We start from the raw sequence: 69,059 nt of genomic DNA on the forward strand, positions 1-69,059 counted from the left end.
ATATTTTTTTAAAAAAAATAGAAGAGGAGAGCTCATTTCCCAACACATTCTTTGAGTCAGTATTACCCTTATACCAAAAGCAGACAAACATATTACAACAAACAGAAACAGATAAATATCCTTCATGAACATTGTATTAATTATTTCTGCAAAACAAATTACCCCAAAACCTGATGACTTAAACCCACAATTTCTGTGAATCAGGAATCCAAGTGTGATTTAGCTAAGTGCTCCTGGTTCAATTTCACCCATGAGTCTTAATCAAGCTATTGTCTGAGGCTGTGGTCTCATCTGAAGACTTGATTGGAGCTACGGGACCCACTTTGAAGCTCACTCAGGTGGTTGTTGGCAGATTTCAGTTTCACACAGACTAAGGAACTAAGGGCCTCAGTTCATCGCACATCATTAGAGTCACTCCATAGAGTTGTGTACAGTATGCCAGCTTGCTTCTCCCAATGCAAAAGAAAAGCACTTTAAGAGAAAAAAAGAAAGAAAGAGATATGGTCAGTGTGGTTCAGTTGGTTGAGAGTCATCCCATGCACTGAAGAGTTGCCAGTTAGATCAGGGCACATGCCCAGGTTGTGGGCTCGATCCCGGATGGGGAGCGTGCAGTAGGTAGTCAATTGATGTTTCACTCTCACATTGATGTTTCTCTCTCTCTCTCTCTCCCTTCCTCCCCCTCTAGAAACCAATAAAAATATTTTTCAAAAAGGAGGGAGGGAGGAAAAGAAAGATGTCCAAATAGAAGTCATATTGTTTTAGCAAGATAATCATGAGCCCATCCAGCCTGGTTCAGTGGTTGAGCATCGACCTATGAACCAGGAGGTCACAGGTCAATTCCTGGTCAGAGCACATGCCCAGGTTGTGGGCTTGATCTCATGTGGGGCATGCAGGAGGTGGCCAATCAATGATTCTTTCTCATTATTGATGTTTCTACCTCTCTATCCCCCTCCCTTCCTCTCTGAAATCAATAAAAATATATATTTTTTAAAATATAACCAACATTCATTCATGATTTTTTTTTAATTCAGCAAACAAGGAATAGAAGGGAACTTCTTCAACCTGATAAACAGCATCTACAAATACCTAGGTCTAACTTCTTACATAATGGTAAAAGATTGAATGCTTTTCCCTTAAATGAAGGAACAATGTCATTCTCACCACTCACTCAGCACTGCACTGCAGGACCTAGCAAGAGCAATAAGACAAAAAGAAGAAATGAACAGTATATAATTTTAAACGAAAACTGTCTTTTTGTTGTTGTTGTTTTGTTTAGTTAATCCTCACTAGAAGATACTTTCTTCATTAATTTTAGAGAGAGTGAAAAGGAGGGGGAAGAGGAGAAAGGAGAGAGAGAGAGAAATATTGATGTGAGAGAACCATATTAATTATTTGCTTCCAGCACATTCTCCAAACAGGGCGGGGAACCTCCAACCCAGCTAGATGCTGTTGACCAGGTACATGCCCTTGACTGGAATTGAACCCGAGACCCACTGGTTCAAAGGCTAACACTCTAATCACTTAGTAACACCAGCCAGGGGGAAAACTGTCTTTATTTGCAGGTGACATGCTCATCTATAGAAAGTCTTAAGGAATCTACAGAAAAACTACTAAAAGTAATGTGAGTTTAGCAGGTTTACACATTAGATGAACATATAAAATTCTATTGTATTTTATATACAAATAAAGATGTGTCCATTTATATAATATTCTTTTTTAATTTTTTTATCCTCATCCAAGGATAGTTTTTATTGATTTTAGAGATAGAGAAAGGGAGAGGAAGAGAGAGAGAAACCTCAATGTGAGAGAGAAGTAGATTGGTTGCCTTCCATAGAATGTGCCCCAACCAGGGATCAAACCCACAACCCCAGTATGTTCCCTGACCAGGAATCAAACCGGCAACCTTTCAATGCACGGGACAATGCTCCACCAACTGAGCAACTCCAGCTGGGCTAGATAACATTCTTGAAATAACAACATTATAGACAAGAGATTAATGGTTGCAAGGAGCTAGGGAAGGGGTGAGGGACCACAGTGGGGAAGAGGTGAGTGTGGTTATAAAATGTGATCCTTGTAATAATAGAACTGTTCTATAACTTGACTATTGTGGTGGGTAGATGAACCCACACGTGATAAAATTACATAGAACTAAATATTACATGTGCACGCACACACGCACTCTCGCATATACATTATGAGGTGGATCCAGGCCAAAAACTGTAAATAACCCCATAACCCCCTCCTCTGACTGGTGGTGCACAGAGGACTTGTGGGTCTTCAGAAATTAATATCAACCAGAGCCAGTGCACAGTAACTGAACAAAAAGACATGGTTATTTCTCAGATCTTTTTTTCTCTAATTCAGTCACTCTGGGAGATGGCCACGGGTAGCTTTGGGAAGTCATGAAGGATATGTACTTGACACCTAGTTCCGATATTCATTGGTTGTGAAATCTTCTCAAGTGACTCATATTCTCTGAGCCTCCACTCTTTTTTAAAAAAATATATTTTATTGATATTTTACAGAGAGGAAGGGAGAGGGATAGAGAGCCAGAAACATCGATGAGAGAGAAACATCGATTAGCTGCCTCCTGCACACCCACTACTGGGGATGTGCCCGCAACCAAGGTACATGCCCTTGACTAGAATCGAACCTGGGACCCTTCAGTCCGCAGGCCAATGCTCTATCCACTGAGCCAAACCGGTCAGGGCTGAGCCTCCATTCTTATCAGTAAAATGGAAACAACAGTACTTCTCAGAGTCGATGTGAGAGTGAGATAAAGCACATACCTGTATTATGCTGTAGTTTGTAATATTTCATTGATTATAAGGTGCAAAATATTTCACATTTTAACCGCTTTACAAGAATGAATCCTGTAATCAATGGCATGTTCCTATCTAATTGAGAACACTTTTTTCCTTTCTTGGTGCACCACTATACTAATAAAAGAGTAATATGCTAATTAGGCCGGGTCAACCAGACATCTTCAGGATGTCCAACTTCCTTCTGGACAAAGCCACAGTGGCGGGAGCCAAGGCAGAGGCAGCTAGGGGCAATCAGGTCTGCAGGAGAGCAAGCAGTTAGGGGCAATCAGGCCGGCAGGGAAGCCAGCAGTTAGGGAAAATCTGGCCGGTGGGGGAGAGCAAGCAGTTAGGGGCAAGAGCAGGCCGGCGCGAGGGAGCAAGCAGTTAGACAGCGATCAGTCCGGCAGGGGAGGGAAGTTAGGGGTGATCAGGCAGGCAGGCAAAGGGTTAGGGGTGATCAGGCAGGCAGGCAGGCAGAGGAGTAAGGGGCAATACAGGCAGGCAGGCAGGTGAGCAGGTAGGAGCCAGAAGTCCCGGATTGTGAGAGGGATGTCTGACTGCTGGTTTAGGCCCAATCCCCCAAGGGGTCCCGAATTGGAGAGGGTGCAAGCTGGGCTGAGGGAGCCCACCCTCCCATGCATGAATTTCATGCACCGGGCATCTAGTACAATAATAAGAGCTCACAGTGTACCCAGTGGTCAGAGTGGGACCATCCAGATTACAACTCCTCAGATCCATAAGGGACACACTCAGGGGGCAGACTCAGTGAGCACCAAAGCCCCACTGAAGCAAGACTTGCCCCAGAAGGGTGTCTCCAGCACAAAAGTTCTCCCACTGTAGACACAGCTGATTCTCACAGCCAATTGGCCTGGAGGTCAATTCCTCCCAGTGATACCTACAACAATCAAGGCTTAACTACAACAAGACTGTGCACAAAGCCCACAAAGGGGTGCACCAAGAGTGTCTACCTCAGGTAATTGGGGAGGCTGAGCCACTGGGCCCTATAGGACACCTAGCACAGAAAGCCACTCTATCAACACAGGGAAGCATAAAAAATGCAGAGACAAAGAAACAGGACAGAAATGACAGGAATGGAGGAAAGCAAACTACTGGATATAGAGTTCAAAACCACACTTTTAAGGTTTTTCAAGAATTTTCTAGAAACCGCCAATAAATTTAGTGAGACCCTCAAGAAATCTAGTGAGACCCTCAAGGATATGAAAAAGGACCAACTGGAATTAAGCATACACTGACTGAAATAAAGAATATTATACAGACTCCCAACAGCAGACTAGAGGATCACAAGAATCAAGTCAAAGATTTGAAATACAAAGAAGCAAAAAACACCCAACCGGAAAAACAAAAAGAAAAAAGAATCCAAAAATATGATGATAGTGTAAGGAGCCTCTGGGACAGCTTCAAGTATACCAACATCCGAATTATGGGGGTGTCAGAAGAAGAGAGTGAGCAAGATATTGAAAACCTATTTGAAGAAATAATGACAGAAAACTTCCCCTACCTGGTCAAAGAAATAGACTTACAAGTCCAGGAAGCCCAGAGAACCCCAAACAAAAGGAATCCAAAGAGACCACACCAAGACACATCATAATTAAAATGCCAAGAGCAAAAGACAAATAGAGATTCTTAAAAGCAGCAAGAGAAAAAAAGTCAGTTACCTACAAGGGAGTACCCATACGACTGTCAGCTGTACCTTAGTTGCAGGCACATCCCCAATAGGGGGTGTGCAGGAGGCAGCAGATCGATGTTTCTAACTCTCTATCCTTCTCCCTTCCTCTCTGTAAAAAAATCAATAAAATATATTTTTAAAAAAAGAAGAGGAAGAAGAAGAAAAAGGTAAAGATACAAATTATGAACAACAAATACACATCTATCAACAAGTGAATCTAAAAATCAAGTGAATAAATAATCTGATGAACAGAATAAACTGGTGAATATAATAGAATCAGGGGCATAGAAAGGGAGTGGACTGACTATTCTGGGGGGGGGGGTGTGTGGATGGTGTGGGAAGAGACTGGACAAAAATTGTACACCTATGGATGAGAACAGTGAGTGGCAGGGGTGAGGGCAGAGGGTGGGTGGGAACCGGGTAGAGGGGAGCTATGGGGAGAAAAAAGAGAAACAACTATAATAATCTGAACAATGAAGATTTAATTTTTTAAAAAAAAATAAAATAATAAGAGCTCAGAGTAACATCTCAAGTAATGACAAGTGCAGCCCTAGCCAGTTTGGCTCAGTGGTTAGAGTATCAGCCTGAGGGCTGAAGAGTCCTGAATTCAATTCAATTCTGGTCAAGGGTACATACTTCAGTTGCAGGCTCAATCCCCGGCACCAGTCAGGCCACGTGTGGGAGGCAACCAATCGATTCTCTCTGTCGCTCCCTGTCCCTTCCATTCTCTCTAAAAATCAATGGAAAAAATATCCTCAGGTGAGGATTAACAAAAAGAAAATAATAATGACAAGTGCAGATATCATTTCATTATCAAAGGAAACGTGACTCTCAGTGCACCAGTGGGAAACCTCACCACCCCCTAGAGAACACAAGTGTTCTCCTTTACACATTCCATTCCTTTCTCCATTCATTGTACTAACCTTTCATTCCACAGCCCTTATTATTCAGTTTAGTGGAATGAAAAAGTATGAGTTTTAGAATCTAACATATTACATTTTCAATCTTAACTGCTATGTGACATTCTGAGCATCAGTTGAGTGCTCCATAATTGTTTATAATAATACTTACCCAAAAGGATATTTAAAAGATTAAATGAGATGGTACATGTAAAGCTCTATCAGTGCCAAACATATTGTGGATGTTCAATATCTAATCTTCTGCTGATTATTTGCCTTGAAGGAAGGGCTGATCTTCTAGATGGAGAAGTAGGGCAAATTCTGGCCCTCAGGCCAAATCCACCCACTTCCTGTTTTTGTAAATAAATTTTTCTTGGAATACAGTCACACCCACTGGTTTACATCTTTTTTTTTTAAAAGGCCCAGTCAATGCCATTTATTATACATGTTGAACAGCCTCTGAGACCCAAAGGCTTCCATATGAGGGGTTTTTATCCTGGTTTTTGGTTTTTTTTTTGGTTTTTTTTTTGAGGGGGGGGGAGCGGGTGGGGGTGTTAGCATTAAACAGTTTCTTCCAAGAGCCTGTTCACAAGAAAGACAAAAACAGAATAATCCTCAATAAAATAAAACAAACAGGAATAGCTGAAGAGTCTACATATGAAAAACAAAGGTTAAAAAACTCAAGACAAAAACCACCCCAAACACTCATCCCATTTAATTTCCTGTTACATGCACTGAGGAAACCAAGAACATCAAGCCCCAAGGCAGTAATGCTCTGAGGTTCTAGTTTAGGCTCCTTCTATGTGACAGATTCATGCACACACATCGCACATACTACTGACCCAGGCAGAAGTACACATGCATGCACAGGTGGCCAAAGAACCACGATGGGGAATGAGGAAAATGGGGAGTGGTGGCTGGTCGAGGATATAACATCAACTGGAAACTAGGGACCCGGAGAACCTTTCCGCTGCAGCAAGAGGCAAAATTAAAACAAAGGCAGAACACATGCCCTAGTCAGTTTGGTTCAGCAGACAGAATGTCGGCCTGCAGACTGAAGGGTCCCGGGTTCGATTCCAGTCAAGGGCACATGCCCCAGGGTTGTGGGGGCGTGCAGGAGGCAGCCGATCAATGATTCTTATCATTGATATTTCTATCTCTCTCTCCCTCTCCCTTCCTCTCTGAAATCAATAAACATCATTTTTTTTTTTTAAGGCAGAATACAGGATAAATGTAGGATGCTCAGAGAAGACTGGATACACGAAGAGGGAAAGATGCAGGGGAAGTATTGGGAAAGCAGCCTCAGAAGAGGTTTTTCTTTATTGGGAACGCAGATGGGCAGAGGTCCTGTTACTTGAGTGATACACTGAGGCTAAAGGAATATGCTGCAGCATTACTGCCGCCTCCTGTGCTCTCTCTCAAGGTGGAGGGAAACTGCAAACACTCTATTGCCACTCAAGGACTTTCCCAAGTACTCCCCCCAAAAAATGACCCCGCCCACATTCAAAGTTAAGCCCAGCAAAGGGCCAAAGTAACTCTTCTTGGTGGAACCAAAGCCAGAGAAGCCCATCACAGCTATCATCTCATCATCCTCCTCAAATGTCAAGTCCTCCTCAGCCCTCCTTTTCTGCTCTGTACATTTCTCTTTCTTGTAGGCTTTGGCCTTTTCCTCTTCTTCTCTAAGCTCCTTCCTCCTTTCCTCAAAATCATAATCCTTTTGTTTCTTTTCCATCTTCTTCTTGTTGACTACAAAACATTTCTTCACCTAATCCAAAGTGGAAAGTTCCACACCCCTAGACATGCCCAGGTTTCACTGATGTTTCTTTCAATTAATGTGATCCAGGAAGTTGATGGAGTCCTTCACAACACAGTCACAGACATTGCAATAATATCGTCCCATCTCAGATTGGGGGTGGTCTTGGTGATGACAATTGTCTTCCCAAGATCGGATTCCAGGTCCACCTTGTAGTCCCTATGCTGGAGAAGCTCCTGCTTGACTGGCTGCACTGGTTTTCCATCCTTCTTTTCTCTCTTCTGTGAGCCTCTTCTCAGCAAGCTTCTCATATTCATCTTAGCCCCACTTGTGGCAGAAGTCCAAGTTTTTGGCCCACTGCTTGACACCATCTTCACACTTGTTTACATCTTGTGTATGTTTGCTTTTGTGCTGTGATGGCAGAGCTGAATAGCTGAGACAGAGACAGTATGACTCACAAAGCTGAAAATATTTATCATCTTGCTATTTACAGGAAAAGTTTGCTGATCCCTGTTCTAGATTCCTACAACATCTAAAACATGTATCCCCTCCAATTTGTGATACTATTATGCCTCAGAGAGCTGCATTAGATGAGAGAGGTGCGTTCCTCACCCTAGAAGCCAGGACACTGGGGCTCTGACCACAGCTTCCACACCAGCCGAGTAGAGAGGAAAGCTATGAGAATCTCTGATTAGGAAAATAAGCCAGGCCAGAGTGAATGACAAAAATGTGGTTTCCAGCACCCCCGCCTACACACACACACACACACACACACACACACACACACACACACACACACACACCCTTCTATTACTGGGGTTATAAAAGCAGGGACAAGAGTGGGGAGTGACAGAAGAACCTTGCCATGGGCAGCATCACTGGGAAAATGCAGGTCCTACTCCTTTGGTTGGTCTTTTTCTTGCCTCCTGAAGCTGGAGCTGGTGAGTCTGGGATATAACGCCCTGTCCTCGGGGTCCCTAACTTCTATTCCAAATTTACTGACCTGAGTCAAAGAAGACCTTAAATGAGAATGCAAGATCCCATTGCAAGTGTTCCAGGGGAAATCTCTACCTGGAAGAGTCATATTCTTTCCCAGCAGTTAGTAACAGTTTCCTGGGGGGGAATCTTGGGTGGAGATAGAATCAGAAAACTGGCTTTAGAAGTACTTCTTAAGCTGCTCTCCTCAAAATATCTATAATTCTGATTCCTGGTCCTTTGCTCCTCTGTCTTTGCTCTCATGTGGAAAAGGTCAGGATCAGGACATGAAGAAATGTTTAAATGACAACTCAGAATCAAGACTAGAAGTGGGATTGACAGGGTGGATTGGGATAAGGAAAGCCAATAAAAAGGATGCATGGAGGGGCTGAGTTACATTACAGGTAAGCGTGAGGCTGGAGTGGGGGGTTGCCTCAGCTTTCAACTCATTTTCCTTACCTAGTGCTCTATCTGAAGGCTTAGTTACCCTGTGTCTGAGGACCTGGAATTTTCTGTTTCAGGGGAGATTATCAGTGGCATTGAGTCCAAGCCACACTCCCGTCCCTACATGGCCTATCTGGAAATCACCACTGACCAGAGCTATGTTGCTAACTGTGGTGGATTTCTCATAAGTGAAGAATTTGTGGTGACAGCTGCTCATTGTAAAGGGAGGTAAGAAGACTTTGATTTGTTCTCTTTTCATGTGAGGAGTTGTAGGAACCAGAATTAACACAACTTTCAAGTGGCCTCAGGAGAGATTTTTGTGCCTCACTAATCTCAAGATGGTCAGTGATGTATATTGGGAGGAACTGGGCCATTGTGATTTATTAGTTATCTCTATACCCAGAGGCCAGGGCTTTACTAATGGGCAACCCAGATCAAGACAGGCCAATTCTGCCCCTCTCATCCTGGTGCCAGAGAGCTCTCACAGTCTTCCAGGGTCTGGTCCTTCCTAAAACAGCTGAGACCCCTGGGAGGAACATCTTTCCTCAGTGAGAACTGAGTTCCTCAGTTGGGCCTACACTGATGAAGAGGGCCTGTTGTCACTCTGCTCAAAATGGGCTCTTCTCAGGAGACCAGCACTTTTCCTGACCCTCTCTCCCCTCTCAACAGAAAAATTACTGTCATTCTCGGAGCTCATGACATAAAACAAGAAGAATCCACATGGCAGAAGCTAAAAGTCAAAGAACAATTCGTTCATCCAAAATACAACTCTTTGACTAACGTCAATGACATCATGTTACTGAAGGTGCCATTCTCTTTTTTGGACTTCTCAATTCCCCCTTCTTAACTCTTCTCCTGACTTGTACCTTTCTCATTCTCTTCCAACCAACTTCCTCATATACCACCCCCATTCCATGTGATCACCACTCCATTCAGGAAAAACTCTAGGCCCTGCCCCGGGAGCCTCTACCACACCACACCATCCACGTTCCCTGTGACTGGCAACCATCTACTCTTCCTCCCTCACAGCTACAAACGAAGGCCAAGCTGAACCATGCAGTGGGGACAGTCCCCCTGCCCACCAAGTCTACCTTTATTCAACCTGGAAAAGTATGCCGAGCAACTGGCTGGGGGAGAAGAGGAGTGAATAAGCCAGGGTCAGATACTCTGAGAGAGGTGAAGTTGAGACTCATGAAGGCCAAGGCCTGCAACCACTTTAAGTTTTATGATCATAACCTGCAAATCTGTGTGGGAAACCCCAGGAAGAAAAGATCGGCATATAAGGTACCACAAACTTAAACTTCCTCCTCATACTCAGTTCCTGGGAGACAGGTTCCTACTGAGAGGGCGTGGGTCAGGAAGTCCGCTGGTTCAGTTACTGGTGTCTGCATTCATGGGTTTCTAGAACTATGGGAACTGGAACCCTCCTTCTGGGTTCCATCCTTCCATACACAAGCCTGCCCCTAATCTTTCCATCTAGTCTGCATACAGGGCTCCAGGAGAGAAAAAATAAGAAGATGTTGGGGAGGGGCAGGATCTATATTCTATGCTAGAGAGAGAAAGAAGACATTTAAATTATAACTCATGACTTATGACTACATCTGGATCAAGATTCCTGGCTTGACTCTGGGGTATCTTCGGGCCAGCCAGGGTGCTGATAGAACCAGGATGAAGTAATAAGAGGGAGAGAAGAATGATCCCTGCTCATGATCTGCTTTTTTTAACCCACAGGGTGACTCTGGGGGTCCCCTTCTGTGTGCTGGGGTGGCCCAGGGGATTGTGTCATATGGACGTACAGATGCAAAGCCTCCTGGTGTCTTCACTCGACTCTCCCCATATGTGCCCTGGATTAATAAAATCTTAAAGCACAAGTAGCCCCAGAAGCCTGGCCACCCACAGGAAAAATCCCAAAGCTAGAGCTCTCCCTGGGTAGCCCCTAGGTTCCTGAGAGAAGCCTGGACACAGCCCAAGACCAGGGAGGCTCCCAGAGGTACCCAAAACCCCTGCTGATTGTATCCCCAGCAAAATTCAATAAAGATGCAGCCACCAGCATATGTGTGTGAGACTGTTTCTTCCCCAGAGCTCCCCGAGAGATGGACTGCTCCACAGGGAGGAGTTCAGGTTCTCCTCCCTAGTTTGAATGAAGAATTTTGCTAGGCCCCTTTCTTGCCAGATTAATAAGCAAGGCTGCCAATTTCCATATACATTGTGTGGTGCTACAGATTATTAAAGAAAATATTTTAATCTGCACAATACATTTAATATCCAGAGTAATATTGGCGCTGAGTGACCTTCTTTCTCCTCTGTCCCTTCTTCCTCTTCCTCTTCCTACTCCCCTTCTCCTCTCACTTCTCTTCTTCCCTCAAACCCATGCCTTGGCCACTGCACTACAGGACACAGACGAGCCATAGCAAATGCTCCATGGCTATTCCTGAAGATGGGCCAAGGCCTGGGCTTATGTCCTTACACCCACCTCTGCCTCATGATCGTCGCCTCAATAGTGTGTCTACAGCCACAGAAGCACCTGCCAAGTGGGGAAAAAGAAAATTTCCCAAGCATGAGAGCTCAGGATAGTGGGGTGAGGGAGAGATGACCCTTGGAAGTCCTCAGGATGTGTCTGTCTACTGCAACAGTCACAATGGGCTGTATAAGGGTCAAGGCCATTCTAGCCCAGGAGAGGGATCCCCAAGAGCATCAGAATGAGCCTCATCCCTGAATTCCATCACAGCCACCCAAATTCAACTGCCATCTTCCTTCAGATATGAGATGGTGTCTCCAGGTCTTCCAGAAAAAGAATACCTGAGTTAGGCAAAGTCCTCCAAAATTTCCTTCCCAAATGGTCTTGAGTGCTCTGAATCCCACACCCACCAGCATCTGAGCTGGATGAGTACACTCACAGCTATACACACCAAATACAAGAGGAACAGGGCATGACCTCCAGCTACCTCTCAGGAGCCTGCAGTTAAAGGACCTCTTACAGGCCCTTGATCCCTAAGAGGCCTAAGAAGGTAGGTCTGGCCCCATGCAAGAAAGAGCTGCTTACTGTTGGTCCCCAGATCAGAAACCCGAGAGCTCCTCCACCTTCCCCACTGCCTGCCAGCCCACAGATCTGAGCTTCCAGCTTTGCCAATGACCAATACGTGTAAAATAAAATTGAATAATATGTACAAGACTGATTATAGACTCTGACTCTATGCAAAAAAACAAGCATATGTACAACAACAACAAAACTTGAAAGATCTCAAAAATAAGAGAACTTTCGCTGAAATGATAATATAAAGATGTTTTTTTTCTTTGTATCCTAACTCATAGTTTACATTTGTATAATTAAATAAGAATTTTTAAATGTGAGATACAAGAGGCAGAGACACTATGTGTAATACTAGTATTTGCTTAGGAGATCAGAGCACATACTGAGTTGCAGCTAAAACCCCGTCCACTCTTAACCCCCAGACCCTAAGGACAGCACATCCACAAGGCAGCCCTTGTTCCCTCGAAGCTGGACAATGGAGATGTGAGGAGAGTAGTCAGCCTGTCCTGCCAGCCCTGAGAAGTAGCAGGGCCAATGCAGGGAGATTGACTGAGCCCACAGGCTATATTAGACTCCAACAGATTAACAGGCACTGACTCCAGTACAGCCACCGCAGAAGAACAAATGAGCATCACATGGTCTCCTGACATGGAAAAAGCAGTTGGTGGCTGTCATCCAGAGAAGATAAGCACATCAACATTGCCACAGTGTTAGTTCTGCCATGCAGAGGATAGGCCCACAGAGTATGTCCGCCTGACCGACATCAAGAGTGATAAAGTCTCAGCATCACAGGGTCAGCAGTAGAAACTGTCCAGATAAGAGGGCTTTGCCCAAACTCATGGGAAGAGGGCCTCAGGACAGCTGAGGGCGGCACACAGGGAAATAAATGCTAAACAGCCAGATCCCATGGTCAGGGTTGTTGGGGCCCAGGTCCAAAAGCCCAACAAGAAAATATTACCTCCTCCCACCCCACCCCAATGCCAGGCCCTCCCCTGGGAACTTAAGGGCTGTTCTCCTGTACCCACAGTTTCCCTGGCAACTATTACCCTCACATAGTCATACAGTGTGCAGTGGCTTGGCACGTGTATATACTGAAGGAGTTGTTATGGATTGTATTGTGTCTCTCAAAAAAACCTATTGAAGTCCTAACTCCCAGTGCCGCAGAATGTGACCTTATTTAGAAATAGGGTCTTTGAAGAATTAATTGAGATGATGAAGAATTAATTAATTGAGGTCAAACTGGAATCGGGTGGGCCCTTAATCCAGTATGGTTGGTGTCCTGATAAGAAGAGAAAAAAGACACACACAGGGAGAAGGCCATGTGATGACAGAGGCAGAGATTGAGTGCTGCATCTACAGACCAAGGACCACCACAGACTTCCAACTGTCACTGGAAGCTAGAGGAGAGGTATGGGACAGATTCCTCCTCACAGCTCACAGGAAAAAAACAACTCTGCTGACGCCTTGATCTCAAACTTCCAGTCTCCAAACTGAGAAAGAATAAATATCTGTTGTTTTAAGCTACCTAGTTTGTGGTACTTATTTTCTCCCTCTATCTTTCTTCCAAATAGTTAGACAAAAGCACTACTGAAAACTCCCCAAATGACACCTGGAGGGTTGGCCCTACCCTGTACTGTTGAAACACTATACTTCCTATCTCATTATTCTCACATAATTGGCCCCTTCATTCTCCCCCAGCAACCTTACCAAAATCATATCTGCAGTTGGGCAGCGTTTTCCATTCAATAAACAAAGGAATCCTCTTGCAACCAAGGATGTAGGATATGGAGAAAAGACTAGACAGATGAGACACCTTTATAAGGTCTCCACATAGTAAGTAATCCCAGTAGAAGATTATTAGGCTATTCTAGAGCTAATAGAAGAAAAGTCACACCCAATCCAAAAACTTTACCCTGACAGGACGCAGAAATGGAGACTGTGAGGAGGAGGGTTGAGCCTACAAGCACTGACTTCACCATTGGCAGAAACCATACATTAAACATGCATCTTGTGAACCCCTGAAATGTAAATAATAGTTGTTGTCTCTCCTGTAGCCCACCCAGCAAAGATCATCATGGATATAATGTTAATTCTGAGGTACACAAGATGATGACCCAAGGACTGGGCCAAACTGACTTATGTTGAGAGCAATAAGGGGAATGGTAGCATCACAGAGTCTACAGGAGAAACTTTACTTAGCCAGACTAATGAGAGGGAGCATTCTAGGACTTTCCCTCCTCAAATACTAGACTATTGTAGGAATGGTAAATGGAAACTAGAAATATCAGGGGGCTCCCGGTCAAGATGGCATAATAGATAAATGCTGTATTCGCCTCCTCCCATGACCACATTAAAATTACATCTAAACTACATAAAAACGATCATTGAGAACTGCCTGTAGGCTAACTGAACAGAACTCTTATGCCTAAGAAGAAGCCATGTAGAGACTGGTGGGAGGGGCGGAGACACTGAATGGGCTGATCTGGTTAAATATCAGGAAGGATATCTGGACTGCAGAGGTCCCCCCATGAAGAGCCAGGAGTCCCAGCTCCACATTGGGCTCCCCACCCAGTGCCACAAATGATGCAATCAAAGGACAGACTTGGCAGGCCCCAGGGCCCTGCTCAAGTGAATTCTGCTATAGGGTTAGCCCCTGCACAACAGCACCTCCACTATAGTCACAGCCAGTTCTTACAACCAATCAACTTGAGGGTCAATCCCTCCCATTGTTGTGTCAACAATGATCAAGGCTAAACTACAACAGAAGGGCACACACAATCCACACAAGGTACATACCTGGAGCACCCAGCTCAGGCGACCAGGGAGACTGCATCACTGGGCCCCAGGGAACACCTACTATATAAGATCACTCTACCAAGACCAGGAGACATAGCAGCCCTACCTAATACACAGAAACAAACACAGGGAGGCAGCCAAAGTGAGGGGAAAAAATAAGAAGAAGAAAAGGGCAAAACTCCAGAAAAAGAACTAAACAAAATAGAGACAAGCAATCTATCAGATACAGCGTTCAAAACACTATTTATAAGGATGCTCAGTGATCTCAGTCAGAATCTCAACAAGGAGATAGGAAACATAAAAATGGAGATAGAAAAACATAAAGTAAGAACCAATTAGAAATGAAGAATACATTAGAGGGGCCCTGGCCAGTATGGCTCAGTGGTAGAGCATCGGCTCACACACCAAAGTGTCATGGGTTCAATTCCAAGTCAATGGCACATACCTGGGTTGCAGGTCAATCCCAGGCCTTGATCAGGGCACATGCAGGAAGCAACTGATCAATGTGCCTCTCTCACTTGGATATTTAACTCTCTCTCTCTCTCTCTCTCTCTCTCTTTCTTTCTCTCTCTCTCTCTCTCTCTCTCTCTCTCTCTCTCTCTCTCTCTCTCTCTCATTCTCCCTCCCTTCCTCCCTTCTATGCTCTCTCTAAAAAAAATCAATGGAAAAAAAATATCCTTGAGCAAGGATTAACAACAACAAAAAAAGAGTATATTAGAGGGAATCAATAGTACAGTAGATAAAGCAGAGGATCAAATCAGTGACTTGAAAGATAAGGTAGCAGAAACACCCAATCAGAGCATCAAAAAGAAAAAAGAATCCAAAAAATGAGGACAGTTTAAGGGGGCCTTGAGACAACATTAAGTGTTACAACATTCACATCATTGGGGTACCAGAAAGGGAAGAGAGAGAGCAAGGAATTGGAAACCTATTTAAAAAAATAATGATGGAAAACTCCCCTAACCTGGTAAAGGAAATAAACATACAAGCCTAGGAAGTACAGAGAGTCCTTTACAAGATGAACCCAAAGCAGCCCACATCAAGAAACATCATAATTAAAATGCCAAGATTAAAGACAACGAGAGAATCTTTTTTTTTTTGTATTTTTTTTTTATTGCTTAAAGTATTACAAAGGGTATTACATATGTGTCCATTTTATCCCCCCGCCCTAGACAGTCCCCTAGCCTCCCCTATCCCCCAATGTCTTATGTCCACTGGTTATGCTTATATGCATGCATACAAGTCCTTTAGTTGATCTCTTACCCCCCTACCTCCTGCCCCGCAACCCTCCCCGGCCTTCCTGCTGCAGTTTGACAATCTGTTTGAGGCAGCTCTGCCTCTGTATCTATTATTGTTCAAAAGTTTATAATGGTCTCTATTATCCATGAATGAGTGAGATCATGTGGTATTTTTCCTTCATTGACTGGCTTATTTCACTTAGCATGATGCTCTCCAGTTCCATCCATGCCGTTGCAAATGGTAAGAGTTCCTTCCTTTTTAGAGCAGCATAGTATTCCATCGTGTAGATGTACCACAGTTTTCTAATCCATTCATCTACTGATGGGCACTTAGGCTGTTTCCAGATCTTAGCTATGGTGAATTGTGCTGCTATGAACATAGGGGTGCATATATCCTTTCTGATTGGTGTTTCTGGTTTCTTGGGATATATTCCTAGAAGTGGGATCACAGGGTCAAATGGGAGTTCCATTTTCAGTTTTTTAAGGAAACTCCATACTGTCTTCCATAGTGGCTGCACCAGTCTGCATTCCCACCAGCAGTGCACAAGTGTTCCTTTTTCTCCACATCCTCTCCAGCACTTGTCGTTTGTTGATTTGTTGATGATAGCCAGTCTGACAGGTGTGAGATGGTACCTCATTGTTGTTTTGATTTGCATCTCTTGGATGATTAGTGACTTTGAGCATGTTTTCATGTCTCTTGGCTTTCTGAATGTCCTCTTTTGAAAGGTGTCTATTTAGGTCCTTTGCCCATTTTTTGATTGGATTGTTTATCTTCCTTTTGTTAAGTTGTATGAGTTCCCTATAAATTTTGGAGATTAGGCCCTTATCAGATATGACATTGGCAAATATGTTTTCCCACACAGTGGGTTTTCTCGTTGTTTTGTTGATGGTTTCTTTTGCTGTGCAGAAGCTTTTTATTTTGATGTAGTCCCATTTGTTCATTTTCTCTTTCGTTTCAAGTGCCCTAGGAGCTGTATCAGTGAAGAAATTGCTTCGGCATATGTCTGAGATTTTGTTGCCTTTGTATTCTTCTAGAATTTTTATGGTTTCCTGTCATACATTTAAGTCCTTTATCCATTTTGAGTTTATTTTTGTGTATGGTGTAAGTTGGTGGTCTAGTTTCATTTTCTTGCATATATCTGTCCAATTTTCCCAGCACCATTTATTGAAGAGACTATCTTGGCTCCATTGTATGTTCTTGCCTCCTTTGTCAAATATTAATTGAGCATATTGGTTCGGGCCGATTTCTGGGCTCTCTATTCTATTCCATTGATCTATATGCCTATTCTTGTGCCAGTACCAGGCAGTTTTGAGAACAGTGGCTTTGTAATACATCTTGATATCTGGTATTGAGATCCCACCTACTTTGGTCTTTTTCAGGATTGCTGCAGCTATTCGGGGTCTTTTTTTATTCCAGATGAATTTTTGGAGAGTTCGTTCTAGATCTCTGAAGTATGCCGTTGGTATTTTAATGGGAAGTGCGTTGAATTTATAGATTGCTTTGGGTAGTATGGACATTTTAATGATGTTGATTCTACCAATCCATGAACACGGTATGTTCTTCCATCTGTTTATGTCTTCCTCTATATCTTTTTTCAACGTCCTGTAGTTTTCTGAGTAGAGGTCTTTTACCTCTTTAGTTAAGTTTAATCCTAGGTAGCTTAATTTTTTTGGTGCGATGGTAAACGGGATTGTTTTTATAATCTCTCTTTCTGAAAGTTCACTATTGGTGTATAGAAATGCCTCGGATTTCTTGGGGTTAATTTTGTATCCTGCTACATTGCCAAATTCATGTATTAAGTCCAGTAGCTTTTTGATGGAGGCTCTAGGGTTTTGTATGTATAATATCATGTCGTCTGCAAATAAGGACAGTTTTACTTCCTCTTTTCCAATTTGGATGCCTTTTATTTCTTCTTCTTGCCGAATTGCAATGGCTAACACTTCCAGTACTATGTTGAACAGGAGTGGTGAGAGGGGGCATCCCTGTCTTGTTCCTGTTCTTAGGGGAAATGGTGTTAGTTTTTGTCCATTGAGTATGATGTTGGCTGTGGGCCTGTCATATATGGCTTTTATTATGTTGAGGTATGATCCTTCTACTCCCACCTTGCTGAGAGCTTTTATCAAAAATGGGTGTTGAATTTTGTCAAATGCTTTTTCTGCATCAATTGATATGACCATGTGGTTTTTTTCTTTCAATTTGTTTATGTGATGTATCACGTTTATTGATTTGCGGATATTGTACCATCCTTGCATCCCTGGGATAAATCCTACTTGGTCATGGTGTATGATCTTTCTGATGTACTGCTGGATCCGATTTGCTAAGATTTTGTTGAGGATTTTGGCATCTATGTTCATGAGGGATATTGGCCTGTAATTCTCTTTCATTGTGTTGTCTTTACCTGGTTTTGGTATTAGGGTGATGCTGGCTTCATAGAATGAGCTTGGAAGTGTTCCTTCCTCTTGAATTTTTTGTAGTAGTCTGAGGAGGATAGGTTTTAGTTCTTCCTTGAATGTTTGGTAAAACTCCCCTGTGAAGCCGTCTGGTCCTGGGCTTTTGTTTGCTGGAAGCTTTTTGATGACTGCTTCAATTTCTTCCATAGTTATTGGCCTGTTGAGATTTTTAGATTCTTCCTGATTGAGTTTTGGAATGTTGTATTTTTCTAGGAATTTGTCCATTTCCTCCAGGTTGTCTAGTTTGTTGGAGTAGAGCTGTCCATAGTATTTTTTAACAATCATTTGTATTTCTGTGGGTCTGTTGTTATTTTGCCTCTATCGTTTCTGATTTTGTTTATTTGGGTCCTCTCTCTTTGCTTCTTGGTGAGTCTGGCTAGAGGTTTGTCAATCTTGTTTATCCTTTCAAAGAACCAGCTCTTGGTTTCATTGATTTTCTGTATTGTTTTTTTGGTCTCTATGTCATTTATTTCTGCTCTAATCTTTATTATCTCCTTCCTTCTGCTCACTCTGGGGTTTTCTTGTTGCTCTCTTTCTAATTCTTTGAGTTGTAGAGTTAGATGATTTACTACCATTTTTTCTTGTTTTTTGAGATAGGCCTGTAGAGCTATAAACTTCCCTCTCAGGACTGCTTTCATTGTGTCCCATAGGTTTTGGATTGTTGTGTTTTCATTGTCATTAGTTTCCAGGATGTTTCGAATTTCTTCTTTGATTTCATTGGTAACCCAATCAATATTTAATAGCATGCTATTCAGCTTCCAGGTGTTTGAGTATTTTGGGTTGTTTTTATTGTAGTTTATTTCTAATATTATGCCATCGTGGTCTGCGAAGACGCTTTTTATGATTTCAATTTTCTTGAATTTGGGGATACTTTGCTTGTGACCCAATATATGGTCTATTTTTGAATATGTCTTATGAGCATTTGAGTAGAATGTATATTCCCTGGCTTTCGGGTGAAGTGTTCTGAAGATGTCTATTAAGTCCATCTGATCTAGTGAGTCATTTAGGATTGCTGTATCTTTGCTGATTGTTTGTCTAAAAGACTTATCCAGTGCTGTCAGTGGTGTATTAAAGTCCCCTACAATGATTGTATTGTTGTCGAACTCTCCTTTGATATCTTCCAGGAGTTTTTTTATGAATTTGGGTGCTCCTGCATTGGGTGCATATATGTTTACCAGGGTTATATCTTCTTGTTGTATTGATCCCTTTAGTATTATGAAGTGGCCTTCCTTATCTCTTGTTATGGCCTTCACTTTGAGGTCTATTTTGTCCGATATAAGTATTGCTACCCCAGCTTTCTTTTCCTTTCCATTTGCCTGAAAGATATTTTTCCATCCTTTCACTTTCAGTCTGTGTGAGTCCCTTCTAATGAGGTGGGTTTCTTGTAGACAGCAGATGTATGGGTCATGTTTTTTTATCCATTCAGCCACTCGATGTCTTTTGTTTGGAGCATTTAGTCCGTTTACGTTTAAAGTTATTATTGAAAGGTATTTGTTTGTAGGCATTTCTGTTTTTGTGTGGCTGTTTTCTTTCTGAGCTTTTTATTTCTTATTTTTATACCAGTCCCTTTAGCATTCCTTGCATTGCTGGCTTGGTGGTGATAAACTCCCTTAGCCTTTTTTTGTCTGTGAAGCTTCTTATTTCCCCTTCAAGTTTGAATGATAGCCTTGCTGGATAGAGTATTCTTGGATTTAGTCCTTTGCTTTGCATCACTTTGTAAATTTCCGTCCATTCTTTTCTGGCCTGATGTGTTTCTGTTGAGAAATCATTTGACAACCTAATGAGAGATCCCTTGTATGTAACTTTCCGTCTCTCTCTTGCAGCCTGTAAGATTCTCTCTTTGTCCTGAACATTTGCCATGGTAATTATGATGTGTCTTGGTGTGGGTCTTTTTGGGTTCACCTTGTTTGGGACTCTCTGGGCTTGTGTGACTTTTTTCTTCCCCACCTCAGGGAAGTTTTCTGATATTATTTCTTCTAATAGGTTTTCTAATCCTTGTTCATCCTTCTGTTGTTCTGGTACCCCTATTATTCGTATGTTGTTTCGTTTCATGTTGTCCCAAAGCTCCCTTAGGCTCTCCTCCTGTCTTTTCATTTTTTTCTCTAATTGCAGTACGTTTTGGGTGTGTTTTGCTTCCTTGTCTTCTAAATCACTAATTCGGTCCTCCGCTTCTCCTAGTCTACTGTTGATACTTTCAATGGAGTTTTTCATTGCAGCTATATCACTCTTCATTTCTTCTTGGGTCTTACTTAAGTTGTTGATTTTTTCATCTGTTTCTTCTAGCTTCTTCCATATGTTATCGATTTTTTCATCTGTTTCTTCTAGCTTCTTGCTGAGGTTGTCGATTTTTTCCTCCATCCGGTTTATGCACTCTAGGACCCTTATTCTGAATTCTTTTTCTGTCATGTTGCATGCCTCTGTATTACTTAGCTGCTTTTCTGGAGAGTCCTCCTTCTCTTTTCTTTGGGGGTTTCTTTGTCTACCCATGTTTGATCTCGCTGACATATCTAGACGTTGAGTCGTTCAGTGGCTGCTCCCTTGGTGGCAGTGACTCCTTGGTCTGTGGTTGCTCTTCGGGCGGTTGCGGTAGCAGCTGCTCTTCAGTTGGCAGCAGCTCCTCTGGTGGGTGCTGTTCACAGCTGTGGTGGCTCTTCTGGCTGGTGGGGCAAGGTTTCACGTACAGCTGCTGTTCCTCAGCAGAGGGTGTGGTGCTCAGGAGGTTGCTGTTGCTTGGATCTGCTGCGTTGATTTAAAGGCACAAAATACAACACAACAAGGCACCACGTACCAGGCACTATACACAAATATATTCACGATATGAATAACCCCAAATAAAGGTGACCACCTGAATTAAGAGAATTAGGGGATAAGGAAGAAGGAAGAGAAAAAGAGAAAAGAGAAAAAAGAAAAGAAAATTAGGGACCAAAAAAAGGAGTGCAAAAATGAAATTGGGAAAAAGGAGGGGGGAAAATAAAAGTGAGAAAAGAAAAGAAAAGAAAAAAAAAGAGCGAAAAGAGAGAATGAAGTGGAAGAGGGGAAGAGACTTTTTTATATGAGGAGAATACTCCTATAGAACAGCCATTAATCCCAACAAATTCCAGCAACAGCTCCCTGGAGATGAGTGCAAACTAGAAACAACCAATAATATAACGATGAAAATAGAATGGAGAACACTAATCCCAAAATAAAATAAAGAGAAAATAAAATGGCACTTTAAAAAAAATGGTAAAATGGTAGCAGTAATAATACTGGTTAAAAATAAGAAGGTAGTAATTAAAAGGGTAAAATCAGGTGATGGAAAAAAGAAGAAAAAAAAAATAAAATAAAAGAAGAAGAAAAGAAAAAAAAAAGAAAAAAAATTGGTTTCTTAGTTAAAAGGTGAAAAAAGAAAAAAAAAAATATTGCAGTAGTGAAGGTCCTTCGGTTCTTCTATTCTTCAGTGTGGCTCGCCTTAGACCTGCCAGGTATTCAGGAGAGTGTTGAGTTTCCCTGCGATACACTGTTCCTCTGTGTTGTAAACCACAGTCCTTATTTTAAAGCAATCCGCATTTGTTTCCCAGACTGCCTTATTTTGTGTTTAGCAGAGTCAGTTTGTGGGTCAGCCTCTGGGTGGCAGTGTTCTGGGGTTGGCCTCTGAGGCTATAGGGCCTCTCTGTCCAGTGGAAGTTCACTGCCCAGAGCTGGCTGCGTAAGAGTTACCAGTGCTGTGTTGTTGCTGGGATTGAAAATCCCTCTATAGGCCAGACCCTGTTAACTCCCAGGGACTGATCAGGTTATTTTAATCCTTGATCTCCTACAGGGTGGAATCTGGGTGTGGCTGTGCTCCTTGCCTGGGGGCTGGGGGGAGGAGTCTCACTCTCCGGAAAGAATGGCTGCCTCAGCCCTGGGCTCAGGGGTGTCTCAGCACTCAATTCGCTGCCACCTCTCCCTGCCCCCCTTCTCTCCTCAGTCTCTCCCCAGATTCCACTCCTTTGCACCCTCTCCCTCTCTTCAGCACAGGTGAGTGTCTGTATCCGAAATGTCCCATGAACAGGATTCAGTGAAAACAAACAAACAAACGCCGGCCGCGGAAACGGGGAAGGCTTGGTTTCTGTAGGCTTCTTCTCTTACCGGGACTGCATGGTCTGGTCAGCTCTTCAGGCTGCCCCCTTTAGGCTCAGTCCTCTGTGATCACAGACCCAGCTCTCAATTCCCCTGGCAGCGCCAGGAATCCCGCGGTTCTCCTTTCCCCCGTCAGGGGCTGTGCCTGTCCCAAGGGACGCGGCTGTCTGCCACACGGTCTCCCTCCGACTCCGAGAATCTTAAATATAGCAAGAGAAAAGCAGTTAGTTACTTACAAGGGAGCTCCCATAAAACTATCAGCTGATTTCTCAACAGAAACTTCGCAGGCCAGAAGAGATTGGTACAAAATATTCAAAGTGATGAAAAGCAAGGACCTAAAACCAAAATTACTCTACCCAGCAAAGCTGTTATTTAGCACCCAAGGACAGATAAAGAGCTTCCCATATGAGAAAAAGCTAAAAGAGTTCATCACCAGCAAACCAGTATTTAAGAAATGTTAAAGGAACTTCTTTAAGAAGAAGGGGAAAAAATAAAAAATATGATTAATAAAATGGCAATAACTACAAACCTATCAATAGTTACTTTAAATGTAAATGGATTCAATGCTCCAAACAGAAGACATAGTGTGGCTGATTGAATAAGAAAACCCTTGCATATGCTGTCTATAAGAAACACTTCAGATGGAAAGACAAACAGAGATTGAAAATAAAAAGATGAAAAAGATATTTTGGATGTCAGAGGAATGGCTACATAAGGGCACATCTATTTTCTCCCCTTAATATCTCAACAAAATAACCACCTATAATTCAACAAAGAAGTCCTTGCTCAACACAGATGCACGCCTGAGAGACCTGAACACTGGAACAACCAAGGTGGGCTCCTTGGAATAAGCCGGGAAACAAGAAGGGAAGGAAGCCAAACACAGCTACAGTGCAGCAGCATGTCTGAAGCACAGCCGGGAACTGGCAGCAGCAGTTAGGGGCACTTCCCTCAGCCGTTCAGGTCTAACAGAGAGCAAACCCAGCAAGTAGCAGGCTGTTGGACTTGCCACTGGAGTAGTGGCATTGTGTGGTCACACACACAAGCAGTAAGAGAGTGTCTGAACTGTGGGGATGCGTTGTGAATGGGGTCTGAGGTGCATGTGTGAGCTGCGAGTCAGCAGACAACCACCCTACAGAGCTGCTCCGCACAGCTGGGCCTGGCTGCAGGCTTTCAGGCAAAGAAAGGAAATCGCAGAGCCCTGCCACTGATTAGACTCCCAAATCTCGCTTCCCATTGCCCTTGGAGTTTGCCCCAGTAGTGTATTATCTTTAGGCCAAGAGCTATTGCAGTAGGAATACAGTTTCCCTCTGTGACTGAGCCTCAGGAGGGGTGCTTGGGCTGGAACTATGGAGGTCAGGGATCACCATTACTGTCAGGGAAAAACAAACCTCACCCCCAAGCAACAGAAGCAGTATAGTCCTGTGAAGCTACAGAGACTCAAAACTGGAAGGCCACAGAGGATAAAAATCTTGCAATTCAGTGCCATTTACTGGAACAGAGTAGAAAGACCTCCTCAGTGATAAATGGGAAAACAAAGAAGAACAGCAAATGCCATGAACAACCACAACAACAATGATGACCAGAAAGAAAATGAAAAACCCCCAGAAAATAGGCTGGAACACATGGAATTATGCGAGTTGAATGAAAGAGATTACAAAATTGCAGTTCTGAAAATATTCAATGAGATGTGAGAAAATACTGACAGGCAATTCAGTGCACTCAGAAAACAAATCAATGAACAAAATGAGCATTTCTCCAAAGAAATTGAAATTTTAAAAAATAATCAAGCCAAAATCCTGGAAATGAAGCACACAAATGAAGAAATTAAAAATGAGCTGATGAGCATAGAAAATAGAACCAACCATTAGAGGAAAGAACTAGTAATATTGGGGAGTGAACCAAGATGTACTTGCTGCCTCCCACAACCACATCAAAATTACAATTAAAATACAGAACAACTATCATTCAGAACTGTGGGAAAGCTGGCTGAGTGGAAGTACTACAACGAGAGAGGTAAAGAAGAAAGCGCATTGAGACTGGTAGGAAGTACGGAGGTACAGAACGGGCTGGTCTGGCACCCAGGTGGGCTGCTTTTTTAATCGGGAGGAACAGCACCTCTTTGGAGGCTGCCTGGAGGAGCAAGGAGTCCCAGACCCACACCAGACCCCCAGCCCAGGGTCCCAGAGCTGGGAAACAAAGTCTCTACGGGCCATAAGAACTACAGACTCTAAAAACCAGTGCAGATTGGGGCTGAGTGACACACAGGCTATGGGATACCCAATTGCTCCTCTTAAAAGCCTGGCACCACAAACTGAATTTACAAGCTCTTGCTTGGTCTGAGCTCGAGTGCTGGGTGAGGCACTGGGGGACCCAGACATATATGAGGAGAAACTGGACTGTCTAGCACTGGGGCAGGAACTCAGGGTTGACTTTCTTCCAGACAGAGGTGCTCACAGAGGTCATTATTCCTGTGCTGGGGCCTCTCTGATGCAGGGCTGACTGTGCTGGGCTGTATATCTGGCGCTTTGGCCAGACGGGTCATGCTGTGTTGTCTGTTCCTAAAACACACAGATAGGAAGGTACTGACATCAGGCCAGGCCTTGAGATATGGTCTCATGGCCCCTTCCCAGTACACAGGCCTTCTTTCTCAGAAGGCCCAGAAGTCTCATTCCAAATTTGGGAGACAAGGACTGGAAAAAGTATAAATAAAGAGAGTTTCCTCCATATAGGGGGCCCAGAATTTGAAAGACACATTTTTCTCTGGGCCTCCACAGAATTTAATAATAAAATGTAACTCTTGCAGTCAGCGCTGCAGTTCAGCCTCTGCTTCGGCAAGGTGCTGTAACTATAGTCGCTGGCCATGGAAGTCGGCACTGCAGTTCAGCCTTTGCTTGGCAGGGTGCTACAGCTGTAGTCAGCTGGCCAGCTTAATAAAGGCTCTTAAATTTAAATTCTGAGACGGTGGTCTATCTTGCTGAGTGAACCCATAACATGACTAGCAACCATTTCTGTTTATTCCATCCTGGTGATTCATTGAGATCCACCCCACCCAATTTACAACCCCACCCAAGCTGTGTGCAGTAGCTTTTGCATATGAATGCCCTGTCCTTTCTCAGCCTAAACAAGCTGTCAAACAAGCTGCAGCTGGGTCAGGGAGTCCCAATGTTATCAATAAAAGAACCAAGGCTGGCACTAGCAGCAGCCTGCCTTGCTTCACAGCTGGGCCTTGCATGGACACTTCCAAACCTAATACAAAGAGGAGAAATCTGCAGATCTCTCTAGCTCCTACTCAGTGGCCCAGGCAATGGCTGACTTTGCACCTCCCTGGAGACCCAAGAGCCTGTGTACCGAGTGGTTAGTGTGAGACCATACAAGATTACAACTCTTTATATCCATAAGTGACACACACTAGGGGCACACTCAGTGAGCACCAAAGCCCCACTGAAGCAAGTCCTGCTCCATAAGGGTATCTCCAGCACAGCTCTCCCACTGTAGTCACATCTGGTCCCCACAGCCAATTGGCCTGGAGGTCAATTCCCCACAGTGACACCAACAGCAATCAAGGCTCAACTACAACAAAACTATGCCCACAGCCCACAAAGGGGTGCACCAAGAGTGTCCACCTCAGGTGACTGGGGAGGCTGAATCACTCTGCCCTATAGGACACCTACTACACAAGGCCACTCTATCAACTCAAGGAGACTTAGCAGCTATCCAATACATAGAAGCAAACAAAGGAAAGCAGCAAAAATGCAGAGAAAAAGAAACAGGTCACAAATGAAAGAAATGGAAGAAAGCAAACTACTGGATATATAGTTCAAAACTACAGTTATAAGGCTACTTAAGAATTTTCTAGAAACCTCCGAGGAACTTAGTAAGACCTTCAAGGATTTTGGTGAGAATGCAAAAAAAAAAAATAATAATGGGAAAGGACCAGTCAGAAATTAAGCATACACTGACTGAAATAAAGAATAATATACAGGGATTCAACAGTAGACTAGAGGACCTGAGATTCAAGTCAATGATTTGAAATACGAGGAAGGAAAAACACTCAACCAGAAGAGCAAAAAGAAAAAAGAATCCAAAAATATGAAGACAGTGTAAGTAGCCTCTGGGACAACTTCAAGCGTACCAACATCTGAATTATGGTGGTGCCAGAACTAGAGAGAGAGAGAGAGCAAGATATTGAAAACCTATTTGAAGAAATAATGACAGAAAACTTCCCCTACCTGGTGAAAGAAGTAGACTTACAAGTCCAGGAAGCACAGAGAAGCCCAAACAAGAAGAATCCAAAGAGGACCGCAATAAGACACCTCATAAGTAAAATGCCAAAGGCAAAAGACAAAGAGAGAATCTAAAAAGAAGCAAGAGAAAAACAGATAGTTACCTACAAGGGAATACCCATACCACTGTCAGCTGGTTTCTCAACAGAAACTATGCAAGCCAGAAGGAAGTAGCAAGAAATATTCAAAGTGATGAATAGCAAGAACATGCAACCAAGATTACGCTACCCAGCAAAGCTATCATTTAGAATTGAAGGTCAGATAAAAAGCTTCACAGACGGGGAAAACCAAGATGGCAGCATAGGTAAACACTGGAGATTGCTGCCTCACACAACCACTTCAAAAATACAACTAAAAGATGGAATGGACATCATCCAGAACCATAGGAAGGCTGGCTGAGTGGAAATTCTACAACTAGAAGGAAAGAGAAAAGCATACCGAGACTCAGAGGAGGTACGGTGCAGAAGTAAAATACAGAGGTACAGGGGTGCATGCAGAGAGGGTTGGCAGCTGAGGACACGGTTGTCTTTTTCAATCGGGAGGGAATCTCAAGCTCTGAGCTCCAGTTCCGGGTGAGTCTCTGGGGACCCAAACTCATATGAGAGAAACTGGACTGCCTGGCATCGGTCGGAACTCGAGGGCAGCTTTCTCTTGGGGGTGCTTGCAGCCATTGTCGGGACACTGAGAAGTAGGGCCTCTGAGGGCAGGACTGAGAGCAGCCATAACTGCTCGCTCCATCCTGTTGATCCCCTGGGACCTTGCTCTGACAAAGCCACAGAGGCTTTTGCATATGAAAGGCCTGGCCCTTTGCAATCTGATAATTACCTAACAAACTGCAGCTGGCCCAAGGCCCCAGGGAAACTTGCACTGCATCACAGCTGGCTCCTGCTGGATAGCCTCAGGCAGAGACTAGATTAGCACCTCCTTAGAGATCCAGGAGCCAGTGTGCCCAGTGGTCAGGGTGGCACCATCCAAATTGCAGCTCCTCGGATTCATAAAGGACACACTCAGGGGGAAGACTCAGTGAGCACCAAAGCCCCATTGAAGCAAGTCTTGCCCTGGAGGGGTGTCTCCAGCACAGAAGTTCTCCCACTGCAGACACAGCTGATTCTCACAGCCAATTGGCCTGGAAGTCAATCCCTCCCAGTGATACCTACAACAATCAAGGCTTAACTACAACAAGACTGTACACACAGCCCACAAGGGGGTGCACCAAGAGTGTCTACCTCAGGTAATTGGGGAAGCTGAGCAACTGGGCCCTATAGGACACCTAGTACAGAAAACCACTCTATCAACACAGCGAAGCATAAAAAAATGCAGAGACAAAGAAACAGGACAGAAATGACAGAAATGGAGGAAAGCAAACTACTGGATATAGAGTTCAAAACCACACTTTTAAGGTTTTTCAAGAATTTTCTAGAAACCACTGATAAACTTAATAGACCCTCAAAAAATCTAATGAGACCCTCAAAATGAAACTAGACCACCAACTTACACCATACACAAAAATAAACTCAAAATGGGTAAAGGACTTAAATGTACGGCAGGAAACCATAAAAATTCTAGAAGAATCCAAAGGCAACAAAATCTCAGACATATGCCGAAGCAATTTCTTCACTGATACAGCTCCTAGGGCACTTGAAACGAAAGAGAAAATGAACAAATGGGACTACATCAAAATAAAAAGCTTCTGCACAGCAAAAGAAACCATCAACCAAACAACAAGAAAGCCCACTGCATGGGAGAACATATTTGCCAATGATATCTCCAATAAGCATTTAATTTCCAACATTTAAAAGTAACTCATGCAACTTAACAAAAGGAAGATAAACAATCCAATCAAAAAATGGGCAAAGGACCTAAATAGACACCTTTCAAAAGAGGACATTCAGAAAGCCAAGAGACACATGAAAACATGCTCAAAGTCACTAATCATCCGAGAGATGCAAATCAAAACAACAATGAGGTACCATCTCACACCTGTCAGACTGGCTATCATCAACAAATCAACAAACGACAAGTGCTGGAGAGGATGTGGAGAAAAAGGAACACTTGTGCACTGCTGGTGGGAATGCAGACTGGTGCAGCCACTATGGAAGACAGTATGGAGTTTCCTTAAAAAACTGAAAATGGAACTCCCATTTGACCCTGTGATCCCACTTCTAGGAATATATCCCAAGAAACCAGAAACACCAATCAGAAAGGATATATGCACCCCTATGTTCATAGCAGCACAATTCACCATAGCTAAGATCTGGAAACAGCCTAAGTGCCCATCAGTAGATGAATGCATTAGAAAACTGTGGTACATCTACACGATGGAATACTATGCTGCTCTAAAAAGGAAGGAACTCTTACCATTTGCAACGGCATGGATGGAACTGGAGAGCATCATGCTAAGTGAAATAAGCCAGTCAATGAAGGAAAAATACCACATGATCTCACTCATTCATGGATAATAGAGACCATTATAAACTTTTGAACAATAATAGATACAGAGGCAGAGCTGCCTCAAACAGATTGTCAAACTGCAGCAAGAAGGCCGGGGAGGGTTGCGGGGCAGGAGGTAGGGGGGTAAGAGATCAACTAAAGGACTGTATGCATGCATAGAAGCATAACCAGTGGACATAAGACATTGGGGGATAGGGGAGGCTAGGGGACTGTCTAGGGCGGGGGGATAAAATGGACACATATGTAATACCCTTTGTAATACTTTAAGCAATAAAAAAAAAAGAAATAATCAGAGATATATACAAAGAGTCATGAATAAAGAATTTAACCTCAGCATTTTTAAAATATATTTTATTGATTTCAGAGAGGAATTCATGCACCAGGTCTCTAGTATGCATATAAGATCTTCAGTTAATCTCTTCCTCACCCCTCCCCTTTCCTCTGAGATTCGTCAGTCTGTTCCATGTTTCCATGCCTCTGGTTCTATTTTGTTCATCACTTTATTTTGTTCATTAGATTCCTTGTTCATTTATTTTGATTTTTAGATTTAATTGTTGATACATATGTATTTATTGCCATTATATTGTTCATATTTCTTCTCTCCTCCTCCTCCTCCTCCTCCTCCTCCTCCTCCTTCTCCTTCTCCTTCTCCTTCTCCTTCTCCTTCTCCTCCTTCTCCTTCTCCTTCTCCTTCTCCTTCTCCTTCTCCTTCTCCTCCTTCTCCTTCTCCTTCTCCTTCTCCTTCTCCTTCTCCTTCTCCTTCTCCTTCTCCTTCTCCTTCTCCTTCTCCTTCTTCTTCTTCTTCCTTTCAACATTTCATGTAATACTGGTTTAGTGGTGAACTCCTTTAGCTTTTTCTTGTCTGTGAAGTTCTTTATCTAAAGAATTCTAAATGAGAGCTTTGCTGGGTAATCTTGGTTGTAGGTCCTTGCTATTCATCACTTTGAATACCTGCAAAGTTTCTATTGAGAAATCAGCTGACAATCATATGGGCACTCCCTTGTAGGTAACACTGCTTTTCTCTTGCTTCTTTTAAAATTCTCTCTTGGTCTTTAACCCTTGGCATTTTAATTATGATGTGTCTTGGTGTGGGCCTCTTTGGGTTCATCTTGTTTAGGACTCTCTGTGCTTCCTGGACTTGTAAGTCTATTTCTGTCACAAGGTAGGGGAAGTTTTCTGCCATTTCTTCAAATAGGTTTTCAATATCTTTCTCTCTCTCTTCACCTTGTGGCACCCCCATAATGCAAATATTGGTAGGCTTGAAGTGATCCTAGAGACTTCTTACACTATCTTCATATTTTTGTATTCTTTTATCTTTTTAAATATATTTATTGATTTGAGAGAGGAACAGAGAGGGAGAGAAAGATAGAAACATCAATGATGGGAGAGAATCATTGATCAACTGCCTCCTGCACGCCCCCTACTGGGGATGGATCTCAAAACCTGGGTATGTACCCTTGACCAGAATCAAACCTGGGACCCTTCATTCCTCAGGCCAACACTCTATCCACTGAGCCAAACTGGCTAGGGCTAGTCTTTTTATCTTTTTGCTCTTCTGATTGGGTGTGTTTACTTCCTCATACTCCAAATCATTGATTTGATTCTTGGAATCCTCTACTATACTGTTGAATCCCTGTAAATTATTCTTTTTTTTATCCTCACCTGAAGATATTTTTTCCATTGATTTTTAGAGAGAGTGAAAGAGAGAGAGAAAGACAGAGAGAAATATCAATGTGAGAGAAACACATCTATTGGTTGCCTCCTGCATGAGCCTCGACAAGGGACCAGGCCAAGGAGGAGCCTGCAACCGAGGTACATGCCCTTGACTGGAATAGAACCTGAGATCCTTCAGTCCTCAGGCCAACATTCTATCCACTGAGCCAAACTGGCTAGGGCTAAGTTATTCTTTATTTCAGTTAGTGTATGCTTAATTTCTGACTAGTCCTTTTTCATGTCTTTGAAAGTCTCTAGAAGATTTTTATAAGCCCAACCAATGGACAGAGACACCAAGGGGGTGAGGGCATGAGTGGAGGATGGGGGGGCAATGGGGTGGTAAGGACACATATGCAATACCTTAATTGATAAAGAGAGAAAAAAATCCAAAAAAAAAAAATAACGAAAGAAAGAAAGTCTTCCTAAGATCCTTGAAAGTCTCACTAAGTCCCTTGAGACTCTTTTTTAGTCCTTTGAAGCTCTCATTAAGATCCATGAGCCCTCACTGGTTTGGCGCAGTGAATAGAGCATCGCCTGTGGACTGAAGGGTCCTGGGTTTGATTCTGGTCAAGGGCACATGCCTGGGTTGCTGATTCGGTCCCTAGTGGGGGGCAGGGTGCAGAAGGCAGCTGATCAATGATTCTCTCTCATCATTGATGTTTCTGTCTCTCTCTCTCCCTCTCCCTTCCTCTCTGAAATCAAAAATATATATATTTTAAAAAATCCTTGAGCAACCTTATAACCATTGTTTTAAACTCTGTATCTAGTAGTTGGCTTGTTTCCATTTCACTTCACTTTTTTTCTGGATATTTCCTCTGTTCTTTCATTTGTGACATGTTTCTTTGTCTCTGCATTCTGGCTGCTTCCTTGTGTTTGTTTCTGTGTATTAGGTAGAGCTGCTATGTCTCCTGGAATTGGTAGAGTGGCCTTGTGTAGTAGGTGTCCTATAAGGCCCAGTGGCTTAGCTTCCCCAATCACCTGAACTGGGCACTCTAGGTGTGCCCCTGTGTGGGCTGTGTGCAGTCGTATTGTATTTGAACTTTGATGCTGTTGGTGTCACTGGAAGGAGTTTCTGTCCAGGCCAATTGGCTATGAGGACCTACAGTGGAACTCCAACTACAGTGGAAGAGCTGCTGTGCAGGAGACACCACACCAAGGAGCATGATTTTCTTTAGTGGGGCTTTGGTGCTCACTGAGTCTGCCCCTTGAGTGTGTCACTTATGGATGTGAAGAGTTGTAATCTGGTATGGTCTGAAGCTGTCCACCAGGTGAACTGGCTCTGAGGCACCCAGGAGATGCAAAGTCAGCTACTGCCTGGGGTCCCAGGCAGGAGCTACTGAGTGATCTGCAGATGGCTGCCACTTGTATTGGGCTTGGAAGTGCCCAGGGGAAGCCAAGCTGTGAAGCAAAGCAGGCTGGTGCTAGTGCCATGTCTTGGGCCTCTTATTGATAGATATGGGCACACTGAAGCCAGTTGCTACTTATTTAAGAGATTTTAGGAAAGTATGAAGCCTGAGCCAGGAGAGGCCATTCATATGAAAAAGCCATTGAAAACAGAATGGCTGGGGCTGAAAATTGGATGGGGTGGGGTCTCAGGGAATCACCAAGGTAGAGTGAACATTGTGAGCCAACTTGATGGAAACTCAGATATGGCTGCCAGTCAGCTCTGCGACGAGGGATATTCCGGCACAGGAATAATGATGCCTGCGAGCACCCCAGTCCGGGAGAAAGCCACCCTGAGTTCTTTCCCTGATATCAAACAATCCAGTTTCTCCCTAAATGCACTGGAGCCTAGAGGGATATTGTCCAAGTAAGTCCTTGTGCCCAGCCTTTAAGAGGAACTGCATGGGTCTCCAGCAACCTCTGTGTCACTTAGCCACAATCCTCACTGGTTATGGGGACTTCTCTTCCCAGCTCTGGTGTGGGGATGGAACCATTTGCTCCTCACGGACCACCTCCACTGCTGGGATATCCCTCCTAGTTAAAAACACGTGAGTGTCAGACCAGCCTGTTCCGTGCCTTGACCCCTTCTACCAGTCTCTATGTGCTTTCTTCTTTACTTCTCTAGTTGTAGGACTTCCACTCACCCAGATTTCAGGCAGTTCTGAATGATGGTTGTTCTGTATTTTAGTTGTAATTTCGATGTGGTTGTGAGAGACGGAAAGTTGTAGAACTTACTTATGCCGCCATCGTGTAATGCTTTTTAAAAGCAATATAAAAATCTCTCTATAGCAGAATCTTAGTTTTGTAAATGTATGTTTTATGTGTACATAGAAAAAAATTGGAGGGCTTATAAACCAGAAAGACCTTCCCAGAAAACTATGAAACCAGAGCACAGGGGAGCCAGATCCCTAGGACAGAAAGTACAGGAGAGACCCATGACCCTCTAGACCAGCCCTGGGCAAACTACAGCCCACGGGCCAGATCCGGCCTGTTTTAAATGAATAAAACTAAAAAAAAAAAAGACCGTACCCTTTTATGTAATGATGTTTACTTTGAATTTGTATTAGTTCACACAAACACTCCATCCATGCTTTTGTTCTGGCCCTCTGGTCCAGTTTAAGAACCCATTGTGGCCCTCAAGTCAAAAAGTTTGCCCACCCCTGCTCTAGACCCAGAGCTGAGGGAACCACTCACAGTAGCAGGTGTAAGGGAACTCCAAATTAGACACTGCTGAGGCCTGCCACCCAGGGCCCAATGCCCTGATTCAGTCTAAGCTAAGGGAAAGAGAAAGAGAAAGAGAAAGAAGCTAACACTGCTCAAGTCAAAACACATTGAGTACTGACTACATGCCAAGACACAGTGCTGTGCATGTAACAAAAGGAGAGGGATCTCTGTCAGTATGGGGGCTTGTTTTTCCTGGGAAGATCCTGGCCATTTCCTCTTCTCACTGTGAAATATCTCATGACTGCACGCCCCACATCAGTGCCCGATGCCAGAGAGAGATTAAGTAGAAGCTGACAGATCTCTGCCCAGATTATGTGATTTGTGGTTAAGACCACTATTTACTGAGTCCATGCTTTTTATTAAATGATGAAAGGCTTCTGGCCTTACTCAACCTTTCAGTACTTTCAACTTATTTGGATAGTTGAAGTGTTCGGAGTTTTTTTGGTTTTGGTTTTGCAACATGGCCTTAGGGCTATCAGACATCATGGCTCTCAGAAGAGGAGTTGGCTGCATTACTTTGGGTTGGTTTCCTCATCAACAGTTGCATAACTGGGCACGGGTAGTCAGGAAGCTAAGATCTTTGTTAGTGGTCATTATGCTTTTCCTGATTAAAATCTTCTCTGATTTTCACCTCCCACATTGAGCTTATCTTTGCTGGGCCTACTGGTTCTGAAAAGTGCATCACGACCAACTGCAAGTTTTCCATTGCCCCACTTCTGGACTGTGAAGCAATCATATCAACCTGTCTTTTGGGCTTTTATCCTCAAAGAGTCTATCTGTCAGGTCCCAGCAGGGACCGATGGCATAATCACACAGGAGACAAGTTCAATGGAGGATTTGTTTGCAAAGGGGGTAGAGTTACAGGAAACTAATAGGGAATAGTGATGCAAGAGTGAGAAGCCACCATGGTCTCTTGGGCATGAAACGGCCTGGAGAAGGAGTGGTTACTAGAACCCAGAAAAGGGGTTCTACTAGCCTTTACTAGCTCTAGCTGTGACTGCAGGACAGGAGCTGTGGGCCATGGTAGAAGAAGGACCCACAGGCAGCCAGTGGTCTGGCAGAGAAACTATGTGAATAAATTCCACCACCCCACTCTTTTCCTGCCTCCCTTCCCCGCCTCCCCCAGCTCCTGCCAGTGTTCCTTTGGCCAATCCCCATATTCCATCACTGCTCACTGAGGTGAGCCTCTCCAGAAGGCTTCTTACTCCAATCATCCATAACCCTCTCCCTACGAGCTTTCTCTGGTTGTAGGAGCATGCTCAGCCAGTGCTCACACCAAACCAGAAATGGCCCCTATGAATCTAGTTTCAAAGCACAGAGCTCAAGTAGTTTACACCAGCAACACCAAAGGTGGGAATGCCACAGCTGCTGGAGAAGATGCATGAACAACAGGTTCCATCAGCTATACATTTTGAAAAGTAAAACTTTATTAAATCCAAAAATTATAAAATTAAACTACTATAATTAGTACAATATGATATTGATGCAAAGGCAATCAATTAGAGCAATAAAACAGAATAGAGTCTAGAAATAGACATATTCATCCATGGGCACTCAGTTTATGGAGGAACTACAGAAGTCTTTTCAGTACAAGAGCCAAGTGAATATCCATAGGGAAAGATGAAATTTGACCCCTATGTCACAAAACCACAAAAATCAATTCCACCTGATCCACACATGAAAGGTAAAATAAAACTTCTAGATGATGTGACCGAAGAGTAGTTTTATTAACTTGGGGTTTAGAGAGATTTCCTCAAGCACACAAAAATCACTAACCTTAAAGGAAGTTTCTCAACCTTGCACTATTGACATTTTGAACCAGATAAACTTTAGTTGTGGAGGATTGTCCTGGGCATTGTAGGATATTTAACAGCGTCCCTGGCCTACCCACTAGATGCCAATAGCCACCACTACCCCAGTTATGACAAGCAAAACTGTCTCCAAGACATTGCCAAATGTCCCCTGGGGGTTCAGTTACCAAAATTGGGAGGGGGGAAAGACAAACTTTAAATCTAAGATAACAACAACAAAAATAGCCTAAATATGTCCTAAATATTACCTGGAAAATAGATTAAATTTTTCTTTTTATTGATTAAGGTATTACATATGTGTCCTTATCTCCCCATTGCCCCCCCCCAAACCCCCCACTCATGCCCTCACCCCCCTGTTGTCTATGTCTATTGGTTAGGCTCATACACATGCATCAATACAGGACAAGTGCTGAGGATGCGGAGAAAAAGGAACCCTTGTGCACTGCTGGTGGGAATGCAGACTGGTGCAGCCACTGTGGAGAACAGTATGGAGTTTCCTCAAAAAACTAAAAATGGAACTCCCATTTGACCCAGTGATCCCACTTCTAGATATATCCCTAGAAACACCAATCAGAAAGGATATATGCACCCCTATGTTCATAGCAGCACAATTTACCAAAGCTAAGATTTGGAAACTGCCCATCAGCAGATGAGTGGATTAAAAAACTTCAGTACATCTACATAATGGAATACTACGCTGCAGTAAAAAGGAAGGAATTCTTACCATTTGCAACAGCATGGATGGATCTGGAGAGCATTATGCTAAGTGAAATAAGCCAGTCAGAGAAAGATAAATGTCACATGATCTCACTCATTTATGGAAAATAATGAACTACATTAAATTTTCTCATTGTGTATCTGGTATTCACACTTAACTAGATTTCACATATTTTATCTTATAACCCTATCTGAGGAGCAAAATCACCCCAGTTGAGAACTACTCTCTTAAAGGAAAAATAATTTGATAAACTGAACTACAAGGACTTCTAGTTATCAAAACACATCTTTAAGAGAGTGAAAAGGCAAGCCACAGAGTGGAGGAAGATCCTTGTATCACATATACCAACAAAGGGTTCATATGCAGAATTTAAAATAATGTCTATCAATCAATAAGAAAAAATGAGACAATGCAATAAAAACATAAAAATGCTTGAACAAGAAATTCACAAAATAAATACCACATGATCTCACTCATTTATGGATAATAAAGACTATTATAAACTTAGGAACAAAAATAGATACAGAGGCAGAGCTGCCTCGAACAAACTGTCAAACTACAGCGGGAAGGCTGGGGAGGGTTGGGGGGCAGGGAGGGGGTAAGAGATCAACCGAAGGGCTTGTATGCATGCATGTAAGCATAACCAATGGACATAAGACATTGGGGGGTAGGGGAGGCCAGGGGATTGTCAAGGGCGGGGGAAAAAAGGAGACATATGTAATACTCTCTGTAATACTTTAAGCAATAAAACAATTTTTTAAAAAAAAGAAATTCACAAAATAAAATATCCAAATGGCCAGTAAATATATTAAAGCTACCCAACATCATTAGTAATAAAGATAATTCAAATTAAAACCACAATACAATACCACTACACGCTCACCAGAATGGCTAATAAAAAAAGTTTGCTAATATCAAATACTGGCCAGGAAAGTGACAGGAACTCTCATACATGGCAGGAGGGAGACTAAATTGACTCAACCACTTTGAGAAACTGAAAATGCACATATCCTATGATCTATCATTTCCACTCCTAGGAATACACCCAAAAGATATCTGCATCATAAAGCATGAACAAGAATGCTCATAGCAACCTGATATTCGGAAACAACCAGGAAATCCATCAAGAGTAGAATGAAAAAAAAAAAAAAAGACCTTCTCGGTTTGGTAACACCACATGGGATACTAACCTCAATAAAAATTAACCTCAATAAAAGTATAATAACATGGACGAATCTCACAAGCACAATGTTAAGAGACGAGGGGTAAAAGCCAGACTAAAAAGACGACCTACTGTGTCAGTCCATTTATAGAGTTCAGAAGCAGACAAAACTAACCTGTGGTGCTAAAAGTCAAGATAGCAGTTGCCACTGGTGAGGATGGAAAAGGCAGGAATTAAGAGGAGGCCCATAGCTTGGGGAATGGCAGGCTTCTGGGGGACTGGCACTGTTTCTGCCCCTGGCTGGGGTCGTGCTTACATGCGCATGTTTATTCTGATAACTCACTGAGTTACATTAATGTTATACTGCACTTCAAAGTTCGGGGTTTTTGTTAAGTTGGTTTTTAGTACCCCTGAGTTTTTTGGTTACCTCATTTCTAGTTAACATCTAAATCTTGATATGCAGTGACTTCTCTTTTTTTCTCATCCAGCCAATTTTACTATATTTTATTTAAAGGTGTGTTTTTACTTATGGCAGCCAGCCTCTTGGACTATGCTGGTTAATCACTAAGGAGGAGGATTTTAAGTGCCTGAAAACATTAACCCAGGAATTATAGTTCTTAATTTATGGGGTTCTTATGGGTTGTTGCCTTTTAATATTCTATCTTTCCACTTTAATTAACTAATTTTCCTATTTTATTTCAGTTATCTCCCTCTTCCACGAGGATGTTGGGTTTAATTGGGTGTAAACACTATTACTAAAGGAATTACAGTTAATACCTGGCTTGGTTTATGTTGCAATCTATTTGCACATCCCGAAATCTTAAGTAAAAACATCACCTCTAATTTCCACCCTAATGAGGCATTTTCCACCCTTTGTTTCCTCAAGTAATACCGTTTATGTTCAATTCACAGCTTCTCTAACCTCACTTTTTACCATGGACTCTGGCAACAGCCTGCAGCCCTCCCTTTGAGTGAGTAGGAAATGGAGTTTCTGGGCTAGTGAGGCCTCTGGTGGTGTAAGAGCTGCTCATGCTTAATACTTCCTTTCAGCCTGACCAAAGGCTAATATCTCTTTCAGTTCTCTGTCTCTCCTCCCTGTCTTCTTTCTCTCTCTTATCACTCACACACACACACACACACACACACACACACACACACACACACACACCAGCACAGACAGAGCACTTAGGAGGGTAACCCTTAGCTCATTTCTCACTTACTGTTCTGGAAATTAAAAGCAAAGAGATACTAGGCCATAGCAGGTTTGGCTCGGTAAATAGAGCATCAGCCTGTGGACTGAAGGGTCCCGGGTTTGGGTTCAGTTAAGGGACCATGCCCAGGTTGCAGGCTTGATCCCCAGTAGGAGGCATGCAGGAGGCAGCCAATCTATGATTCTCGCTCATTATTGATGTATCTATCTCTTTCTCCCTCTCCCTTCCTCTCTGAAATCAATAAAAGTATAAATAAATTTTTTAAAAATAGGGTAAAAGCAGAGAGATATCAGGAGCATTTTTGTCTTCACAGTAGGTACAGACCAAAAGCAGAAGAAGATGGGGCTGATACTAGAGGTGAGAAGGTATCAACTCCCGAGTAAAGCTCTTCTGTGACTAGATGTCTGGGTGGGGTCTGACTAGAGAGGGTAGCCTCTAGAAGTCTTCATGGCAAACCAGCCGTCCCCCACCCGTGCACCAGGCCTCTATCCTATATAGTAAAAGGGTAATATGAAACTGACCCTAACAGCAGAAAGACTGGGAATGACTGGTCACTATAACACACACTGGTCACTATGGCACTCAATGCAGGAGCTGCCCTCTGGTGGTCAGGGCGCTCTCACATGGGGGGAGCTCTGCTCAGCCACAAGCCAGGCTGATGGCTGCCAGCACAGCAGTGGTGGTGGGAGCTTCTCCTGCCTCCTCAGCAGCTCTAAGGATGTCCGACTGCAGTTTAGGCCTGCTCCCCACTGACAAGTGGACATCCCCCGAGGGCTCCCGGGCTGCCAGAGGAATGTCTGATTGCCATCTTAGGCCCAATCCCCCGGGGAGCAGGCCTAAGCCAGCAAGTGGTGGCATCCCCTGAGGGGTCCCAGACTACGAGAGGGCACAGGCCAGGCTGGGGGACCCCCCCCTCCCCGAGTGCACAAATTTTTGTGCACTGAGCCTCTAGTATATATATAGATGGCCTGTTGTTAGGGAGAGGAAGCTGGGTGTTGCTATGTGACATCATTACCCAGCACCCACAGCGACCTTTTCTGGGCTGGGCTGGGCTGGGCTGTGGGCCACATTTTGCACATGGGGTCTTGGCAGTGTTGGCCACAATTTGGTGGGCTGTTGCTCTGGGATGGTGGCAGGGCCTGTGTCCCACTTGGGGGAAGCCAAGTGATCCTTTGTCAGCACCAGGTCCATGCTGCCATTTCTCTGTAAATGGTCAGTGTGCATCACAGCAGCTCCTGCATTGAGCATCTGCCTCCTGGTGGTCAGTGCACATCATAGCAACTGGTCAGACTGGCGGAGGGACACTTAGCATATTAGCCTTTTATATATATAGACTAGAGGCCAAACGCACAAAATTCGTGTAAGAGTAGGCCTTCCTTCCCCTGGGATGCCGGCACAGGCTTCCTTCTGGCACCCGGGACCCAGGCTTCCCTCCCCCGGACCGCCAGCAGGCACCCAGGACCCAGGCTTCCTTCACAGACCCGGCTTCATTCGGAAGGATGGAATGACATCCAGAAGGACGTCTGGTCTAATTAGCAAATTATGCTTTTATTATTAAGGACTAGAGGCCTAATGCACAAAAATTTGTGCACTCGGAGGTGTCCCTCAGCCCAGCCTGTGCCCTCTCGCAGTCTGGGACCCCTCAGGGGATGTCCACCTGCTGGCTTAGGCTCGCTCCCCGGGGGATCGGGTCTAAGCTGGCAGTCAGACATCCCTCTGGCAGCCTGGGAGCCCTCGGGGGATGTCCATTAGCCAGCGGGGACCAGGCCTAAGCTGCAGTCGGACATCCTTAGCACTGCTGAGGAGGCGGAGAAGCTCCAGCCATCACTGCTGTGCTGGCAGCCATCAGCCTGGCTTGTGGCTGAGCAAAGCTCCCCCTGTGGGAGTGTACTGACCACCAGGGGGCCGCTCCTGCATTGAGCATCTACCCCCTGGTGGTCAGTGTGTGTCATAGTGACCAGTCATTCCTAGTCGTTCTGCTGTTAGGGTCAATTTGCATATTACCCTTTTATTATATAGGATAGAGGCCTGGTGCATGGGTGGGGGGCGGCTGGTTTGTCCTGAAGGCTGTCCCGGATCAGGGTGGGGGTCCTACTGGGGCGCCTGGCCAGTCTGGGTGAGGGGCTGAGGGCCGTTTTCAGGTTGGCCACACACCGTTCAGGGAGAGGAGTCCTGCTGGGGTTCCTGGACACAACCCCTTCAGGGTTGGGGTCCCTGCTGAGGTGCCTGACCAGCCTGGGTGAGGGGCTGAGGGCTGTGTGCAGGCTTATCAAGCCCTCCAGCAGGGACCCACACCCCATGAGGGGCTGAGGGCTGTTTTCAGGCTGGTCAAGCCCCCAGCAGGGACCCTCACCCCATGAGGGTGTGGCCAGCCTGGGTGAGTGGCTGATGGCTGTTTGCAGGCTGGCCACAGCCCCTTCAGGGTGGGGATCCCCCCTGGGGTGCCTGGCAAGCCTGGGTGAGGAGCTGATGGCTGTTTACAGGCTGGTCAAGCCCCCCAGCAGGGACCCTCACCCCATGAGGGTGTTGCCAGCCTGGGTGAGTGGCTGAGGGCCGTTTTCAGGCTGGCCACACCTCCTTCAGGGTGGGGGGTCCTGCTGGGGTGCCTGGCCAGTCTGGGTGAGGGGCTGATGGCTGTTTTCAGGCTGCCAAGCCCCGCAATGGGAACCCTCACCTCATGAGGGTGTTGCCAGCATGAGTGAGGGGCTAATGGCTGTTTACAGGCTGACTACAGCCCCTTCAGTGTGGGGGTCCCTGCTGGGGTGCCTGGCCAGCCTGGGTGAGGGGCTGATGGCTGTTTGCAGGCTGGCCACAGCCCCCTCAGGTTGGGAGTTCCCACTGGGGTGCCTGGCCAGCCTGGATGAGGGGCTGATGGCTGTTTGCAGGCTGGCCACAGCCCCCAGCCACCCAAGCTCCCAATGGAGGCTGGCTGGAAGCAGGTATCTGGGATTTATTTAGCTTCTATAATTGAAACTTTGTTGCCTTGAACCCAGGCCACAGCCAGCCAGGGTAGGTGGGAAGTTTGGCTTCCTCCATCGCCGGGGCAACCAAGCCTCCTGCTTGCTCCAGCTCCATGGCTGCCAGCCGCCATCTTGGTTTTGTTAATTTGAATATAGTTGCTCTGATTGGCTGGTGGGCATGGCTTGAGGTGTAGCAGAGGTGCAGTCAATTTGCATGTTTCTCTTTTATTAGATTAGATGACTAGGCATGAATTTTTTTATTTAACTTGAGATTTATTTTGTTTACTAAATCTGAGTATTCATATCTTTCATTACCTTAACTATTTAATCAGCTATTATCGCCTCAAAGATTTTCTCTCTCCCATTCTCTGTCTCCTCTCTTCTGGAATACCGAAAAAAAAAAAAGAGAGAGAGAGAGAGAGTCAGAATCTCTCACTTTATCTTCTGTCTTACCTTTTTTCATATTTTCTACCTCTTTGTCTCTCTGTGCTGCATTATGTGTAATTTTTTCAGACCTAATTAATTTTCCCTTAACCAATGATAAATCTATTTCCTGCTGCTTAAACTCAATGATTTTTTACATTTCAATCATTGTTTTTAATTTTTTAGGACTCTAAATTGGTTCTGTATCAATTCTGCTGGAAATTTTTTTATAGCATCTGTTTCTTTCACATGTTTTTAATGTCTCCTTTAAATACTTTAAATATTCTAATATCTGACATCCTTTTTGGTCTAACTCTGCTCTGTGTTGTTTCTGCTGATTCTTCCTCAGAGTGGTTTCTTTCCCTTTGTTTTGTAATTTTGTATTATGTGCTCATGTTTGGCAGGATTTTATCTATTAGGAACCTGTGAAACCTATTCTTGGTTTAGGGCTTCCTAGACCAAGAAGGTAACGAGTTCAAACTCCAAAACTGTATGAGGGCAGGGCAATAGATACAACTTCTCAAAAAAGACTAATTTTTTTAATTTAATTTTTTCCATTACCATTTATCCCTTGTCCATGTCCATGAGTTGTTTATTTTCTATTTTGCTCAATACCACCACCCCCACAATACCTCCACCACAAACACCAGAACTAGTCTGCCCACTACCTATGAGTCTGAGAAAAGACTAATATTTCTACAACCAATCCTACCCAAGAGCCAGGCCTACAGACACAAGTTTCCTGATCATGTTCGTTTATACTAAGTGGCCTTTTTAAGTTAACTCTTTCCCTGAGGACATAGCCCACCAAGAATTTCATGCAGGGGTCTCAGTCCTGATCTTACTTTGTTTCCAATCATCATCTCCTGTCACCCAAGCCTCTGAGTTACTGAAACAGACAACCACAAAGCAGCTTCAGTACCAAGGCACTCTATGTTTTGGATCTCTGAGGATTTGCTTTATTTTCTAGTTAGCTCAGCAATCTATTTAAATGGGGACGTGTTAAACTTTATTCAGCATATCCAGGAACTTTGCAATTGAAGTTTTTTTGTTTTGTTTTTTAGGATATATATGCCATCTTAGTGTTCCTCCCACATGTTCTTAAATGATCGTTCAGCTTGCAATGTATGGACCAGTTTGGAAAGGAGAAACAAGCAGAAGCAGGGAAACCTATTAGGGAACTATTGCAGAAATTTAGACAAAGGTTTAGATAATAACTTGAAGGAGAGTGGTGGTGGTAGAGAGAGAAATAGATGGGCAATATTTAGTAAGTGAAATCAACACGGTTTCAGACGATCAAGAACAGATGTCTAGTGGGGAGTTTTTATAGGAAACAGGAACTCAGAGGTGAGATTCAGTTACATAGAACACTTGGCACGTCTTTGAAACACTGGGAATTTAATTCACCTACATAGATGCTTGGGGGAAAGTGCACAGTGGGAAGAGAAAGGTCCTAGGACCTTGCTTTGAGGAATACCAACATTTTAAAACCTTAGAGGAGGCGAAACAAGCAACTGAGACTGAAAAGACTGAAAAGAGCGGGGAGACAACCCCAGAGGGCGTGGCTTTCACTCAGACCAAGAGATGATTTCCAAAGGAAGGGAGGAGTCAGCAAGGGTCCAGTGATACAGAAATCAAGAAAAATGACTGGAAAACCAGGCATTCCTTTTAGTGACACATGAGAAACTGGCAGTCTTGGCGAGAGAGGCGATGAGCGATGGAGTCAGAGCCAGACGGCAGTGAACTGGGAAGTTAGAAAACGGACACGGCTCATTGGGAACGTTTGGCAATGAAGGCGAAGACGGAGGACATTAGCAGAGGACAAAGGGGGCTGGAGAAGGGCTCTTTAAAGACGGGGGAAACTTTAGGATGCTTAAACGCCGATAGGAAGGGGCTGGAACAAAGGAAAAATGAAAGGCCGCGTAAAAAGAAATCCACTGTAAAAGTGGGTGGATTCTTTCGGAGTAATGACCCACAAACTGAATGTACCTCCAGAACCTAGGGGATGGAGCAGCTTCGGGTTTTAGCTCCAGCGTGTCTTCCCGCCTCCTCCCCTTCTTTCCGGGCCCCGGGGCCAAACCCGCCGCTACTCTTCCAACCCCCACCTCGACTCCCCATCCCGCCCACGACTGCCCCACACAACCACACACACTCAGTCCGGGACACGCCCCGCAGTGAACTGCTTGTAGTGCCGCCTTTGCTAGGAATTCTTCCGGGTCACGGGGCAGGGCCACGCCCAGTCTCGATCCCGACCTGCCCACTCCCCAATGGGAGCGCCCCTCCCGAAGGACGCATGCGCGTGTCCTCCCTCCTCCCCTCCCTTCCCAGCTTCTAGATGTTGCGCAGGCGCGTTAGGTCGTGGTTGCTATGCGGGTGCTCGTGGGTGAGGGAGGGCAAAGAGGGAACGTGGGGGGCGGGTTTATGGAAAGAAGATTGAGCCAGAGTTGGGGAGCCAGGTGGACCCGGAGGGAGGGCACTGTCTCGTGCCCCGGCAACCTGGCCTTGGCCTCCTAACCGGAGAAGCCGAATCTCCCTAACCCCTGTGACCTGGGTCACCTGTGTATCGCGGAGACGGGGCCGAGGAAGAGGGGAGGAGGCGGGGGGCAAATGGCCTGGCGCCAGAAGAGGGGGCCACAGGCGGGAACGGAAGGCACCCCCTGGAGAACAAACACCTCGTATTTTCTGATCAGGTGGCGGGACGGGCTTCATTGGGACAGCCCTAAGCCAACTGCTGAAAGCCAGAGGTCACGAAGTGACACTCGTCTCCCGACAGCCCGGCCCGGGTCGGATCACGTGGGTATGTCCGCCCTCGGGAGGCTGGGGCGGGGAGGAGGGGTGGCCCTTTTGGCGGCGCCGGGCGAGGCGGGCACTGTGCGCTCTGCTTTCTCTGACAGGATGAGCTCGCCACGTCGGGGCTGCCCCGCTGCGATGCCGCAGTCAACCTGGCTGGAGAGAACATCCTCAACCCTCTGCGACGGTCAGTCCGCGCTGGGCCCCAAGGCCGGCCCTTCAGAGCAGGACGTGGAGAGGGACGACTCAGACCCCCCGAGATGTGAAGAATGAATGGAGAGGCCGGACCCGGACCGCTCAGCCCGCCCCACTCCCCAAGCCCACCCTCGCTTCTACCCACTCGGCCAGTTGGCTTTAGTCCTCACTTACAACTCAGGATGCCCAAAAGGGATGTGCCTTTTCCCTCTAAAGGAGAGACGGACAATTTCTCTAAGCCACAATGCAGGGTTTTACTTAGAAATGGGCACGGACGAGCCTCAGGGAAAGAGAGGGGAAGGGAGATGTGCATGTATGCATTCAGTGGCTTATTTCCCTCGTTTCTCCTGCAGGTGGAATGAAGCTTTCCAAAAAGAGGTTCTCAGCAGCCGCTTGGAGACCACCGACCTGCTGGCTCGAGCCATCACCAAGGCCCCACAACCCCCCCAAGCCTGGATCCTCGTCACAGGTGTAGGTATGCCCCAAATCACCAACCCCTTACATTAGCCGGGGGAAGAGAGTACACGGTGAGGGGGTAGCTCAGGCCCTTCTAGCCATCCAGGCCGAGAGGTCTTCCTGGGCCCTTGTTCCAGGCACGTTTCTCCGGACCTTTGTGGACTTGTGCTGAGAAACAGGCCCTCAGAAAGAGAGTGGAGCTGTGCTGCTCCCAAGTCCCTTGCTTCTCACAGCACAGATCTTCAGGAACAGCATTTCTGATTCTTGTATTTTGCCTTTGGGACCAAAATAATGGCAAATAGTGTTAACATATACACCAGCCACTGAATGTTTTACACATTTAATCCTCACAAGAACTCTATGAGGTCCGTACTATTATTCCATGTTTATTATTTTTTAATATATTTTTATTGATTTCAGAGAGGGAGAGATAGAAACATCAATGATGAGAATCATTGATCAACTGCCTCCTGCACGCCCCCTACTGGGGATTGAGCCCGCAACCTGGGCGTATGCCCTTGTCCGAAATCGAATCCGGAACCCTTTAGTCCACAGGCCAGCCAACACTCTATCCAATGAGCTAAACTGGCTAGGGCCTATTATTCCATTTTAATAATGCAGATATTCTGCACAGAGAGGTTATGTAATTTGCCTTAAGTCAGACTTAATAAATGGTGGAGCTGAGGTTAAAACTCAGCCTGGCGCCCACGTCTTTATTCTTAACCACTACACTCTAGCAGCCTCTCAGCTTCGCTGTGCAGCTAAAGGTAAGTTCATCCAGGCAGTAACAGGTCAGCTAATGAAGAAGGGGAAAAATATCCACAGCTCTGTCCAATGGGGATATCCAAAGGCCAAGGGGGGATCTTCATGGCAAAGGGCCAGGCAGGACCAAGGACAGCCAGGGCAAACAAGTGCTGTTCTACCGGCAGCTTACTACCAGCCCAGCCTGACTGCTGAGTATGATGAGGACAGTCCAGGAGGGGATTTTGACTTTTTCTCCAACCTCGTAACCAAATGGGAAGCTGCAGCCAGACTTCCTGGAGATTCTACACGCCAGGTGGTGGTACGCTCTGGTGAGAACAAGGGGCCTGCGTGTCAGGCAGGGTTGCAATGTCTTCTCTGGGCTGGGGGAGTTGGGGGATAAGGGGAGCTGAGCTTACTGAGTGAGGATGCCACTGCTTCGGGCCCACTTGCAGATGGGAGGATGGGAAGTCCCAAAGAGAGCCGTACTCTTGGACAACTACAGAGCTAAGCCAGCATGGGAAGAGTGAGAAAGGGGAGATGGGGAGAAACAGTGGGCTGCCTGGAGGCTGAGGGGCCTCCCTGTACCATCCTTCTTGCCTACTCTAGGGGTTGTGCTGGGCCGTGGGGGCGGTGCCATTGGTCACATGCTGTTGCCCTTCCGCCTGGGCCTGGGGGGCCCCATCGGCTCTGGCCAACAGTTCTTCCCCTGGATTCACATTGGGGACCTGGCAGGAATCCTGGCCCATGCCCTTGAAGCAAGCCATGTGCAGGGCGTCCTGAATGGAGTGGCTCCAGCCTCTACCACTACAAATGCTGAGTTTGCACAGGCCTTAGGCACAGCCCTAGGCCGCCCGGCCTTCATCCCTCTCCCTAGCGCTGTTGTGCAAGCTGTCTTTGGACAAGAACGTGCCATCATGCTGCTGGAGGGCCAGAAGGTGATCCCACGGCGGACACTGGCCACTGGCTACCAGTATTCCTTCCCAGAGCTGGGGGCTGCCTTGAAGGAAATCGTAGCCTAAGTGGGGAGGTTCCATCATAGGGCCTAAGGCCTGTCCCTCAATAGAGGGTTCCCAGTGAGAGACTGTGAATAGGTCAGGTACTCCTCTACCTGAGACCTAAAACCTCTTTTTTCTTTCTCATTATTCTGTTGCTGCACTTTAACTGACTGCCCACTGTTTCAAGGTTGCAATTTCATCTAGTTGTGACCTTACCCTCTTCAACTCCTTATAAAAGAGTTTCCAAGTTTGGTTTCCCTATATGTCCCATTCCTGCCCCATTTCTCTTTTGCTGTGTAATGAATGCTCTACAATTTAGGCAATAAAGATAAATTATCTCATTAGCTTTGGCTCATCTCTCTGGCCTAGGTTCTGCTTGAATGTATTTCAAGGAACGTCACCCTAGATGACTCTTTCCTCTATGTGGGGTTTTGAAAGTGACAATGAGCAACATCTTTTTGTTTCCTCCATTGCCAAAAGAGTTAAACTGGGAGCGTGAGATTATGATAAAAGTAGAGACTATAAGATAAGTGACTCATTTCCTGTGGGTTCTGTGGTCATCCTGCTGACTTATTCACATGGTACCATTAGGATGCCAGCGAAGAAATGGGGCCCCAAGTCTAGGACAGCCTTCCATCTGTCACTGAATTAATAAACCAATCACATACTGGTCAAAGTTCATCAAGCTGCAGGAGTAAGCTAGCACCCCTCTAAGAAGCTTAGGACAGGCCTAATATCAGAGTCCCAGGCAGGACAGAAGATACCTTTGGCCTACTGTACACCCACCATCACTGAGAGTGAAAGGGGCAAGGAAATACCAAAAACTACAAACAACCCCGGGGGTGGGGGGTATGGTGGAAATGCCCAATGTTTATTTAGGAACCTCTCCCTTTTTACCTACCCTGATTTCTACATGACCAGTGGTTCCTCAGGCCACCAAGTTGTGCCATATTAATCAATCTCCTTTCTTCCAAGGAGACTTTGAGTCGCTGTCAGCTCCCTGGCTAGCCTTTCTTCTACACACCTGTTCCCAGCCCAAGTCAATAAGGTCTAGTAATATACATCCCCAGCAGGGAGGAGGGGCAAAGACTAGGACCCAGAACCCTCCCCTTCATCAGTCAGCTCTCACTAGAATGAGGAACTGGGTGACAGTCTTAAACTCCCCATGCTGCTCAGGGAACAGAAGCCAGAGCCTGAAAATGATCATGTCCAGGGACTTGCTGCAGGGCCCAGACACAGAACCCTGTGGCACCTGCCCCTCTTCTTTATCTGGTCCTAGGCTCTAGAGTCTAGGAAGTTGGCTGGCCCTCTATTATTCCTGAGGGAATGACCAGCCTCAAAGGCAGAAGTACAGAAGGGTATATTGGGGGCTGCAATAAAAGACTAAACTGTCCACGAGGTAATGTGCTACCTTGAAGGCAGTTTTTTGGCACTAGCGGACTTCAAGCAGATACAGGACAATGACCTGTAGGATTTTGGGTGGAGAGGATGTTCTGATGGGACAGCAGTTGGTCTGATTCTCCCCATTTTAATTCTTCAGTTTTCATTTTCCAGATAATTAGTTCATCTAGTTACAACCTCTATAGCCCTTCCCCACCCCCAACCCCATACATACACACATACACACACACACACACACACACACACACACACACACACAAAGCAGAAGTGGGCCTCGCTTTATGCAACATAAATGTTCTGTAGAGAAAATGCTAGGGTCAGATCACATTAACATTGTCATAGCAGAGCATGGCTTCCATTGATTTGGTGAATGCGCGACACCACAGCAAGTGCATTGAACAGGGGACTTTCTGACACATTCGGTAATCTGTAAACAAACACTTGAATGCAACAGGAGAGCTGCCATTTAGAGGAACCCTGAGAGTATTCTGGTAATGCAAACAGTCACCCCTAACTAACTGTTCTGTAAATGTGGACTTGGGGGTTGCCCAAAGGGACGCAGCCATTATAGGGCACAAAATGAGGGTGCAGTGTTAAAATCTAGGGCGCAGGCCCTGGGAACAGAGGACACTTGGTTCTCTGAAAATGAGGTTTTGGTTTGGAAGCCTGTGCAGCCACAGACAGACACACCTGAGACTTGGTCCATGTCCTTTTCCTCCAAAGAGCCCTGCTCCATGTTCTCATTTCCCCCAACAGGCATTTTTTCATCTGATTTATAGGCAGAAGTAAAGGGCAGGTAGCTCAATCAAGGTCACAGACAGGCACAGCTAAGACCAGAAGCCAAGTCTTCCTCTACTTTCCCCACCAGCTCCCTGCTGCCCACTGTAACCCAGACCCCAGCCTTTCCAGGGCCCCGCATTCCCTTTTCAAGGTTCCCAGGAGTTCTGCCAGGCCTGGGAGCATCCTGTCCTCTGGCTATCTAGAGCAGCAGCCAGGGGTAGGAAAGGCTTGCTTCCTTGCTACCTGTCTTCATTCCCCTCCCACCCACCCCAGCCTCCATCCCCAACTCAGCTTTGAGGAAGAACTGGAGTCCCAATCTCCAGGACCTAGCCTTTCCAGCAGCCTGCACTCCCTACAGAAACCCTGTGCTAAGGCAAGCAAGGTTGAGGAGTTAAGGCTGACCAGAACCCCTTGAGAGCTGGTTGAGGTCCTGACTCAAGAGGAGATCAGGTCTCGTTATGTCCCCAAAGTGCCCCAGGCAAGAGCATTCCCCACTCACGAAGGCTCTTCTCAGTGCTTCCCTTACCCAATGCACCAACTCAGAGTGGGTCTGGGGCAGGGTCTGAGCATCACAGAAGGGACTAAGCTAGGCAAGGCTGGAGCTGATGGGATGGCAGCCACTAGGGCAGGTGAGGCTCAAAAGTTGAGACTGAGCAGGGCCTCAGAGAGCTGGTTGATGTCGCGGCAGTAAGGCTCCCGCTGCAGGATGAAGTCCACCTTGTGATCCTGGCCCCAAAACACCTCCAGCAACTGGCGCCGGAGCCTCTCAGTCTCCCGGGTCTTCCGAATGCCACCACTGCCTTTTTCCTCCTCTTCTCTCCCCTGCTGCTGATGACTGTGTTCTGTGAGGCCCCTGGAAGGATGCTGAGCCTTAGAAGATTCCTGTGCCCTAGGAAGAAGCAGGGGGAATAGAAGAGCTGACGTGCATCCTGGAGAGAAGTTAGAGGCTCAGTGGGCCTCCCAGCTCTCCACTGCTGTTAACTGCCCTGCCTATACCTGGCTCTGAAGTTCCCTAAACCGACCACTGAGCGGCAGTATCAACCCACTTCTGACGGGGAGACAGAAAGTTCCTTTGAAACCAGGAAGGTGAACCTTGCCATTTCTATAAATCTAGCCTAATAAATTAATCACTTACTTAGTGGTCCAGCAGAGGGCGTGCAGAATACAAGTGGCCATAAGTAAAATCAACCATGTTCCAAATTAACTCCAGCAAACTAACTAGAGAAAACAGGAAGCAGGAGCTTCCCTCCCAGCCTGCAGAGTCTGTGTCAGGACTTCCAGGGAAGCAGTTAAAGGCAAATTAAGCTGGTCCACACTGAGGTCACACTTCCTCCAAGTCTCCAGGCCTGCAAGGCCCCTGCAGAAAGGGGGCCAAGGCCAGGCTGCCTACGAGAGTCTGAAGCGTTACCTGACTGGCTTCTTCAGGAACTCATCCAGCATGGGGCCATTTCGCCCCAGTGGGTCATCAGGGACCATGAAGAGGTTTCCCACGAAGGTGAAGGGCAGCAGGCTGGATGGGAACAGAAATGTAATGGTCACAGAGGGACCCCTGCTCACCTCCCAAACAGCTGAGACCAACTCCACCAGAAGCTGTCAGCTATTATCCTTCAAGCCCGTGTCAAGCCCCTTCCCAGAGTCCTCACCCGGTGGCAGAGAAGCACTGGTTTTAGAGAAAGGTCTGAGTCGGAGCCCTTTTCTCAGGGGATGCCCCCTCACCGCTCTCTGATGATTGCCATCCACTTCTCAGACTCCTCCGCCAGGTCCCGGAACTGGTCATTGGAGACAATGATCCCGTCGGTCTCTTCAGCCAGCTTCACCATGAACCTGTCTCAAAAACCACAGCGGCATTCTGGAGTTCTCTAAAGCCTCAACCCCAAAGAGCACTATCAACTCCCATGACCCACCGCTGGTGATGGAGATCTGTCCCCACCACCACCCCCATTTTGACCCAGCCACCAAGGAACCGACTGGATATATAGGTTAGAGAGAAAACAAAGACCAATCCAACGTGGAATCCTAAGAAAGTCCCCTCCACTCACCACAACCCTCTACCCAATACTTTGTGCTTCGTTAATAAGACAGTAAGATCTAGCCCTGGTCCTTTCTTCCACCCACAGTCACAAATCTAACAATCAGTCACAAATCCATCCTGCTTTTCCTCTTAAAAGCCTTCTATTCTGTCCCCTTCCTTTCCAGTCCCACCATTACAACCTTAGCTATTCAGACACTGCAACTGAGATATTGATAAGGGGTCCCCTGACATTTACCACCCGGTGGTCTCTCCTGCCCTTCCCCAAGAGAACATGTTCTTCAGCTACACAAAACTCTTCCATACCTGCCCATTATCTACTGCATAAAGTCCACAAGCCCAGGCCTGGCAGCTAAAGCCCTGTAGAGCCCAGATGCAGCCACTTTTATGGCCTTCTCTCTCCCTGTATTCCCAAAGGTACTCTCAACTTCAGCCCAAATCAATGATTGGATTACGTCTCTTCTTCAAACATCCTCTCTGACTTCTATGTTTCTCAAATTATTCCCTACATTCAGGAAGGTGATCCCAAGCTCACTGATGAACAAAATCACAAGAATAACTTTTTAAAAGAGATGCCTGCCCTAGCCAGTTTGGCTCAAACTGGCCTGCAAACCAAAGGGTCCTAGATTCAATTCCAGTCAAGGGCTTGTACCTTGGTTGCAAGCTCCTCCCCAGCCCTGGTCAGGGCTTGTGCAGGAAGCAACCAATCAGTGTGTTTCTCTCACACTGATGTTTCTGTCTTTCCCTCTCTCTTCTACTCTCCCTAAAATTCATGGAAAAATATCCTCAGGTGAGGATTAACAAAAAATAATAATACATTTTAAAATAATAAATAAAAGGAGTTGCCCGGACCCCACTTGAGTAATCCTAATTCCACAGAACTGGGCAGTGTGGGGAAACTCACAAAGGGGTAGGCTGGGATCTTTTTGAACAGGTTTAGAAAACAAGATCCAGCTCATCCCATATTCTTCTCTATCATCAAAAAATACAAATCTCTCCCTTCTCACAAAACCCCAGCCAGAAGCGGGCTCCCTTTCCTCCAGGTTCCTGAAGTGTTTGATTTATAGTTTCTTTTGGCTCTTCAAAATCATCCCCAGCATTCCCAACTCCTTCTGCAAGCCACACACCTAGCAGTAAGTGGGCAGTCAGTATTTGAAAGACTGTGGAACAGAGGGACTACTAATCAGGATAGGATGTGCCAGATGTCTGATTCTGAGTTTCTGTCTGGGAAACAAATTAAGATGACATTCAATTGTATACAGTGTCATATAATATACAAAAAGGTATTTTCAGGCTATTATCATTATGTAACATGATACCATTATCATGTTACATCACATGTTGTTCAGCAGTATTCACCCAGTTGGCCTAGGCACCACTGTGAAGTCACTATAATTAGGCAAAACTCCAAATTCATGTAGTGCTGTCAGCTTGTCAGGACCTACACAACTGTACAAACACGTGCCTTTAAAATTCACAACAACTGACTTGACCTTCAGTTTCAGTTCTGTGTCAATGCTGGTATGAAAAGAAGGTTCTATATCTTAGATAATCTGTGAAATCTAGACATAAAAAAAGAGTATCAGGAGACAGTGAATTGCCTTTTTGTAGAATACCATTTACTTGACAGGGAGAAAAAGTTCAGTACTTGAAAAGAAAAAATATGTAATCATTATGGTTTGGAAACTAGTTGTTTTTTTCATTTAAAACTGAAAATCCTGGAGAATCAAGAACTATAGCTGCAAACATTTTAATTGGATTAATTAGCTTTTAAAATCTGCCCATTTCCCACACGGTGTATGTACACTGAGGATGAAATGTGTCCTGTGTTTTTCATTTAAACCATCTGGCAGCTTTCAATTCTTATTTTTCCTTTGCCACTTAGTAGGTTTTGCCAGGAGAGTTAACCACTCTTAGCCTCTGCTCCATTTCAGTTCTGTAGAGATAAGACCTTCTGCCACACTTGATTGTGTTCATGAACAGTTCAGGAATATCACTGCATTCTTGCCTAGCACCTTGAGTGAGAAAAGCACATAACTTATCTTCTTTTGACAGTCACAAGGAGCATGAATGAATGGAAGAGGACCCTGACATAAGAGGTTAATTCACTAAGAGACTGGTCCACAGTCAGAGTCAATGAGTAGTACAACTTGGGGCTCCAAGTCAGATCATCCAATTCTAGGTCAAGTGATCTTTCTTTCTTTTTAATATATTTTATTGATTTTTTTACAGAGAGGAAGGGAGAGGGATAGAGAGTTAGAAACATCGATGAGAGAGAAATATCGATCAGCTGCCTCCTGCACACCCCCCACTGGTTTGTGCCCGCAACCAAGGTACATGCCCTTGACCAGAATCAAACCTGGGACCTTTCAGTCCGCAGGCCGACGCTCTATCCACTGAGCCAAACCGGTTACGGCGGTCAAGTGATCTTTCTATGATGCCATGTTTTATTTGTTTTGTTTTATGTTAGTATGCGTGGATTGTGTTTCTTCATTTGACTTGTTATTTTGAACATTTACTCTGGTTTTTCCAGAATGTTGGGGGAATTTCTCTAAGTGTTTGCAAATTTAGGATGTAAGAACATATTTGTCAGCTATTCATGTCATAAGCTTTCACATCTTCCCATTAAACCAGTATTTCCTAGACAGTAGGCACTATATAAATACAAAGTATTGTTTAGTTTGATGAATGAAAAATGAATGATGAATGAGCAAACACAGTTGTCTACCATCTATTTCATCTCACCTGTGGGGCAGGTTTTCCTGCCCAGTCATAGAGACACATGAAGAAATAACTGGCCCTGTACCCAATACCCAGGCTTAGAAACAGTGCAAAGGGTCAGGAGCTTCTGACTCTCCCTTGATCTCCCACTGGGCTCCTTGAATGTCAAGGCTGGGGCCAGGAGAGAAGCAAGTACCTGTCATCATAGGAAGAGATCCTCTTGCCATCCATGACTCGGGAAGGAGTGAGGGAGAGCAGACTGAGGGAGTAGAGCTTTTGCAGGTAGTGACCCTCTAGAAACATAGGAGCACAATGCAGTTATCTTTAAGGTAGAAGCAGGGTCTAGCCCAGGTCACAAAAGACCAGGCCCAACTCACCTTTGACCCTGGCATCCCTATTGAAGCGCCACTGAGGCACAAAGACAGTTATGTCCCGGTGGCCACGGTCCCAGAAATACTGCACAGCAATGGCAATGCCCCGGCTGGAGAAGTTGTGCTGGAGGCCATGCCTGCAGTGGGAAGGGGTCGGCACTCTGGGGCCCCAGACGAGGGCCTAGCAGCCTGGCTGGAGTGCTTGCCCCTCAGCACATTTCCCCCAGGGGAAAGCTGCCCATCTCCTCCCCCTCCCCAGAACCCCCAGTCCCACCTGGTACTCACACCATGGCCACGTTGCTGCCATCAATGACAATATGGCGGAGGTCTGGCTGGCCAGGTACATTGGCAAGGCACAGAGTAAAAGGGTCCTGTAGGGCCTCCTGGAAACGCTGTGTGCCAGTCACCAAGTTGCCCCCCCGGGTGCCTCGTTTCCACGGAGACCCCCGACCTCGAGCCACAACCTGCTGCTTGTCTCCCCTGTCTCCGCGGTCTCCACAATGCCATGGGGGTTCAGGTGCAGGTGGGGGGCTAGGCACTCTGGGAGGTGAGGCTTCCCCGTTGTGGAGCCGCTGGAGGAGAGAGGCTCCCCGGAGCTGAGCTGCCCTCTGACAGCCCTGGGCACCAGGAGGCTCACCCTGGATACAAAACCTTCCTCCTCTTTCCTGGGGCCCCCCGTCCTTCCCCGGGGCCTTCTTCTTCAGGAACCCTTCCTGCCCTACCTCTCCTCCCCCTGACTGTGACCTGTAGGCCACTTCTTTCTCCCAGGCCTCTTCCCCAGGCCGCTCCTTCAATCCCAAATCCATCTCCTTGGGGCCACCCTGCTTCTGTCCCTCCTTCTCTATAGCATGTCTCTCTCCTCTTGACTCTGGCCACCCTATAGGTCCAGTGTCCAGGGACCCCCTGCCTTCATTCAGGGGAGCTCTGACTCCTTGATGCTGAGAACCCAGCAGGCCTGGGCTCCCCCCCTCCCAGGAGAAATGCGCTTGGGGCCCTTGTCCCCTGGATGCCTCCTGTACCAGACTCAGCAGTTCCTCCTGGACAGCCAGGGGCAGCTGCAGCAGGGCCTCTCTGTGGGCATCCCCCTGGGGCTGCAGCAGGGCACAGAAGTCCCTCCGCACTCCAGCACACTGAGAGGCTCCAGGAGGCAGCCCTGGCTGAAAGTCCCAGCTCAGCCGCTCCACCAGCTCCTCCACTCGGCTCTGAGCCATGACGAAGGCCTCCGTGAGGCCACTGACCATCAGCGATCCAGGCGCCCCAGGCACCAGGTGGGCTGATGTGCTCCAGACCAGGCAATCAAGGAAGAAGCCCTGGGCCCCCAGGAAGATGCAGTGCAGTTTGGGTGGATAGTGGATTTCATCCTGCAGCTCTGGGCTACAGAGACCCTTCAGGTACTCCTGGGGAAAGGGGAGAAGAAGGGGAAAAGGAGACTGCTGGAATCCTAAGTGGCCCAGTAGCCACTTCAGGCTCACTGCTCTCCCCTGAGCTCCAGGATGCCTGGGCAGAGCAATGATGCCCCACAGATCCTGACAAAGGTAGGGGTTAAAAGGGGTCAAGAACCTCACTTCCTTTCCTTTCCAGCTGACAGCTATAGCTAGTATTTCCATTTAGAACTTGACTGGCTTTAAGATACAATTATAACTAATTGATTACAAGACTGTCTCTCTATTTATGTGTGTATGTGTGTTGTCTATTTCTATCACAATGATCGCCATTGCTAACTTTACTAAACTCATGCTTTATCTCACTCATGCTAAGCCCAATGAACTGGGTACTGCCATTATTCACATTTTATAGATATAGAAACTGAAACTCAGGTCAGGGGGCTGGTAGGCAGTAGAGCTGTACTGGAACCCAGGCCTGGCCTCCTGCAGTGAATTCCTTGGTGGGGCCTGCTTGCCCAACCGGATTTTCTCTACTGTTCTCCCGAGGAACACACACTGATCTGAATTGAATCACTTGTCTCCAAGCCCTGGCAGAAGTTAGGTCATCATATCAGAAACGAAATCAAAACTCCAAACAAATACAAAGTTGGGGAGTCTCCCACAGCTCAGGGCCACTGAGGTTGCCAGAGAGACAAGCAGCAGTGGAGACCATTCCCGGCCTCCCCTCTCCCCAGCCTCTGCGTGGGGGAGGGAGTGCCTGCTCCCCGAAGGGGTCAGGGCGGAGCGTTCACCTTGGCTCTGCTGACGTTCTCCTTGGGGCCCTCCAGCTGCAGCCAGATGTGAGGGTTCTCGGGACAGTCCTTCCGGAGGACGCTCATCCTCACGCGGAAGATGCGCTCCACGTGGGGCTGCTGCTCCCACACCTTGTCCTCCGCCTCCGCAGACACGGCAAAGCGGTCCGGGGACGCGGAGCCGGCCCCCCAGGTCGGCATGGCTGCGTGGCGGCCCCGACCTGGAAGCAGGAAAGGCCGCTCAGAGCCTCACCGTCCCCTCGGCCCACATCTCGGTCTCCCGGGCTACCTCGGCCACCAACAGGTCGCACCGAGTTACAAACGGAGTAAACAGCCCAGGAGACCTCGGGCCATCTTGGAGTGAGGGGGAGAGTGTCAGGTTAGAACAGCCCGGGCCTTCCCTCCAAAGCGGGCGTCATGCATAAACCGGGCTGTCTCTCTGGGACGGGCGTCTGGCCTTTGTAAAAGAACGACCTTAGCCCCGAGCAGGACCGGGGACCGGGGCGGGGGAGGAGGGGCCCCGCTCCGCCTGGGGCCAGAGGAGTGGGCGGTGGAGAAAGAGTCCCTCTCCTCGGGGACTCTGCCATCCCCGGGCCGAAGACGTCCCCTCACAACGGGTCCTCACCAGGGCTGGCACCGGGCTGTCCTCCGGCGGCCCTCGTCTTCTGTTTGCCAGGTTCCAGCCACTCTCCCCCCCCCCCCCCCCCTGCCGCCCGCGGCCACCCCCTAGATTGCGCCACGCACCCCGCCCGGGCCCGGGGGCCGGGTCGAGCCCCGCCCACAGCCTCCGGCGGCCGCCGACCCCGACCGCGCTCGGCACCGAGGCCTCCGCTCCCGCGGCCCGCGCGCCCCTACCCGCCTCGGCCGCCCGCTGCGTCCGCTCCCGCCGGCGCCTCTAGGTGCCCGCGGCCCCAACTTCCCCCGGGCCCAGCCCCAGCCCCGGGGAGAAAGGCGGGGGGCTCCGATCGGGGCGGGCCTTCCCGGATTTCTCACCCAACTGGGACCTCTCTTCACATCTCGAACTGTTGTGTTGTGGTTTTTTTTGAGTCACTTCCTGGCCGGGGGCGGAGTCAGCCGGGCCCCTCGGGGGACGGGGCCAGCGCCGCGCCCGCCCCCGCCCGCCAGGCCCCGCCCCGCTCCCGGCTCGGCCCCGCCCACTCGCCGCAGTTCCCTGGGGCTCCCCGCAGCCCCCGCTGATCCCTCTGGTTCCTGCTGTTTTCCGTAGTTTCAGGAAAGAGGCACCGCTCATTGAGAGTCAGAGGTGAAGAGAGCTTTAAAGGGACGAAGTCAGGCCCCGCAGGTGAAGCTATTGGAAGGCCAAGGAGGAAAAGACTGGCCGAGTGACACTGTGGCCCAAGTACTTTTCCACCAAAACAATTGTGGGAAAAAGACCAGGGTTTTCCTTCCTAACAATGGCAAAGGTGCCACTGAGAGTGCTGTGAGGGACTTTGAAGAGGGGAGGAATGAGGAGGAGGAGGGACCGGAGGAACCGTCTCTTGCACATATGCACACACACACACACACACACTCACACACGTTCTCTGTCGTCCCAGTTCCAGTCTTCAGTGCTCTCTGGAGAGGCTGCCCTGGGGTTCTGGCTGTAGCCGTCCTGTCTGCTGCTTCCTCTCTCCTCTCCCTCCCAGAGCCCAACTGCTGTCATGTTGTGCCCTGCCAAGGAGGAGGGAACTGCAGTGACAGCAGGAGTGAGAGGCAGGACAGAGTTGTGGGGCACGGAGTGGTATGGAGAGGGAGATGCTGAGACCAGGTGACAGTGAGACACAGAGAGAGGGCTAAGGAATAGGGTGAGGGCTGTTGAGAGTCTGGGGGAAGAGTAGAAACTAAAAGGAGTAGCAAGAAGACAGGACTTGTGGGTCACAGCCACTCAGCCATGCTGGGAGCAAAGCGACTCTGGCTACCAGGTCTTGCCCCCAACCCCTGGTTGCCCTTGGCCCTGATGCTTCTGGCCCTGGGGACCGGATGGGCCCAGGAAGGGTCGGAGCCTGTTCTCCTGGAGGGCGAGTGCCTGGTGGTCTGTGAGCCCGGCAGGGCTGCTGCAGGGGGGCCTGGAGGAGCAGCTCTGGGAGAAGCGCCGCCCGGAAGAGTGGCATTTGCTGCAGTTCGGAGCCACCACCATGAGCCAGCAGGGGAGACGGGCAACGGCACCAATGGGGCCATCTATTTTGACCAGGTAACCCCCTACCTGCAAGGACCTGGAATCAATGCAAGCCCACTCTGCTGCTAAAGAGACAGCCCTGCTGTGGCCAATTGCCCCTCTGCCCCTCTGCCCATCTCCTTTCCCTTCACTCTTGCCCCTACACCTCCTTGCCCTTTCTCACTATTTTTTTTTTTTGAATCTGTGCATTCCTCCTGTGGGCAACTACTTGCAACTCCCTATTTTCCTTATTCACTGCCCTGTCCCTCAACCCAGTGGTTTCCCTGAGCCCCAGGCGTTCCCCCGCCCACTCAGCAGGGTCTGCTTCCCCCAGGTCTTGGTGAATGAGGGCGGTGGCTTTGATCGCGCCTCAGGTTCCTTCGTGGCCCCTGTCCGAGGTGTCTACAGCTTCAGGTTCCACGTGGTGAAGGTGTACAACCGCCAAACCGTCCAGGTGACCTGAACATTGGGCCCTGTCGTTGTCCAAACTCGGGTGGGAGGAGAAATAAGTGGAGCCCAGCTGACTCCTGGGCAGACCCTCCATTGGCCTGTGTCCTGGGGGGCCAGGAGCAAGGGAGGAAAGGGCCTGCCTCCCAGAGAGTGGGGGATCTTCAGAGTGGAACACTGGCTACCCCTCAGCTCTCCCAGGAGATTGCACTGAGCCTCAGATTCCCAGGTTCGAGTGTCCCTCTGGGGCTGGGAGAAGAGGAGTAGCCCTCAGAAAAGTGGGGTCCTAGGACAAGGGCTGGGTAGAGACGCTAACTGGTCTCCCTTCCCAGGTGAGCCTGATGCTGAACACATGGCCTGTCATCTCAGCCTTTGCCAATGACCCTGATGTGACCCGGGAGGCAGCCACCAGCTCTGTGCTACTGCCCCTGGACCCCGGGGACCGGGTGTCTCTGCGCCTTCGTCGGGGGAACCTGCTGGGTGGCTGGAAATATTCAAGCTTCTCTGGCTTCCTCATCTTCCCACTCTGAGGGCTCAAGCCTTTCAAGAATGGGAATCCAGCCCCTGACCTCTGCCCTCTGCCCTCCCCTGCCCCAGAAGCAACATCTTTGGGGCAGGAGAAAGGCTCCCTCTGGCTGCCTGAATTCCACCTTCTTGCATGGGATCTTGTGCCAAACACCCAAGGTGATGAGTAGAGCTATATCTAGGGACGGGCCCCTCTAAACCCCCTTCTCCTTCTCACATGCCCTCACAACCTCTCACTGCATCTCTCTGTCTGCGACCTTAGGATCAGGGCAGGATTTTGCAGGTAAAAAGTCCTGCAATACTTTGCAGATTTTGCTGCTCCTTCCCTCACCCCACCCACAGCCTCTAGCTCAGTGCTACTTGGAAACAGGTGGCACAGGTGAACCTGACAGGCCCCCACAAGGGCCCAGATGGACCAGCCTCATCATACCCTACAGGCTCCTTCCTGTGAGGAGTGCCAGCATCACGGATTTCTGCCAACAGTCAGGAGCTGAGCCAGCACCATATGGACTAGGGCAGGAGGCTCAGCCACCAGTATAATTGTGGGGAGGGCCACTGGGGAGCCCAGAGCCTATGGCTGGTAGGACAGGAATGGGACATGTGACCAGCCTGAACAAGGTACACATTTTTTCATGCACACTGGGGCAGCCAGCAGGCAGCGAACCTGGGTGTTCATCTGTACAGGTCCCAAATGGACTCTGGCCCTCACCTCCCCACCTGAGTCGTGTGTGTGTGTGTGTGTGTGTGTGTGTGTGTGTGTGTGTGTGTGTGTGTGTGTTTGCTCTGGCTGAGAGCAGGTATACAGTGTTTCCTTGGGCAGCTGTTGGTGGGGGTAGAAGGTCACCTGTGGACAAGTATAGATCTCCAGGCATGGAACACATCAATGACCATAGCAATCTTTTAAAAGTGCTCAACCTTTGTAGTCTAAAGTTCAATCACTTCATGTTCTAGCCACCACCTCCTTCCTCCCAGCTCTATCAAATACCTTCACCAAACCTGTTGTGGAATATCCCACAACCTCTCTTCTTTCCCCTGATCTGTGCTATCTTAGCCTCCTTTTAAACTTCCTATTTCCTTGGTTTCAATGATGCATTCCTTCAACCACTCTCCTGCCATTATTATACACTCTCTTACCTGTCTGTCCAATTGGTCCAGCATGGATGACTCTATCAATAAAGTAACTAGAGAATGATAGTTGATGAGACACTATAAGATCACTAAAGATAAAAGATGCCATTACAGTTTGGATTAGAGACTCCAGGATACAAGCAGGTATGTTGTAGAGAAAATAAGTATAAAACTATGCCCTGGCCAGCGTGGCTCAGTTGGTTGAGCATCACCCATGCTCCAAAAAGTTGCCTGTTCTATTCCCAGTCATGGCACATGCCAGAGTTGCGGGCTTGATCCCTGGTGGGGGGCTTGCAAGAGGCAGCCAATTGATGTTTCTCTCTCATCAATGTTTCCCTCTCTCTCTTTCATCCTCTCCCTTCCTCTCTCTCTCAAATCAATAAAAACATATTCTTTTTTAAAAAAGGAAAACTGTATGTTAGAGTCAAAAAAAGATTTAGTAATGCTTGAGTTAAATAGGAAATACCAATGTGAATGTGTGGTTTTCAAAGGACATAATTTTTTCCAATTTTATTACTAAGATAGCATAGAAACAACATTAGGAAAAAATCTGATATGCATTCTTAGCACCTGGATCTTTGCTTCAAATATTACTCACCTTTAAAAGGACTCAGGGTTACTTGGAAAATAGCTCCTTATCTCAAATAACTATAGGCCTGGAATATGTTGTTGAAGACAATAAGCAAGGATGTATAGACTAAAGCTGAGAAGGTAAAGGAACCAGTTTTTAAAAACACCTGGCATTCTGTGACAATTGGATAATCAAAAGAAAAATAACATAGTTAATCAGAACAAGGTGAATTTTTTAAATTTATGACTTTCCATAGTGATATTCCTAAAGGAAAAAGTCACTGTGAAGTGAAGAATGAATATAATAGGATATTTTTAGTTTGTTTTGATAAGTAAAAGAGTATAAATGTAATATGTATTTTAACTATTCATAAGGTACATTTACTTTTCTTTATCTGTATAAGGGAGGGGTGTGTATAGAGAGCTATGAGTAATTCCAGAAAAAGATTGGAAGTGTACCAAGAACGAAAGAGACTGATTGGCACCAGCTGGTCATGTATTACAACTAGAAAGAACGAAAGTCCAATAGTGTGTTACAAGATAATGAATTAGTCAAGTGTCCAAAAGATAACTGCTCACTGCTCAAACTTGATCCTTTATCTCTCAGGAAAGGGAGCTTCTGTATTACCATACTAATTATAATGATATTACAGCAACAGTGAAGCCCAAAATAAAAATGTATTAAGCAAAGTAGATTATTTCTGTCTCATATAGAAGAATCTGCAGATAGAGTCCAGGGATGAATGACAGTTCTTTGGGGTTCCTGGATCCAATTCCAATGTGTGTTGGTGGGTGGGGGGAGGGGGGTGGGCGAGGGTGCTTCCCACAAAACACCAGGCAATTCTCAGACACCAGCAGGATATCCAAGAATTGGGCTCAATTCAACACAATTCTGAACCTACCTACCTGGATTTTGCATCAGATTCCACAGGTTAAGGATTCAGTCCTACACCACCACCACTCTTTACTTCAGGCCCCAGCCGAAAGCCCAGACTGTTAACTGTACTTCTAACCAACTGCTATGGATTGGAAATTCCAATTGCTCCTTCCTTGACAACTTCCAGGTTGTTACCTGTGCCTCTGATTGACTGACTAGGTTCCAGGGTTAAACAAAAAACTTTTAACTTCCACCCTGCTCGGTGCGGCTCAGTTGGTTAGGCATCATCCCCGTGAAAGTTGGCTGGTTCGATTCCCAGACAGAGCACATACCCCAGTTTGGGCTCAGGTTTTAGGTTCGATCCCCGGTAGGGGACGTGTAGGAGGCAGGCAACCCATCAATGTTTCCTTCTCACATCAATGTTTCTCTCCCTCTCCCTTCCTCTCTCTCTAAAAATCAATAAAAAATCTTTAAAAAAAAAACTTCTAACTTTCCCAGCTGAGTTTTTTAAAAGAAGGGGTTTATTGGGCCATTTCTAGCAAAAAAAAAGAATACTGGTTGTGGGGCATGGAGTCTAAACCACTGCATGGGGTCAGGACTTGTATGCATGCATATAAGCCTAACCAATGGACACAGACAACAGGGGAGTGAGAGCATGAGGGGGGTGGGGGGGGGGGGCAATGGGGCAATAAGGACACATATGTAATACCTTAATCAATAAAGAAAAAACATTATAAAAAATAAAACACTGCATGGGTAGGTAGAAAAGATAACATATCTGATGTTCAGGAGTTTTGCCAGTGTTTTTATACATCAAAAATGGAGGAGAAAGCTGTAAGCCATTCTGAAAGAATTTTCTTTAGCTATAGATAAAGGGAATGGGGGAAGGTGGGGTGGGGCTAGTTCTGGGACGGGTGCAACAGAGACCACAAAGTTCATGTGCGATAAGCAGTGGAGGCTCTTGGGCTTCAGTGGCACCCCGAAATTAATTCTCCCTTGGATGATCACAGAGATAGCTACCTGGAAATTAATCCTAAATTCCAACAGATACCCAAGAATGTGAGCAGTCTTTTGTCATACAGCAATTAACAGGCTAACTGTTGTGTCTCTTTCACTCTCTGGTGCTGGAGTTTTAACTTATAACATCCCAGAATTTTTTCTCTTGTCACCAGTGACCTCCAGTTAATTTGCTAGAGAGGCTCACTGAACTCAGAGAAACACGTTACTTACTTACTAGATCACCTGCTTATTATAAAAAGATTCAAGAGCCCTAGTTGGCCAAGTAGCTCAGTTGGTTAAGTATTGTTCTGATATAACAAGTTTACAGGGCTCTATCCCCGGTCAGGGCACATATAAGAATCCACCAATGAATGCATAAATAAGTGTAAGGGACATCCCCGGTCTTTAAGGATTTTGTCTCACTGTACCAGGCCTACCTTCACTCTCAATGGAGAAGGCCCTGGACTGAAATCTGCATGACAACCCTATTCTTGTTCACTGTGCTCTTTCTGGTGACCTCCCTAACTGACTCTCCATGGCCAACATCTTTGTCTTTGGCTGATGGTGGTATTACAAGGGATGGCCTCCGCCATTTTGGTGAATTAACTCAATGTTCCTTGGTCTCTCCCATGTATACAGGAGGTATGCATGTTATCAAACTTAATTTGTTTTCTCTTGCTAATCTGTCTCGTTAATTTGATTATTAGTGTAGTCACCATTAAGGTGAAGGATACATTAAGGTAAAGGATAATTTTTCCTTCCCAACATGGTTGTAAGACTGGGGCTCTGGCCCCCTCCATCTTTGAGCCAACAATGTCAGGCCAAATCCTTCTCACATTTTAATCTCTCTGACCTACACTTCTGCCACATGTCTGACTTCAGTGGAGAAAGTTCTCTGATTTTAAGGACTCATGTAATTAGATTGGCCCCACCCAGATAATCTTTTAAGGTTCATAACCTGAACTACATATTACAAGTTCCTTTTGCCATGAAATAGAACATCTTCAGAGGTTCCAGAGATGTGGGCATGGACATCTGTTGACATCATTTAAAGAAAAGGCATCTAGTTACAATACACCAAATACATGGAAAAGGTGTAGGCTTGAAAGGGTCCTGTGATAAACAAGATAAGCTCAGGTGTGGTTTTTTGGGGGGGTTTTTGTTTTTTTTTTTGGTTTTTTTTATTGCTTAAAGTATTACAAAGGGTATTACATATGTGTCCTTTTTTTCCCCCTGCCCTTGACAATCCCCTGATAAGCTCAGGTTTTAATCATCTTAAAAGGTTAAACCAGTTCCCAGGCCCCAATCAAGACTTCATCAATTTTTTTTTAATTTTCCTAAGAGTTTATGTGAGCCAAATTGACGACATGCTGGAAAGCAAGATCTCAAATGCTGGAGAAAGACAGTTTTACAGTTTTCTTTATATATAATATTCTTTGGGATATCTACATTCAAACTTTGGTCTCAGCTGAGATAATATCCATCTCTTGGGTCTACAAACCAATTTCTATAACGGGACTAAAGGTCGGGATGATAAACTTTGTAAACTTTGTAGGATTTGTGTGCTTTACTAAAATGTGTGATGCTTTTAGAGAAGCTGGCATACTAAACTGGTGATTCTATCAAAATATGGAGGAGGATTTAAGTTTACAATCGATGTTTAAATAATATGATTTGTAAAATGTGTTGACTTTGATTTGCTGGTTATATAAATCATGTTTAAATGTTTAGACAATTTTTGCTTAAATGGATTTATGAAGTAAATAGATTAAGCAATAAATAAAGCACAGATGGTGGTTAGTGTTCCCCTCCAGGTACAAAAAGCTTCTCAGACTTTAAATATTCTAAAAATAGGATCCAACTGCCCTGCTTTCCCTACACCCACGCCCTGGCAGCTGCTTACCACAGAGAAAAGTCCTATAGGATTCACTGTGGATCTAAGCCCATGGTCTCCAGCCACCCCGTCCTCAATCCACCAAGCAATTCTTCTGTGGTTCCCTTTGCCAGTCTCTTCCCTCACCCTCCCCAGAATCCAGTTAAAGCCTTCTGTTTTCTCCTTAAATCCCTTACCCCCCACCCAACTTTGCCCCCACTGTCACCTTTTACAGTGAAAAAAAGCAGAAACTCCAGGCAGGAACCCCTCCACCACCACATTGAGAAACTCACCGGCCTCCTCATCTTGGCTTTCTCCTAGCTGGTTCAGTAGAATATGTGTCGCTTCTCTTACCAATACAGCTATCTTCATCCTCCAGCCATGGATGCCATTTCTTCCAAACATACTCTCTTCCTTTCCTCTCACCTCTCCTAAATGTTCAACTTCTCCCTCTCTGCTTATTTCTCCCCTTCAGTTACATAGACTCAAGTCTCTTCAACCTAAAAGAGAAAACAAAGGGTGTGGAAATGGCTGTAGATGTTTAGTTATTCTCGGCTCTATCTGCCCCCAGAGTTGATTGGCATAATCCTCCTCCTCTTTAGAGCCAAATAGCTATGCTCACCAGTTGCTCGCCTCTGTATCAGCTGTGGCCTCCATAGCTCCACCTAAATTGCGCTCAGCTACTCACTCACTACTTCCGTGTCACTAAAGTCAATGGACACTTCCTAGTCCTCCTGTTACTGGGGTTCTCCCTAACATTTGACCCTGTTGACCACACCCTCCTAGAAGCACTCTGTGACCTGACTCCCTGACTGTACTCTCCAGGCTTTCCCTCCACCTCTTTGCCAAAAACCCACATGCCCAGTTTTTTGTTTGTTTGTTTGTTTGTGTGTGTGTTTGTTTGTTTGTTTCAGGCTCCTCTGCACATCTCTTTTTAAAAAATATATATATATATATATATTTCTTTATTGATTTCAGAGAGGAAGAGAGAGGGAGAGAGAGACAGAAACATCAATGATGAGAGAGAATCATTGATTGGCTGCCCCCTGCATGCCCCCTACTGGGGATCAAGCCGACAACCCGGGCATGTGCCCTGGGCCGGAATCGAACCTGGGACCCTTCAGTCCGCAGGCCGACGCTCTACCCACTGAGCCAAACCGACTAGGGCTCTGCACATCTTTTAAATGTTGATTTTCCTCAAGGTTCTGCCCTAGGATTCCTTCTGTCTCAAAAGCAGGATTTCCCCCCATGTATTGACAACTTCTGCATTTTTTTTCTCTATCCAGAACCATCCTCCTAAATCTCAGACTTATACATTGTATGTCCCACCTTAAAGTCAACCTGCTAAAATTATAGTTTCTCCTCCCTAAATCCGTTCTCCCTCCTTGTTCCCTGTGTCTACAAATGGAACCTCCCTGTTACCTCAACCAAATACCAGCTCTTATCTTCAATTCTTGCCTCTCCCATAACCTCGTATCCAATGACTCACATACATGGGTTCCACCATTGTTTTCCATCCACCCTGGCTCAAACCACCAATCTCTCGGAGTTCTACAAAAGCTTCCTAACTGGCCCCTTGACCTCCAGTTTTGCCTCCCCTAGTCCATTCTCTGCACTGGGGTTGCCATAATGATCTATCTAAATGAACTTCACTGGCTAAAGCTCTTAAGGGGAACCCCAGGAGGGGAGTGGGTTTCAGAATGAAGTCCATATTTCTTAACATTGATATTTTAAGGTCCTTTGTAATCCAGTTGCTGCAATATCCCTGCTTCATTTTTCACATCTACAAGAATGTGGAAACCTATGAAATAACGCCATTTATTAGCTGAGGGAAAATAGCACCTCTTGGAAAAAGAGAGTATGGCATTCAAGTCAAAACTTACCAGGGCCAGCCCTGGCCGAGTAGCTCAGTTGGTTAGAGCATCGTCCCAATGCACCACGGCTGTGGGTTTGATCCCTTGTCAGAGCACATACAAGAAAGAGTCAACCAATGAATGCATAGGTAAGTGGAGCAACAAATTGATCTCTCTCTCTCTCTCTCTCTCTCTCTCTCTCTCTCTCTCTCTCTCTCTCCAAAATCAGCAAATAAAGGGGGAAACATTACCAGGGACAAAGGAATCATTTGTAGACACAACTGAGGTAAATCAGGACCTATTTTAGTTTATAAATCACATTAATCTGGGCCAAACTGAAATGGAGAAATCTTCGATGACACTATATAACATTAATGAATAACGGAAAGACCATTGGTTGGGGGGGAGGGCGGGAGGGGGAAGAAGCTCGAGGAACAAAGTTAATATACTTGCATGAGAGTCAGTGAACATAGTGGTTAAGATGGTGAACACAGGAGCCTCTTTCTTAGTAGCTGCACAGGACCTTGAGCAAGTCAATCCTCTTCTCTGTGCCTCATTTTCTCCATCTATAAAATGGAGAGAATAATTGTACTAGTATGTACCTCACAGGATTGGAAAGCACTTAGAACAGTGCCTGGCTCAGAGAATGTACTCAATATATGTAACTTGCTGTTACCATATGAATTAATAGACAAGTTAAAACTTGTACATGTCCCAAGAATTCTTGGACAATCTTTTGAAAAACAGGTAGGATTTTTATTTTGTTTTATTATGGCCATTTACCAGTTACAATGTTTCTTTCTTTTAGGTATGTTCACCTTTACCCATTAACCCAGACTTAGTAAATATTTGCTAGGGAAATACGGTATAGCAAGACTGAGGGGACGTCCTAATCTCACCAGTTTATGTATGTTTTAGCGTGGAAATGGGATACAGTGTGGACGCTCTTTATAGTTTGCTTATGTCATTGGACTGTCTGCATACTGGTGACTTTGTAACTTCTCTATTAGAGACTTAGGGAGCCCACCTACCAGTGCCACCAGAGAGAAGGGGAAAAGGTGATGGGTAAACAAGAAAAGCAGTGACTAGTGTCCAGTGCCCAGTGTGCTCAGCTGTGAACAAATTTTTTAAATTTACTCCTTTAAAAATAGGAAGAATCTTTAATCTCGGTGTAAATTGTTCAACAGTGAAGAAATCTCATCCTGTCCATTTTCAAGACATAAACTGGAAAGAGCACTAGCTGGCAAACCACAGCCTGGGCTTTCCTCCTGGCCCTGCCATGAACCAGCCATGGGCCTTCAGATCGCTTACCTGAGTGCTGGTCTGGCCTGGTCTGTAAGAGCTTGGGTCAGATGAACTTGAAAAGGTGCTCTTCAGGTCTTCAAATCTGCAAGTTGGCCTGGTAACATGCAGCAGCCATGCCTCACGGCTGCCCCCCAACCTACTCACTCCCATAATTGAAATGAAGCTAAAAATAACTGGGCCCTAGCCGGTTTGGCTCAGTGGATAGAGCATTGGCCTGCAGACTGAAGGGTCCTGAGTTTGATTCCAGTCAAGGGCACATGCCTGGGTTGTGGGCTCGATCCCCAGTGGGGGGCATGCAGAAGGCTGCCGGTCATTGATTTTCATCATTGATGTTTCTATCTCTCTCTCCCTCCCCTTCATCTCTGAAATTAGTAAAAATATATTTTTTTAAAAATAAAAGAACTGGACACTGGCTCCATATTGATCTGTTTATTGATAATTCAAATGAAAAATAAAAGGATATAGGATTATAAATGTGGTTAACAGGAGGAATGGGTATAGCCCTGGAGAAGGAAAATGAGGTTGGCCATACCATTAGAGGGAGGAAAGAGAAGTGGGAGGGGAGGAAAAGGAAAGAGGGTATCTGCTAAAACTCCCACAGCTCACCTTTCACTTTATCATGTCATCCAAGCATTCTTTCCTGAACAGAATTAACATCTGGAAATGGTTTAAGGGGCAACAACTAGTAGTTTGTCAACAAGATATGGGAAATAGGGAATTGGAGGGGATATACGTATAGGATTTTGAGGGATTCTCTGACTTGAACCTGTCACCAGAACCCTCCCTGTCTATGGTGAACTGAGAGTCAGGAAGCTTAATCCTGGTCCCGGCTTAGCCACAAACTATTGTGTGACTTGGGGCAAGTCACTTTCCCTCTCTGGGCATTTCTTTGGCTGTAAAACAAGCAAATTCTACTCTATGGCAGGTTCTACTCCGGCTCTTGCAATGCCAAGTGTGTTGGCAACCTGAGCTAGGCCAGGAGACTGGCTCAGCTTTGGAGAAATAAAACTCCTCAGAGGCCCAGGCAGAGGGCTCTGGTGCTGGCCTTCCCTGGAGTTCATTTTGTCAGTGGTGGCAGCAAGTCAGAGGGT

The 69,059-nt window shown here is 46.0% G+C and overlaps 4 protein-coding genes and 1 pseudogene across 9 annotated transcripts; 3 read left to right on the plus strand and 2 right to left on the minus strand.

Moving 5' to 3' along the window:
- Window positions 1-6,783: 6,783 nt before the first annotated feature.
- On the minus strand, window positions 6,784-7,622 carry LOC118672016 (annotated as a pseudogene).
- Window positions 7,623-7,956: 334 nt separating this feature from the next.
- CMA1 (chymase 1) lies at window positions 7,957-10,614 on the plus strand. Its single transcript, XM_036354311.1, has 5 exons — window positions 7,957-8,084; window positions 8,640-8,790; window positions 9,232-9,367; window positions 9,592-9,846; window positions 10,294-10,614. Exons 1-5 carry the CDS (start codon window positions 8,009-8,011, stop codon window positions 10,435-10,437), a joined length of 762 nt encoding a protein of 253 aa, XP_036210204.1. The 5' UTR covers window positions 7,957-8,008; the 3' UTR covers window positions 10,438-10,614.
- Window positions 10,615-43,913: 33,299 nt separating this feature from the next.
- On the plus strand, window positions 43,914-47,105 carry SDR39U1 (short chain dehydrogenase/reductase family 39U member 1). Of its 2 annotated transcripts, XM_036354355.1 has the most exons (6): window positions 43,914-43,964; window positions 44,272-44,378; window positions 44,476-44,558; window positions 44,920-45,041; window positions 45,952-46,095; window positions 46,373-47,105. In XM_036354355.1, the coding sequence occupies exons 1-6, from the start codon at window positions 43,949-43,951 to the stop codon at window positions 46,783-46,785; spliced, it is 885 nt and encodes a 294-aa protein (XP_036210248.1). In that variant the 5' UTR covers window positions 43,914-43,948; the 3' UTR covers window positions 46,786-47,105. The 2 variants fall into 2 exon arrangements, with proteins under 2 accessions (XP_036210248.1, XP_036210256.1); XM_036354363.1 differs by lacking the exons at window positions 43,914-43,964; window positions 44,272-44,378; window positions 44,476-44,558 and adding an exon at window positions 44,565-44,759.
- KHNYN (KH and NYN domain containing) lies at window positions 44,802-57,338 on the minus strand. Of its 5 annotated transcripts, XR_004974934.1 has the most exons (9): window positions 57,233-57,338; window positions 56,240-56,460; window positions 54,349-55,460; window positions 54,070-54,200; window positions 53,889-53,985; window positions 50,659-50,766; window positions 50,351-50,452; window positions 49,469-49,831; window positions 44,802-45,297 (listed from the first exon to the last, which is right to left on the minus strand). XR_004974934.1 is itself a non-coding variant. In XM_036354321.1 (8 exons), exons 2-8 carry the CDS (start codon window positions 56,438-56,440, stop codon window positions 49,579-49,581), a joined length of 2,004 nt encoding a protein of 667 aa, XP_036210214.1. In that variant the 5' UTR covers window positions 56,441-56,460; window positions 57,233-57,338; the 3' UTR covers window positions 49,209-49,578. The 5 variants fall into 5 exon arrangements, 3 of the variants coding, with proteins under 3 accessions (XP_036210214.1, XP_036210229.1, XP_036210221.1); XM_036354321.1 differs by lacking the exon at window positions 44,802-45,297 and having other exon boundaries at window positions 49,209-49,831; XM_036354336.1 differs by lacking the exons at window positions 44,802-45,297; window positions 57,233-57,338 and adding an exon at window positions 57,095-57,226 and having other exon boundaries at window positions 49,209-49,831.
- A 367-nt stretch (window positions 57,339-57,705) lies between these two features.
- On the plus strand, window positions 57,706-59,513 carry CBLN3 (cerebellin 3 precursor). Its single transcript, XM_036354376.1, has 3 exons — window positions 57,706-58,427; window positions 58,726-58,845; window positions 59,171-59,513. Exons 1-3 carry the CDS (start codon window positions 58,128-58,130, stop codon window positions 59,366-59,368), a joined length of 618 nt encoding a protein of 205 aa, XP_036210269.1. The 5' UTR covers window positions 57,706-58,127; the 3' UTR covers window positions 59,369-59,513.
- Window positions 59,514-69,059: the final 9,546 nt, after the last annotated feature.

This window comes from Myotis myotis, unplaced genomic scaffold, assembly GCF_014108235.1.
Source record: "Myotis myotis isolate mMyoMyo1 unplaced genomic scaffold, mMyoMyo1.p scaffold_m19_p_1, whole genome shotgun sequence".
Taxonomy (NCBI): domain Eukaryota; kingdom Metazoa; phylum Chordata; class Mammalia; order Chiroptera; family Vespertilionidae; genus Myotis; species Myotis myotis.

Coding starts and splice junctions, on each gene's coding strand:
- CBLN3 (XM_036354376.1), top strand. CDS start 58,128: ATGCTGGGAGCAAAGCGACTCTGGCTACCAGGTCTTGCCCCCAACCCC. Junction 58,428..58,725: donor GGGCCATCTATTTTGACCAG/GTAACCCCCTAC, acceptor TGCTTCCCCCAG/GTCTTGGTGAATGAGGGCGG. Junction 58,846..59,170: donor ACAACCGCCAAACCGTCCAG/GTGACCTGAACA, acceptor CTCCCTTCCCAG/GTGAGCCTGATGCTGAACAC.
- KHNYN (XM_036354321.1), bottom strand. CDS start 56,440: ATGCCGACCTGGGGGGCCGGCTCCGCGTCCCCGGACCGCTTTGCCGTG. Junction 54,201..54,348: donor GGCAGCAACGTGGCCATGGT/GTGAGTACCAGG, acceptor TTCCCACTGCAG/GCATGGCCTCCAGCACAACT. Junction 50,767..53,888: donor ATCTCTTCCTATGATGACAG/GTACTTGCTTCT, acceptor TTTTTGAGACAG/GTTCATGGTGAAGCTGGCTG.
- CMA1 (XM_036354311.1), top strand. CDS start 8,009: ATGGGCAGCATCACTGGGAAAATGCAGGTCCTACTCCTTTGGTTGGTC. Junction 8,085..8,639: donor GCCTCCTGAAGCTGGAGCTG/GTGAGTCTGGGA, acceptor TTTCTGTTTCAG/GGGAGATTATCAGTGGCATT. Junction 8,791..9,231: donor GCTGCTCATTGTAAAGGGAG/GTAAGAAGACTT, acceptor CCCTCTCAACAG/AAAAATTACTGTCATTCTCG.
- SDR39U1 (XM_036354355.1), top strand. Junction 44,379..44,475: donor GCCCGGGTCGGATCACGTGG/GTATGTCCGCCC, acceptor TTTCTCTGACAG/GATGAGCTCGCCACGTCGGG. Junction 45,042..45,951: donor GATCCTCGTCACAGGTGTAG/GTATGCCCCAAA, acceptor TTCTACCGGCAG/CTTACTACCAGCCCAGCCTG.